This window comes from Solanum dulcamara, chromosome 3, assembly GCF_947179165.1.
Source record: "Solanum dulcamara chromosome 3, daSolDulc1.2, whole genome shotgun sequence".
Classification (NCBI taxonomy): domain Eukaryota; kingdom Viridiplantae; phylum Streptophyta; class Magnoliopsida; order Solanales; family Solanaceae; genus Solanum; species Solanum dulcamara.
In genome coordinates this window covers 66,367,024-66,439,112 of record NC_077239.1, presented here as the reverse complement: position 1 = coordinate 66,439,112, position 72,089 = coordinate 66,367,024, and the positions used below count along the sequence as shown (strand labels likewise).

General features: G+C 34.3%; 2 protein-coding genes, 1 non-coding gene and 1 pseudogene across 8 annotated transcripts; 2 read left to right on the top strand and 2 right to left on the bottom strand.

Annotated features, from left to right (window-relative positions):
* Positions 1-2,844: 2,844 nt before the first annotated feature.
* On the top strand, positions 2,845-7,785 carry LOC129882720 (protein FLUORESCENT IN BLUE LIGHT, chloroplastic-like). Of its 2 annotated transcripts, none has more exons than XM_055957142.1 (4): positions 2,845-3,191; positions 4,380-4,542; positions 6,351-6,671; positions 7,243-7,785. In XM_055957142.1, exons 1-4 carry the CDS (start codon positions 3,000-3,002, stop codon positions 7,443-7,445), a joined length of 879 nt encoding a protein of 292 aa, XP_055813117.1. In that variant the 5' UTR covers positions 2,845-2,999; the 3' UTR covers positions 7,446-7,785. The 2 variants fall into 2 exon arrangements, with proteins under 2 accessions (XP_055813117.1, XP_055813118.1); XM_055957143.1 differs by having other exon boundaries at positions 2,906-3,191; positions 4,392-4,542.
* Positions 7,786-38,679: 30,894 nt separating this feature from the next.
* TRNAN-GUU (transfer RNA asparagine (anticodon GUU)) lies at positions 38,680-38,751 on the bottom strand. Its single transcript has one exon. It is a non-coding gene; the product is annotated as a tRNA-Asn (tRNA).
* A 1,102-nt stretch (positions 38,752-39,853) lies between these two features.
* Positions 39,854-53,020, bottom strand: LOC129882718 (probable inactive histone-lysine N-methyltransferase SUVR1). 5 transcript variants are annotated; one of them, XM_055957139.1, is made up of 10 exons: positions 52,863-53,019; positions 50,579-50,804; positions 50,400-50,432; positions 49,822-50,287; positions 47,682-49,102; positions 47,242-47,507; positions 46,574-46,640; positions 46,415-46,465; positions 43,845-43,941; positions 39,855-40,058 (listed from the first exon to the last, which is right to left on the bottom strand). In XM_055957139.1, the coding sequence occupies exons 2-10, from the start codon at positions 50,759-50,761 to the stop codon at positions 40,042-40,044; spliced, it is 2,601 nt and encodes an 866-aa protein (XP_055813114.1). In that variant the 5' UTR covers positions 50,762-50,804; positions 52,863-53,019; the 3' UTR covers positions 39,855-40,041. The 5 variants fall into 5 exon arrangements, with proteins under 5 accessions (XP_055813116.1, XP_055813114.1, XP_055813112.1 ...); XM_055957137.1 differs by lacking the exon at positions 39,855-40,058 and adding an exon at positions 41,000-41,411; XM_055957138.1 differs by lacking the exons at positions 39,855-40,058; positions 52,863-53,019 and adding exons at positions 41,000-41,411; positions 52,296-52,838.
* A 2,961-nt stretch (positions 53,021-55,981) lies between these two features.
* Positions 55,982-59,617, top strand: LOC129882717 (endo-1,3;1,4-beta-D-glucanase-like; annotated as a pseudogene).
* The last annotated feature ends 12,472 nt before the right edge of the window (positions 59,618-72,089 follow it).

Here is a 72,089-nt window from a genome sequence, read left to right as displayed (position 1 = left end):
TAGTCGAGCGAAGCGATAGGGGAGTTAATGCTTTAATGCTATGAGGAACGTGTAGTCACTTACTTGTAAGAAAGATTTTTCAGAAGCTGGCATCGCTAGTTGACTCTTCCTCGTCGACAGCCAGCAGCAACTAGAGCATCCCATCTGACGGGAAGAGCTGTCCAACTACTTTCTTCCTCCGACTTCTTTAGCCACTTCTGCATCTGTCGTATTCGGGAAAGAGTTTCCTGCTATAGTGAGGTGTAGTTAGAAAGTTGTCGTGTACTGTATATATTGGTCCTCCCTCTATCAGCATTTTCTCTACTACAAGCAGTAATGCCTTTAGAGCCTATAGTATAGCTGAGTAGCTAAGAGCTTCTGGGAATTGAAAAACGTAGGGATTGCAATCTCGAGAGAGGGAGCAACAATTGACCTCCGACAATAACAATAGGTAGATGGGGTGGGCTACGATGGATACAGTGAAATCAATCCTTATTCCGCACTCCCTCTCACCGGCCTGAAACATATATAAATCATGAATTCTTCAGAGCGGGCCGGCAGGCCAGGCGTACGGGGACCGTCGAAGAAGTGCCTCAACGCGCCGCAGCCACTACTTTGACTCCTTTTATGCAATTATGAACTCTTCATAGGAGCTTTTTGATAGTAGTCGTGACCAACAGCCATCAGCTCTCGGCTTGTTGGTAAGGTGAGAGCTTCAAGCCCGATTTCAGGTGGCGCACCCTCCACACAAGCACCGCCCGACGAAGGGGGGACGGGGAAAGCTACAGGCCCAAAACCTTCGACCCTTCTTTCTAAATGGGGGTGCCCGAGGCACCTCATCTTCTCATTTCGTCGTTGCTCTTTGTTTTCGAGAGGGATAATCAACTCCGCAAATATCGATCGAAACTTGAACCCTTGTATAGGTATGCAATTTCAGAAAGCACAACAATTGAAATAGGTAGTCCGTATTGGTATCAGATCTATTCCCATGTTCCGATCTTTCCATTTTTTTGACCCATTTCTTGGGTAAAGTCCCTCCACTTTCTCTCTTTGCCATTTATTTTTCTCTTGATTCTTGTGCACCATTTGTTTTTCAACTTATGACAAAACAAGGGAGAAAAAAAGGAGAAAAATAACAGTGACATTGACATAGAAATAATTAGTTCGATGGAAGATGATTTAATTAAGCAAGGGAAAAGGCATAAATTTTCCCTTGAAGTTGTACCGAAAAATCAATTACACACTTAAATTATTATGACGATTTATTATATATCTAAACTACCCAAAAGTGAATTTATTACCCTCCCTAAGACGTATAACACTACTCTCACAGTATAAGGTGTATTACACTTGCCTCCACGTCAGAAATTTTATTTTTTAATGTTTTTTTCTTTTCTTTTCTTTATTAGTTAACTTTTCTTTTATTAACGATATTTTATACTAATTAACTCCTAATTAATTATTAACCATCCATCCAATTTTTTATATTTTTTTCTTTTCTTTTCTTTATTAATTAACTTTTCTTTTATCAACTATATTTTATATTAATTAACTCCTAAGTAATTATTAACCACCCATCCAATTTTTTATATTTTTTTCTTTTCTTTTCTTTATTAATTAACTTTTCTTTTATCAACTATATTTTATATTAATTAACTCCTAAGTAATTATTAACCACCCATCCGATTTTTTATATTTTTTTCTTTTCTTTTCTTTATTAATTAAATTTTCTTTTATCAACTATATTTTATATTAATTAACTCCTAATTATTAACCACCCATCCGACCTCCCCCACAATCCCAACCCCAATCATCTTTTCCATCAAAATCTTCTTCTTAATGGGTTTTGAAAGAAAAAAATCAAGATTCAAAATGGGGAGTAAACAGAGGTGGGTGTGAAGAAGAAGAGTGTAGGTGGGTGTGAAGAAGAAAGTGTGGGGAGTGGGGTGATTTTGCTTTTTTAATTTTTTTTACTTTAATTTTAGTGTCTAAGCGCTATATTTATTTTAATTTATTTTATTTTTTTGCCACGTTAGTTTTAGGAGTGTAATAAATTTACTTTTGAATAGTTTAAATGTGTAATAGGTCGCCGATAGTTTAAGTGTGTAACTGACTCTTCGCTACAACTTCAGGGGGGAATTTATGCATTTTCCCATTAAGCAACTATATATGTATCCTGCATTTTTTTTTGTGTGTACCGCAAATTTAAAATAAAAGAATGAAAATAACCTTTTCTCCTATTTCCACCCCTACCATAATAATAATAAAATCAAAAGAATATGAACATGTAAGTTCATTGCAAGTTTGAGTATGTTATATCCTAATTACGAATAAGAGATTAAAAAAAAGAGAATGAACAAGAGAATTGTATAATTGATAGAAAAAATTATATTAATAAAAAATAAGAATCTTTTTATAGATGGACAATTAGACGGAGCAAGTATGAGTTCTAGTTGGATTCTCAGTTATGAGTTGTGTTATAATAAAGTTGAGGTCGATTTAAAATAGGCCAATAGGAATACATCATTAAATTAATAATTTTTTAACATTATTTTCAAACTTATCGGGTCAAAATATGAAATATATGTGATTTTTATTATTTATTTGAGAAAAAGTTAAAATTTGGACCAATCAAATTACGCAACATAATACATAAATATTTAATAATTTTATGGGAAGATATTAAAAATAAGGTTAAATATGAGTCAAAAAATTAATAACGAAAATATTTTCGAGCTAAAACGTTGACATTAAAGGTATTTAGAGATAGATAAATGGATGAAAAATAATTTTGTACCATGGTTGAGGATATTTTAGGCTAGCAGATGACATGGCCGTGGTTTTAAGATACTGTGGTTTGATGACATACTCAAAGTTTGAATAACTCTTAATTAAGTTGAATTTGATACTAATAATCCAATAATTACCATTTTGCAATGGGCAAAAGTAAAAGGGAAACGGCATATCTTATCCTCAGACCACACAGAAAAATCATCTAAGCTTAAGCAACTTTCAAGAAGATGACGATGATGGTGAAGCAATGGCTTCTTTCACAGACTCATTTTCTCTCTGATCCTTTCAAATCTGCTCCTGTTAAATGCATTCTTTTGGAGTCTGGGCATATCAGTAGCAAATGGGGAGAAGTTCTACCACAGAAGCTCTTCCATAAACGTACCAAGAACGGTTCAAAATGCATCCACATAGATTTCAAGGTGACTTGAATTTTGCTTTTTAGGATTTTGGGGTTGTTTACTTCGATGTTTTAGTTCATGGGTCTGTTGCAAAATTGCTTCTTTTTGTTCTAGTATTTCAAAATGCGACGGTCTTGGCCCTTTTTGGGCAAACTTGGTGGAGTCTTATTAGATAGGATAGAAGGTTAGTAGTTAGAAGTGCGTTGTCTTGCTGTCCGATCACATAAGTGGTTGTAGTATGCCTCTTGTAGTTCGATTTCTGTTACTACATATTGATTTCTTGTACCTCAATTATCATATTATATTGTTTTAGTTTCTTTTCTTGTTACTATCTGTTGTTTTTGTCATTAGTGGTTGTTTCTTGTACTTCCGTTACTACTTTTGTTGGATTGTTTTTTGTTGAGCCGAGCTTCTATCAGAAACAACCTCTCTACCTCAAAGGTCTCACTTTGTGAGATTACACTAGGTGTATTATTGTTTTTATTGAATCTTATTAGAAAAGTGAATAATAATGTTATGACCCGCCACTTGATCTTGAAGAAGGAAGATGAACCTAGAGTTTAGAGAGGCTTGTAGAAGAAGAAATGTAAACAGAAGAAGAAGAAAGGTCTTAATCGGTCAGTTATTAACAAAAAAATAGAAGATGGAAGGATTTCATTGTGTTCAAAGCATATGTAGAAGTGCAATAATGCTAAATTAACTAGGCAAAAATGCTATAATATCACTGAGAATCAACAACAGATTGATTGTAGTTGTTGTCAGAACGATTATTTCCACAAGAAATATCACAACTACCGTTAGGTGATAGATGTATGCAATGATTTCAAATTATCTGGTGAAGATTCATCTTGCCATAGTATTGGTCTCACTGGCAATCAAGCTAAAATGTCAAAGGTTTTTATAAGATATTCTCTACTAACATCATGTCCAAATTGCTCGTCACTACCTAATTCCACTGCAAAGTTATGAAACTTGGGGAAGACATGTTATAGTCTGACAGTGATGTCATTTTACAACCAATTTTCTTGCTCTAAACCATTCATTAGCTGTGTACACACTCCTTCGCTGGCTCTGTTCTGTTCTTATTATGTTAGAGTAGATAAAACTCGTGCTATTTTAGTGGAAAATGCAAGGTATATAATCAGTAATTAGAATTAATTTCTTGGGTTCCTTTTCTAGTTCAATTTCAATTGTTATTACACATGGCAGGAAATTTTGCAGTTCAGATACCCTGCAGCTGCATTAATCGTGACTAATGCATTGATGATGACTACACCTTTAGACGCCTTGGCTCAAACATGTGAAGCCGATACTACTGTTTTCAATATGCCATTATTGCTGCTTGTTGCCCTTATTGGGGCCACTGTGGGAGGTAAGGTACTTTATGTTCAGCACTTCCATTGTTTTATTGCATAGTTGGGGGTTTTCAACTTTGAAATGACAGAAAGTCATTGTGGTTAGATGAAGCGCTAAATCATAGACCCAAGTTATAACCATAGAGCATGAACATAAACTTCACATCAAAATTACATACCTTATGATGCAGAAACTACAACTTTTTTCGAGGCATTCAAAATATTACATAAGCAAGCAACTTGGATGAGATCATAAGACCAGTTATGTTTGAGACTTGCATTGCCATACTTCTTCACAAAACTTAAGTCTATGAGACAGAATTTGGATTAAATGAAGAGAAGTTGAAAGATTTTGATGCATTAAAGTACATCACAGTATAGATTCCAGGAGTTAATATGTCCATTTCATTCGGCCGTTCATCTGCCAGAACACTTGACGAATATCTTATTTAATGCATGACGTTTACAGCTGCCATCAGAATTCTCTATGTATGTTCGTGGAAATGGCCATTATAGATGCCATAAGCTATAAGAATGAGCCTATTCAAGAACTATGTCTCTGAGGTTGACATATGGATCCTCAATATCCATTCTGGTCCATCTGTGCTCGTTTCACTCTATATTTAATAAAAAAAAATCGGGACAAGTCAAGAACTATCCCCCCAAAAAATTATTCGGACAAGATTCTTTGATTAGGCTAAGAGAACATAGTGGAAATGGTATGGCTGTGCTTAGTGTCTAAAGATCTCTTCTCTTCCTCCTTTATATATACAACAACAACAACAACAACAACAACCCAGTGAAATCCCACAACGTGGGGTCTGGGGAGGGTAGAGTGTACGCAGACCTTACTCCTACCAAGGTAGGACTGCTGTTTCCTGAGGACCCTCGGCTCAATAAAAGCATAAAAAAAATGTCAGATAAGGCTAAGAAATTAAAAGTGTTATGGAAAAATAAATAACGAAAGTGTCATACATAAAATAGAGTAATCAAAATATAGAAAGTAGTAAATAATAACAGAAATAATAGAAATAACAGAAATTAGAACACACGAAGTTGTAATGCGCTAATGCGCCTACGAATAGGGAAAAATAACGAGACTATGTACTAGCCTTCTATCCTAATGTGGGTCCTCCACACCCTCCTATCTAAGGTCATGTCCTCGGTAAGCTGTAACTGTGCCATGTCCTGTCTAATCACGTCTCCCCAATACTTCTTCGGCCTACCCCTACCTCTTCTGTAACCATCCATGGCCAGCCTCTCACACCTCCGCACTGGGGCATCTGTGTCTCTCCTCTTCACATGCCCATTCCTCCTTTATATATATATATATATATATATATATATACACGAAGTAGACAACGCCATAGAAGAGGCAAAGATATATATATACACACATACATATATACATACATTTTTTGTTTGACAGAAAGGATGGGATTTTGACATGATTGTTTATAGAAAAAACATTTCAAGTTTGAGTCAACTCTGAGTACAACAGCATGATGTGTTTGTGCGAAAACGGGGGAGTTGGTGTAGGAGTGAATAAGATCTCGTTTTCAAAATGTCTTCACTACAATTAATCAAGTCCCTCACCAGCTAGAGGAGGCGGAATATTAGAATATAAATGTATATAGTGTCCCACATGAAAAAAATTATTAAGTATTGTCTAGAATATGACTATAAATAGTGCTCAGTGTAATAATGTGGATACACATCTTAATAATATTTTCCATGTGTTATTTCTCACAGCTTTCCTTGGTGTTACTTTTTCTTCTCTCCACCTTTTGACACGTGTGTGCATTCATTTTAATTGTACTTTCAGGACTAGTTGCACGTCAGAGAAAAGCAGAATTGCAGCGGTTGAATGAGCAGCTCCGCCAGATTAATACGGCACTAAGAAGGCAAGCCAAAATAGAGTCCTATGCACCTACCTTAAGTTATGCTCCTGTTGGTGGTAAGATTTCAGAAAGTGAAGTGATTATTGATCCAAAAAAGGAGGAATTAATTTCTCACTTGAAAACTGGGAAGATTTTTTTGAGAAATCAAGCTCTAGAAAAGGCCTTTTTGGAGTTTAAAATTGCTCTTGAGCTTGCGCGGGATGTAAAAGACCCTATAGAGGAAAAGAAGGCAGCAAGGGGCTTAGGTATGTCAGATATCCTTGTTTAGTTTAGCCTAATATTATCTTGATTGAACATGGTTAGGCAGTAAAGGACTTGTGAAGTTAGTCGAATAGAAATTTCCTCTGTATGTGGCACTGCATCATTGACTAGAATTACACATGCATGCATCTTTTGTCTTCTTTGATCTATAGCTAGAATTTTCCGGAGATGATTTTTATGGTTGCTTGTCTATGTCTAAACAATGTAATGAGTATGTTCCCCGAGAATGAGATCCTGTCTTAACCATCTTTCTTGTTGTCATTTTTTCCTAATTTCTTGTTGTCACAGAGTCATGTTGCTTTTTTTGGCTCATTTTCTTTTTAATCTACGGAAGAAAATGCTAAATCCCGCTAGAAGTTGGATATAGAGATTTTGGTAGATTTATTTGTTACATTATCATGAAAAAAAAGAGACTTTGGTATATCTTAGTCCTTGTATCAGATGGGACAGAGAACAAAGTGAAACTTTATCCACATACAAACTGCTGCTGTTTCTCTTTCTTGTATATGTTTGTGTAATGATGTAATGACCCTCAAAGCTTCATCTATTTCTCAGGGGCATCGTTACAAAGGCAGGGCAAGTACAAGGAAGCGATTGAATGCCACTCTATGGTTCTTGATATCTCGGCAAGAAATGGGGAGGAGTCCGGAAGCACAGAAGCTTATGGAGCAATAGCTGATTGCTATACTGAGCTTGGAGATATAGAACGAGCTGCAAAATACTATGACCAATACATTGCAAGGCTACAGAGTGACTAAGCCATCTACAGAAAGACTCGTGTATCTTTCTGTTGCGGAAATTTCTTCATGTTCATGTATTTGGAGTAGAATGTTTAGAGGTTAGGTCTTTTCTCTTGGTGTATTTCTCTCTTGCATATATCATTCACTGGTTTCTTCTGTTTTTTAGTTTTGTCTATTACATTTTTGGCATCTCGAGGGTCTCGACTACTAAAGTTATCACCGATAGCTGGCATTCAGAATTGTCAGCTCAATTTACATGTGAAAGTTCGAATTGGACAATCAAATGATGTTTAGAAAAGTGAGAATTTAGCAGTATTGTTGCCTTGGGAATGGCCAATGCCTAGAGATTGTTCCAGTTCCTCTTGATTGTTTTACAACAGTTCATCCCATTAACATGTCTCATGATGAGTCTCTACTGTTGAAAGCTTATAACTTTTCCAGATGCAAATAAATGCTGCTAGTAGTTTCTATAGTTGAGGATTTTTTATAAATATCTTGGACCGCAGACCACTACATTAATTATCGTTCTTACGGAGGCTATCCTTTGTATAAGTTATGATTCATCCAAGGAATGAGTTTCTCCCGAGTAAAATCCTGTGGACTATAAGGAAAGGATAGAATCTCATCTGGCTACAACAACTGATTCAATAGCAAATGGTCTTGGAAAGATCCACTTTCATTCGATGCTTTTGATTCAACTTCCCAACAACAATCAAGGAAGTATGCGTGAAGATAGGGTTAGCCTTCGATGCTTCTGATTCAACTTCCCAACAACAATCAAGGAAGTATGTGCGAAGATAGGGTTTGCCTCTACGGCGAGCATTAGTGGATGTACCAAATCTAAAACTTGGCTAAGTTTGCAACTTGCTCACCTGAATAAATGCTATGTTTGTTTTACACCCGTAACCATCTTGAACCAAAATTTTGTGGGAGGTGCGCAAACTCTAAACACATGAAAAGTTTAAATTAAATTATTTCATTCAAATTTAGGACCATTTTGTCTTACAAAATCTGCATAGGCTTGGTCTGAAATTCCTTTCTTTTGGGGAGTAATTATAATTGTAAAATTTAGAAACCTGGCATTTTGTTCAAAATTAAATAACTTGGACGTTAATCTGAAAATGGAAAATCACGTATACTACGTACGAAAAGTATCTTATGAAGCGCACTAACAAATATTCATTTGCAATATAGAAATACAGTATTTAATACATACATGATATTCCGCGATTAAAAAATACAAGTTGTATTCAAAATATACAGGCTAATACGTTTATGCTGATACAAGATTGTATGTTGATACAACCATTAGAGAGATACAGAATTAATATAGATGATACAAATATCTCTTTTCTGATACAACCATTAGAGAGATACAAAATTAATATAATTGATACAAATATCTCTTTTCTTTCTATGTATTCATTTATTGTATTTGGCAGAATACTGAAGGACAAGGGGCTATAGAGGAAGAGAGAGGGGTAGAGGGAGAGAAGGGAGCAAGAGGTGGGGGAGGGGAAGGGGGAGAGGCGAGCGAGATTGAGAAATGTTAGAAAATAAAATATAGTTATAAAATATAATTATTTTAAAATATAACTATAATCATTAAATACATAATACATTTTGTTATAGAGTTTTTGGCCAAAAACATCCTTAAACTATACCTCAAACTTAAATTACATCCTTAAAATATATTTTTTGACAGAAAACATCCTCCAAGTATTTGAAAGTTAACAATTTCCATCCTTCAGTTAGATATTGTCAAAAAATTAAGGAATCCTACAAAACATGTGCAATTTATGGAACAAAAAGTTTTTCTGTATAATTCATTACCTGCTATAAAAAGCTCTTGAAAAAAAGAATATTAAAAATCGTGGACACCATTGCTTGTTAAAACAAAGAATGTTATGAAGGTGTGAGGATACATGATCTGCTCCTCTTCTCTTTTACCAAGAGAAAGAAGCTGAAGCTTAATTATATTCACATTTTTAAAGTCAAATTGTAGTTAGATCAATAATATTTTGGTGCAATATGATATTAAGGTGACCAAAATTCTAATTATGTCTCGCATTCGAGTTATTAATCAAAATTCTGATTATGTCTCGCATTCGAGTTTCATTCTCGTGAAAGTCTCCTACAACACCGCTTAAGCAAATTCAATTGATAAGAAACATATTTCAACTGGTAATTTTTTAATATTAAATCACATGAAAAATAAATGAAAAAAACTGTTAATTAAAAGATTTTGCGTAATGCTAAACTCAATTGCACAAAAAGTTCATGATAATATTTTTGACATATTTTAGAATAATAAATACAAATGGGTGACTTGATTTTTGTAGGATCGGTTAGTTTTCTGAAAAATTCTAGCAGAAGGATGAAAATTGTTAAATTTTAAATACTTGAAGGATGTTTTCTGCTAAGAATAATATTTTAAGGATGTAATTTAAGTTTGGAGTATAATTTAAGGATGATTTTGGCCAACAACTCTTTTGTTATACCATATAAAATTTTCGTTATAATAAAAGGGCGTGCCTTTTTATTTGGAAGTGCTTTGTATTTTTTCCAATGCCATGTTATGTAAAATATATTGCTACATAAAATTTGAAATTTGAATTATGGTTCAGTATTAAAAAGAATGTCACTTTTATATTGTTAAAAATAATTTAATTTAAATTTATTTTTAATAAAATAATTTATAGCCACCTAAGTGTCTAGAATTTATTTTAAGCCATAATTTTTTTTTTAAAATTCTTTTCTTTTTTAAATCTTTTGTCTAGTTAAACAATATCAAATAAATTCAGATCAAGAAAATAATTAAATTCCTTTGTGATGTTATTTGATTGAAATATTGTAGCTATTGAGGGAAACATTTCCATTTTACAGAAATGATTATATTTGTCGTTGTAGTCTCCGCAAAAGGTCATAGTTATTCCATTATCATACTTTTTTGATATGTTTGTCGAAAAATAGCATAAATTTTCCTTCGAACTTATCATGAAAAATCAGTTACATGCCTAAACTATCATGACATTCTATTATACACCTGAAGTACTTAAAAGTGAATTTATTTCCACCCAAGAACCTGATGTGGCAATTAAAAGGAAAAGAAAAAAAGCGTGTAAGTGAATCAAAAAACAAAAAACAAAAGGAAAACACAGTCCATTCTCCTTGGACAACCCTCCAACTTTTTATTTTTCTTCACGTCATTCATCATCTCTTCTCCTTCTTTTATCTTATCAAATAACTTTATTTTCTTTCATAAATTGACTTCTTATTTCTCACTATTCTCTTCTTCGAGCTTGAATGAAATTTGTAATTGTGATAAATTATGGTGGATTTGGTGATGGGTGATAAAATTAGTGGTAGTATGATTTTTAATTTCGATAATTGGCAACAAAATTCGTGTGATTTTGATGGTGGATATTGAAATTTGTGGTTATGATTATGATGGAGTTCAATGGTGGTGATATGATTCCGATGGTGAATTTAGTTAAATTTGTTACGATTGTTTTGTATTTTTTTATGATGACAGTGGTTGTGAGAAGATTCTGGTGAAGAATCTGGTTGTTAGTGGTGAAATCTATGGTCGTAGAGATGGTGAATTTGGTGATAATGGCAATAATGATGGTGGTTTAATGGTGAGTTTCATCATATAAAAGAAGAAATTAAGCAATTAGGGTGACATGAAATTATTATTTTTAAAATTTGACATAATTGTTGATGCGGCAATGACATTGTAATGATGTGGCGCGAGTGTGAAACACTTTCTTATCATGTGTATGGTTGTATGTGCGTCAAGGTAGAAATAAATTCACTTTAAAGTAAGGTATATAATAGGTTGTCATGATAATTTAAGCGTGTAACTGACTTTTAGTGAGAAGTTCGGGGAGGAATTTATGTCTTTTTTCATGTTTGTCTTATCATTCAACTTTGAAACACATATTTACTCTTCATCTCCTACTGTAGATCCGTCCCTACGTAAATATGTTTTTATCCTAATTATTATTTTTAAAGGGAAAATTTCACAAATAACCATTAGAATAAAATTAATTATGCTCCTTAGCTATAGTTTGCATATTTACGGGTTGTAGCTATAGTTAAAAATGTCTCGTTTGTATAACTCGTAGGTTGTATAATTCGTGGGTTTGTATAACTTGCGGGTATTGAGTTATTTTATATAAACTAGAAATAACAAATTTATACAAATACAAACATTTGAACTTTAAACAGTTATACAAATTATATTATTCACAATTAAATTATACAAAGTTATACAAATTATATTATAATATACAAACGTGCCAATTATACAAACTCGAACGGTAATTAACGCTAAATATTAGTGGCGAATTGTAAATTAGCTAAATAATAGCCATGTTAACTAATTAGCTAGTATATATTTGCTTATTCGAGTAGTTTTCCTTTATAAAATTATAATGTAACGACCTATTCTCGTCATTATGGATAAACCAATGGAGAAGGAAATCAAGTCAGAAATGTTTTGGATAGTGGCTTGAAAATATTAAGCCTAGGCCAGACTTGGACGAAATCTAATTCAGGTGAGGCCTAGGGTAATTCGGTAATGGGTGGGAGATTAAATTGTTAGTTTGACCATTTGATTTGATATCCAAGACGATATAGAGCCTGTATGGATTTACGGAATTATAGTCGGGCGAGTAAGACTCTCGAAAATGAACTTGGCGTGAAGTATAGATCTTAAAACGTCATGGGATGAGGGTGTGTTGCAAAATGGGAAGCTTGGGACTCAAACACAGACTTTCTATCTCCGTGCATCCTGCCAGAGCGAGATTATTCCAGCCAGGGCGGGGCCGCTGTAGCGGGATGGCCCCGTTGTGAAGGGACAGTCGCGAATTAAAATGGAAAAAAATCACAAAATCATTGTTAATTATCCCACTTCATTCTTAAGAAACCAGAAGTAACCTAGGGTTGGCCAAGGTTGGAATTTTGTTATAATTTAGATAAATTAGGCCATTTTATTGATCCTTTACATATGTGTGACTAATTTTTAGACCAAGAACAAAATGAAAAGCTTCGAAAAGGGAAAACTCCAACAGTTTAGAGTTTTCAAGGCTTGGTTTTGAGGTAGGTGATGATTTTGTCTTCCCGTATATGTCATATGTGCTTGTTAGCTGCTTCATTTGTATTTATATATGTATGTGAATAAGGAAGGATCAAATGAATTATATGAAATGACCGCTTAATGTCAACTGTATGCAATGAGCCTGTTCTTGGTATTTGTAAGTGTTGAGTCTATTCATTATGTTGTGAGTGTGCTGTGTTAGACCGGATGTCACGTTTCTACATATAACTGGATTGGTTTTCACGTTTTGACACATATTTAGATCGAGTGTCATGTTTCGACACAATATTTGAACCGGGTGTTACATTCCGACACACTAATAGGTGAAGTGTAGGTTCCTTGATAGAATCATCCTTGACTGTGTATTGATATTGAGATTGTTAAACTGTGTATAAGTGTATGTACTATTCATGAGATGATAGGTTGTAAGGGATTGTATACATGTGTGTTTACTATGTTATATGTACTGGTTTATATCTTACTTTCTAGAATAACCGCGTGATCCTACCAGTACACCATTGTTTTATTTACTGATACTGCACTTGCTTTTTTTTGTTGAGTACATGGCATCTTCAGGCGGTTGTTGAGAGACCTCAAGTAGATGATCGTTGAGTACTGAATTCAATAGTGAGATAGTTCTTTCAGGCTATAGTCTCTTAAGTCTTGGTCTTTCCTGCCTTTAGACTCTTATTTCCATTATGTTTTAATATTGGGGTTGTATCCCCATCCATAGACTTGTTAGTAGAAGTTTTAGTACAATAACTTTTAGGTCCTAGGTGTTAAATTTCCACACTATTATTTTTGATTTTATAACTTATGGAGTTTATAGGAACTCAATTTTTTAAAATCGCTATCTAAACATGTTTTCACATCTTTAAATGTTGTCTCTTGTCATTATTGTTTAGTTGGATTAAAATAATGGTTCTCCCACCAGAGGGTTAAAGTGGGTGCCAATCACGGCGGGTCAGGATCTTGAAAAAATTGATATTAGAGCCCTAGGTTTGTTGATCTCGTTGTACCAAAATGAGTTGAGTAAAATCTTGCCGAACGGTACGAAGACGTCTGTAAAGTTTTCTTCGAGAAGCTACAGGACTTTAGAAAAATATCGCTATCTTTTTTCCTTTCGTGCTATAACTTGATCCCTATTGTTATTTGGTAATCCAAATTGATATCTAGACTCTTTGCTTTCTTGTCCACGGATGGTTAACATTCGCTATAATTGTGTTCAGCCCATAGTGTTATACCCCGTACTTTTGTATCTTGAAAGACTTTTGTACCTTGAGAGGTTTCTGAGTTTCTTGAAAGATTTTTAAGCTTCTTAAACTTCTTAAGTTTCTTGAAAGGTTATTAAGCTTCTTAGAAGTCACCATGTGAGCCGGATAATCTATAATGCTACCAAATAACTCTAAGGAAGGGAGAATGCGATACCCCATAGTAGAGAAGATTGGAAATAAAGTTATAAGAATCCGAAAAAAATTGGAGACCGAATAATGAGTCATAGGAATCGACTTATTTACGTAAGCTACCAACTTGGAAATATTACATACTTAAGCTACTTGAGTTCATACCAAGCTTACATAGCAAGGATTACATAAGTTCGTAAAGAAAGACGAGATTATGAATCCACGAGAAGGAAAAAAAGGTGCCACATGGCATCAAAAGGGAGTGCCACGTGGCAGCATAAGAGAGTGCCACATGGCAGAATCTGGAGCAAGGATGGTGGACCCACATGCCATGTGGCAGCCCATGATTGAAGGAAGGGATGTTTTGGCCCAATGAGGGCTTGACACGTGTCACCACTTAGGGCTTGACATGTGTCACCACTTAGGGGATGACATGTGTCCCCTCCTAAAGTGGCCTATATATATATATATATATATATATATATATATATATATATATATAAAATTTATGACTTTAGGTTCATATTTATCCTATAAGTCATCTTATCTCCAAGAAAGTTCTAGATAAAAAGAAGAGAAGAGAAACTTAAGCTAGAGAGAAGAAAGAGCTACGGTTTTGGGAGGAAAAAAAGGTAAGTTCTCCGATTCCATTCCGTGAATTAATTATATAGGGTATACTAATAAGGTATGAATGTGTTAGTAATATAAATTTGTGGTTTGGAGCAGCCCCAAAACGTTAACAAACAGCCCTAAAGTTTCACCTGTGCTAAAGAAAATTCTGAGGCAAGTTCCGGTAAGTTTTGGTGAGTTTCGGAAAAGGTAAAGTTTTCCCTTTCGAACAGGAGTTTATGATGATGTTATGAGGTATATTACATATCTTTAATGAGGTTGAAAGTGGAAAAAGTGTATAAGGATGCTTGACGTTAGAAACAAACTAAATTAAAGTCGTAGTAGGTAAATCGAAGTCGATTAGTGTGTTGTTGTTGTGGTGCTGCAGGTTGGGAGTGGTTTAATTACGTCTTGTAGGGATGGAAAGTACTCAAACAGGGGTATGGTTGCTGCTGGTTTCATCCACATGACCCTCTGTTTCGTATGGTTAAAGATTTTTCGAAATAAAGGTTAAAAACTCTATTTTGATATCGTAATTTTGAGCTAGTGGTTTGGAGTTGTATTGAGTAATGTTGAAGTGATTTACTTGTGTATATGCTGCTAGTTGTTTTTGTTGGTATGGTTGTTGACATGGTGGTCGAGTTGAAATCTCGGGGATGTTGAAGTTATAGGGGAGATGCTGCCCGAATTTCGGTAACTTAGGAACTAGTAATGAACTAGTCGAGGGAAATGGATAAGGAAATGACCTCTATGGAGACTTGGTTGTAGAGTTGGAATTGGAAAGTGAAAGGTCATAACCATAGTATTACCATCATGTTAATTAGGTTCAAAAGACGATGAGGCGAACGTATCAGGAGTAATCCGTAAGAGGTATGTAAAGCTAACCGTGCCTTCTTTTGGCATGTCTTTGGCATAAGTATATAAAGCTAACCATTCCTTCTTTTGGCATGTCTTTGGCATAAGTATGTAAAGCTAACCGTTCTTTCTCTTGGCATGTTTTGACATAAGTATATAAAGCTAATCTTCCTTTTTGGAAGGGTTTTTATGAAATAAGTATATGACTTTTATATGATTACAAGGAAGTTCCTATTCGTAGAGCTGCTAGGATGGCCAACCTTTTTATTTTCCAAAGGATATTTTATCGTGCCTAGATACATGTATATGATTCCAAAAGTTCCATTTGGATATAACTCATAGTGATATTTAAAAGGTACTTTATATGACTCTTGTCTTGATTTTTGAATAATAGCTCACTTTGTTAACTCCATCGAGACTCAAAAATGATTTAAAGTGCATTTAGTTTCTCACTACTCCACTCATGGATGCCTCAATGCTTTCTTCACCGAGAATGGGTCAGGTTTTTTTATCGTGCGTACTTATCTGCATTATTCACCGTGCCCCAACGTAAGGGGGAAGGTACGCCCTGCACATGGGTTTGATTTGTGGAGTTATGATATGCCATGTACACATATGATATGATATGATCTGATATGACCATTTGATATGATATGATTTGTTATGGAGATATTCCCTACTCTGGAGTTATGATGTGCTGTGGCGCCAATGACAGAGCGGCGACCACGATTTATTTACCGATTCCCATAATAGAGGCTGGATATGGCATATGTTTTTATGTATACATTATCTGTGGTTATGAAAAACATTTTGATATTCTAGATATTTTGCTCATTTTTGCACCTTCTATTCTAGTAATGGCTTTACCTATTATAGTCCATGCTTTACATACTTGGTACATTATCCGTGCTGACCCTCTTTCTTCGGGGGCTGCATTACATGCCCACAGGTACAGACGCTCATTTTGCTGACCCGCTTGCTTAGGACATCCACTCTGCTATTTGACGGTGCTCCTTTATCTGGAGCCCTATTTTGGTACTAACTTTTCTATTGCATATTTGTACACGTTGGTCAAGGGTATGATGGGTCCCTATCCCATCATATGATCAGGCTATGTTCTGTAGAGGTCTGTAGACTTGCATTTTGGGTTCTGTATATGTTTTGTGGGTTCTGTAGATGTTTTGGACTTTTATGTTCTGTGATGGTCTTAACGACCTTCGTGTGCTACATCTGCTTCTGTATGCTCTCTAGCGTTCTCATTTGATTTCTATATTTGTTTATTCTGCTAACACGCTAAGTGGGGCTAAGGGTATATATGGGTGCCTAACTCCGATACCAGTCACGGCCTATGGAGTTAGGTCGTGACACATAGCTCCCGATCATCCAGAAAATAAGCCAGCCCTGAGAGGACGTGGCCTAGGTATGGGCAGGAGAAGGGGATACATCAGAGGCTGAGGAAGGGCAGCACCCGCCAGGGGTAAATCTCCAGTTGAGGAGATACCAAGAGAAAAGGTCTCTCCTGCACCCCAAGAAGAGGTAGATGGGAATGTAGAGGTTGATGAAGAAGAAGATTCTGAACAGGTGGAGGACCCCCAAGCTAGGGTTGTAGGTTTTCCCCCTCTTGACCCGATTTTAGCCCAGCATATCATGAACTTTTTTAGTGGGTTGGCCGGTACTGGAGTCATTCCCATAATTCCCGTAGCACCAACTCCAGTTTCTCGGGTATTTGCTGCTGTATTTCCTCATATAGATAAAATGTTAGGCACTGATGCCTTCTTTCGTCCACTTATAGGGCTACTAATGATCGACACTGAGCAAGATATATTGGATAAGTTTCTGAAGCTTAAGCCTTCATTTTTTCATGGTTATGAGAGTAGGGTGCTTATGAGTTTATCCATAATTGTTATGAGAGGCTGCATAAATTGGGAATAGTATACCAGCATGGGGTTGAGTTCATGATCTTCTAACTACAAGGCAAAGCCAAGCAGTAGTAAAGGGCCTATGTAGAGTGCTGCTCGCCAATTTTTCCCCACTTACTTGGTTTCAATTCCATGCTCTATTCCTGAAAAAGTATGTACCCTGGACCTTAAGGGATCGCAAGAAGGATGAGTTCATAGCCTTAGAACAGGGTGGTATGACTGTTGCTGGGTATGAAACTAAGTTCCATACACTATCCAGGTATGCTACTCAGTTGGTAACTATAGAGAAAGAGAGGATTCGGTCATTTTTGAAGGATTGAATCCCAGTTGCAGGTGTTTTCGGTCTATATGACCTTTTTAGGTAAGAACTTTAATGAAGTGATAGATTTTGTGAAGAAGGTAGAAGGAGTACGACGGGATGGGTAGGCCAAGTATTTGGCTAAGAAGCCCATAAGCACAGGTAACTTTCACGGATTTTATTCTATAGGATAAGACAGGCCGCCAACTACAGCCTAGCCAATTTAGTCAGCCATACCCACTTCTACAGGTATTTTCTCAGGTACTCCATAGTAGAATCCTACCCAGGAGGGCTAAGGAGCTTGATTTATGTCAGGCAGCAGGACGTTCCTTGAGCGCGGCTAGTTTAATTGTGTAGATCTAGGACATATAAGTAAAGAGTGTTCCCACCTTCGCAGGACTGATTCTGTATTATAACAGACTGGAGAAGTGATACCAATGGGCGGAGGTAGAAATGGCAGAGGACGTCCACAAGATTGGCAAAGAGAAAATCAGAGATGCTGTAGAGGCAAAGGTAATGGTAATGCAGGTCGATGAGCAGTGCAACCAGGTAGAGAAGTCGCCCATCAGGATGAAAGGCTCAGTTTTATGCCTGTTTGATTAAGACCAAGGATAAGGTGTTATACCCCATACTTTTGTACCTTGGAACGCGTTCTTAAGTCTCTTGAAAGGCTCTTAAGTTTCATGGAAGGATCGTAAGCCTCTTAAGTTTCTTAAGGTTTCCTAAAGTTTCTTAAATCTTCTAAAAGCTTCTTAATACTTCTTAAGAACTATTAAGCTTCTCAAGAGTTACCATATGAGACGGATAATGTATAACGCTATCGAACAACTCTAAGGAAAGGAGAATGCGATACCCCATTGTAGAGAAGATTGGAAATAGAGTTAGAAGAATCCGGAAGAAGTTGGAGACCAAACAATGAGTTGTAGGAATCGACTTATTTACGTAAGCTTCCAACTTGGAAATCTTACATACTTAAGCTACTGGAGTACATACCAATCTTACGTAGTAAGGATTATATAGATTCATAAAAGAAGATGAGATTATGAACCCATGAGGGGAAAAAGAAAGTGCCACGTGGTAGCATGGGAGAGTGCGATGTGGCAGAAACTGGAGCAAAGGGGTGGTCCCCATATTCCACATGGCAGCCCGTGATTGGAGGAAGGGATGTGTTGGCCCAATAAGGGCTTGACATGTGTCACAACTTAGTGTTTGACACGTGTCACCACTTAGGGGATGACATGTGTCCCCCCTAAAGTAGCCTATATTTATACATATCTTATGACTCATTAATTTCTATATTCCTCTAGAAAATTCAAGAACAAGAAAGAAGAGAAGAGAAGAAACTAGAGAGGGAGAGAACCACAGTTTGGAAAGGGAAAAAAAGGTGAGTTCTTTGATTTCACTCCATGAATTAATTGTCTAGGGTGTACCACGATGTTATTAAGGTATTAGTAATGAAAATTTATGGTTTGGATAATCACCAAAACGTTAGCAAGCAACCACAAAGTTGTAGGCGCGCTAAAGGAACTTCCGAGGAAAGTTTTGACGAGTTTGACGAATTTCGGGCAAGGTAAGGGATTACCTTTCAAATCAGAGTTTATGATGTTGTTATGAGGTATATTACATATCTTAAATAAGGTTGGAATTAGAAAATTTTCATAAGGATGATTGATGTTAGAAATAAACTAAATTGAAGTGGTTATAGCTAAATCGAAGTCGAGTAGTGGGTTATCGTTGTGGTACTGCGGGTGCAGTTGGTTGGGTTGTGTATTGCAAGGCTTTAAAGTGTTGTAAAAAGAGTGTGGGTTCTGATGGTTGCAGCCACATGACCCTCCGTTTGGTATGTTTAAATATTTTGTGAAATAAAGATTAAAAAACTCTATTTTCGTATCGTAGTTTGGAGCTAGTTGTTTGGAGCTTGTATTATGTAAGTTTGAAGTGATTTACTTGTAAATATGCTGCTGGTTATTGGTGGTGGTATGGTTGTTGATATTGTGGCCGAGTTGAAATCTCGCGGATGTTGAAGTTATAGGGGAGATGCTGCCCCATTTTCGGTAGATTCGAAACTAGTAACAAACTAGTTGAGGGTAATGGATAAGGAAATAACTCCTATGAGTACTTGAGTGTAGAGTTGGAAATTTGAAAGTGAAAGGTCATTAACCTTAGTATTACTTTCATGTTAAATAGGTTCAAGAGATAACGAGGCGAACGTGTAAGAGTAATTCGTAAGAGGTATGTGAAGCTATCCTTATTTTCTTTAGGCATGTCTTAGCCTTAAGTGATTGATATACGAAATGTGGAGATAATTCCATTCATAGAACCCCAAGTATGACTCATAAGTCTTATTCACTTCTCGATGGTAGAATTCCTATACTAGTTGAGTTATTGCCTCTCAAGGCTTCTATATGATGGAGAGTAGTAAGTATGTGAAGCTTTTTCTTGGCATGTCTTTGGAATAAGTATGTGAAGCTTTATCTTGGCATGTCTTTGGCATAAGTATGTGAAGCTTTCTCTTGGCATATCTTTGGCATAAGTATGTGAAGCTTTCTCTCGGCATTATTATATGATACATGGATCAGACCGAATGTTCCTCGATATTACTATATGATATGTGGATCGGATCAAACATTCCTCGGCATTACTATATGATTCGTGGATCAGAACAAATGTTCCTCAACATTACTATATGATATGTGAATTGGGCTGTCGTTCCTTGGCATTATTATACGATGTGCGGATCGGGCCATATGTTTCTCGGTATGTACTTACTATATACATGGATCGAGCTGTATATTCCACAATGCTAATAATATGTATGTGGTTATGATGACAGAATGATATAGATGGTACACCGAGTCCCCTAACGGGCCAGGCACAATACGTGATGGTAATATATATGACTTTCTTTTATACGATGCGAGTACAGTAAATGGTTAAATGTTATACTTGCCCCCTACATCCCTACACTAACTGTAATCTCCTTATGATGTCTATGCTTTACATACTCAGTACATATGTCATACTGACCCCCATTTCTCGGGGGAAAGGGGGGCTACGTTCATGCCCACAGGTATAGATACACACTTTGGGGATCTATCAGCGTAAGAGTTCCACTCAGCAGTTCAGAAGTTCTCCATTATGCCGGAGCCTAGTTTTGGTATTAACCTTCGATGTATATATTTAATTATTCACGGGTACGGCAGGGGCCCTGTCCCACCTTATGTTACTGTTCTTACTCTTAGAGGTATGTGGATATGTATGTGGGTTATCTATGGGTTGTATATGTATGTATGTACAGTGGTGCCTATGATAAGCCTCGCTGGCTTATATGTTATCCTGCCTATTGATGTGCTATAACTTAAATAGGGGATAAATTTACTTACAAATAGCAAGGATATACGCGAGTGCCCATTTCGGGCACCTGTCACGGCCTACGGGGTTGGGTCTTGATATAAGGCGTCTGATGCAGTGATCACAAATACTATTCTTATATGTGACCGAATGGCTGCTCTTTTGTTTAATCCAAGTTCTACTTATTCATATGTGTCAATATAATTTGCTTTGGGATTTGATGTGATTTGTGATGGACTTGATGCCCCCATCCATATTTCTACCCCTATTGGAGAGTTTGTTATAGTCACTCGTGCCTATCGTGCTTGTCCTATTATGTTCATAGGTTTCCAAACTTGGGCTGACTCGATAATTTTAGATATGACTAATTTTGATATGATCTTAGGCATGACTTGGTTGTTCCCCTATTATGTTGTGTTTAACTATAATGCTAAGTCTGTGACTCTAGACATCCCAAATAGGGAAATGTTAGAGTGGAAAAGGGTGTACAAACCAAAGCCAGCTAAGATCATATCCTTTATCCGAGCTAGAAAAATGATGAGGTAGGGTTGTTTGGCTTATTTGACTTATATTCGGGATGTTGATGTTGAGTCTCCCTCTATTGAGTCTATTTCGGTAGTGTATGAGTTCAAAGAAGTGCTTCTTACTGTCTTACCTGGTATGCCCCCTAATAGAGGCATAGATTTCTATATTGATTTAGAGCCAGACACTCGCCCAATCTCTATTCCTTCTTACCGCATGACTTTGACAAAGTTTAGAGAGCTTAAGGCTCAAATATAAGAACTCCTTGATAAAGGCTTTATCCGTCCTAGTGATTCCCCTTGCTAGGTCTTATTTGTTAAGAAAAAAAGATGGGAGCATGAGAATGTCTATAGATTATCGACAACTGAATAGGATCACCATTCAAAATAAGTACCCATTGCCTTGCATAGATGACCTCTTTGACCAGTTGCAGGGTGAGTCGGTCTTTTCAAAAATTGATCCAAGGTCTGGGTACTATCAACTGAAGATTAAACCTGAGGATGTCCCGAAAACGATATTTAGAATTCGGTATGGGCACTATGAGTTTTTAGTAATGTTGTTTGGATTGACCAATGCACCTGCTGCCTTCATGAGTTTGATGAATGGGGTATTCAGTCCATTCCTGTACTCCTTCGTAATTGTATTTATAGATGATATTCTGGTTTATTCAAAGAGTAAGGAAGAATATGCAGACCATCTTCATATTGTTCTAGGTGTCTTGTAGAAATAGAAACTGTATGCAAAATTTTCTAAATATGAATTCTGGTTATCTTCAGTTGCCTTTTTAGGGCATGTGTTTTCTAAAGAAAGGGTAATGGTAGATCTTTAAAAGATTGAAGCGGTCAGGAACAAGGGCTAGACCAGCTCTGTGACTAAAGTTAGAAGTTTTGTGGGACTTGTCAATTATTATCGCTGGTTCGTGAGGAACTTTGCTTCTATTGCCACCCATTTAACTAGGTTAACTCAGAGGGAGGTACCATTTGAATGGAATGAAAAATGTGAAGAGATCTTCTAAAAGCATATGGCTCTTATGATCACGACACTTATTCTGACCCTGCTATTTGAAGGTAAAGATTTCATTATTATTGTGATGCTTCACACTCAGGTTTGGGTGTTGCGTTGATGCAGAATAAGAATGTTATAGCCTATTCCTCGCGGCAATTGAAGGTTCATAAGAGAAATTATCCGACTCTTGACTTAGAGTTGGCAGCGGTAGTGTTTGCTCTAAAGATCTGGCGATATTATCTTTATAGTGTCAAGTGTGAAATATTTACTGACCACCACAGTCTATAGCATATGTTCAATCAAAAGGACTTAAACTTGAGACAATGAAGATGGATGGAGTTACTCAAGGATTATGACCATCCAATATCATCCATATAAGGTCAATATGGTGGTAGACATATCAAGCTCAAAACCAGTTAGCATGGGTAGTGTAACCTGTTTGAGAGCCAGTAAACGACCTCTGGATAGAGAGATTCAGGCCTTAGAGGCTAAATTTATGAGGTTAGGCATCACAAAAAAAGGTGGGGTGCTAGCTAGCATTGAGGTAAGGCCTACTTTTATTGAAGAAATCAAGGCCAAACAGTTAGAGGATGAAAAATTGAATGAGATCAGAGAAAAGATCTGGCTAGGCAAGGCCCATGATGCAATCCTTAATGCAAGTGGGGTGCTTAATTTTAGGGAAAAGATTTTTGTTCTCCGGGTAGAAGGTCTAATTCAAAAGTAGTTGTGCGAGTCCCATGATTCGTGATTCTCTATCCATCCAGGTGTGACCAAGATGTACCAAGATTTAAAGCGACTTTATTAGTGGCCGAGCATGAAGAAATACATAGCCGAGTCCGAGCATGAAGAAAGACATAGCCGAGTTTGTGGCTATGTATAAGAACTTTCAATAGGTAAATTATGAGAACCAAAAGCCTGCAAGTCAGAGGATACCCATTCCTGAATGGAAGTGGGAAAGGATAGCCCTGGATTTTCTGTTGGGTCTTCCCAAGACCTTAGGAAAGTATGATTTTATCTAGGTTGTGGTTGACAAATTGATGAAGTCAGCCTATATCATTCTAGTTAGAGTGGACTACAATGTGTAAAAGTTGGCAAATATATATGTAAAATAGATAGGCTGTACGGGGTACCCCTCTCTATCATTTCGAACCGTGGTACACAGTTCACCTCTAAATTTTGGGGGATGTTACACGAGGAGTTGGGCACTCAATTCACTTTCAGCTCAACTTTTCATCCCCATGCTAATGGGCAGTCAGAATGGACCATTCAGGTGATGGAAGACATGTTGAGAACATGTGTGGTTGATTTTAGAGGGCATTGGGATAAATTCTGGCCCTTGTATGAGCTCTCCTACACTAATAACTATCATTTCAGTATTGATATGACACCATTTGAAGCCCTCTGTGGGAGGGGATGTAGGTCGCCCATAGGGTAGTTTGAAACTGGAGATATGAATCCCTTAGGGGTTGATTAGTAAGAGATGCTCAGGATAAGGTAAGAATCATCTAAGCTAAGCTTCTAGCAGCTCAGACTCAACAAAAGGAGTATGCTGATTGTAAGGTAAGGGACATGATATTTCAGGTTAATGAGAAAGTTCTTTTGAAAGTGTCACCCATAAAGGGAGTGATGAAATTTGGTAATAAGGTCAAGCTTAGTCCTTGCTACATTAGCCCCTTCGAGATCCTTGATTGTGTAGGGCCGGTAGCTTACAGGTTGGCTTTACCGCCTAGTCTATCGGGAGTCATCCAGTATTCCATATGTCTATATTGAAGAAGTATCATGGGGACGATGATTATATCATCAAGTGGGACACAGTCTTGCTAGATAAAAATCTTCAGTATGAGGAAGAGCCAGTTATAATTCTATATCGTGATGTCCAAAAACTGAGGACTAAGGAAATTAAATTCATGAAAGTTCAGTGGAAGCATTGTTCGGTAGAAAAAGCTACTTGGGAAACTTAAAAGAACATGCGAGACAAGTATCACCAGTTATTCGTTGAATCAGGTACTACTTTATCTCTGCCTTAGCCCATTTTTTCCTAGTTGATCACTCGGGGTTGAGTGATGGGTAAATTGGTATCCATTGTAATGACCTATTACCGTCATTATGGATAAGCCAATAGGAAAGGTAATTGGCCAAAAAAGTTTTGGGTAGTGACTTGAAAATATTGAGCCTATGCTAGACTTAGATAAAATCTGAGTCAGGTATGGTCTAGGGAAATTTTGTAATGGATGGGAGATTAAATTATTAGTTTAATTATTTAAGTTGATAGCCAAGATGATACGGAGCTTGTATGGCTTTATAAAATTGAATTCGGGCGAGTAAAACTCTCAAAATTGAACTTGGCATGAAGTATAAATTTTAGAACGTCATGGAATGAGGATGTGTTGCAAAATGGGAAGCTCGGGACTCAAATATGGACTTTCTATCTCTATGCATCCAGTTAGAGTGGGATCATTCCAGCCAGGGTGGGGCCGTTGTAGCAGGATGGTCCCGCTGTGGTAGGACATTCGCGAATTAAAACATAGAAAAGTCCCAAAATTGTTTTTAGTCATCCCACTTTGTTCTTAAGAGACCAGAATCAACCTAGGGCGAATTCTTGCAGTTTTCCACCAAACTTGTTCTAAAGGTAAGTTAATTACTCCCTTATTCTTTATTTTGATTCTTAGAACTTAGAATCATATTTACTATCATTTCAAGATGATTTTGGCTGAAAATTAGTGGTGGTAAAAACCCTAGTTGGGCATTAGGATCATGGACTTGTCCAAGGGTTGGAATTTTTTTATAATTCAGATAAATTAGGCTATTTTATTGATCCTTTGCATATGTATGACTGCTTTTAGACCAAGAACAAAATGAAAGACTTTGAAAAGGAAAACATCCAGTAGTTTAGAGTTTTCAAGGCTTGGTTCCGAGGTAGTGATGGTTTTGTTTTCCCGTATATGTCATATGTGATTGTTAGCTGCTTCATTTGTATGCATATATGTATGTGAATAGGGAAGGATGCAATGAATTATATGAAATGACCATTTAATGTCAACTGTATGCAATGAACCTGTTCTTGGCATTTGTAAATGTTGAGACTATTCATTGTGTTGTGAGTGTGCTGCGTTTGATTGGATCGGGTGTCATATTTCGATACATAACTGGATTGGGTTTCATATTTTGATATATATTTAGATTGGGACTCATGTTTCGATATAATATTTGGATCAGGTGTCATATTCCAACACACTAATAGCTGAAGTGTAGGTTCCTTGAGAGAACCATCATTGACTGTGTATTGATATTAAGATTGTTAAGTTGTGTATAAGTGTATGTACTGATGAGATGATACATGGTAAGTAGGGCTGAACACGAAAAATCAAAAAACCGAACCAAATCGATAACCAAACCAAACCGGAAAAAACCCGACATTTATTTGGTTTGATTTGGTTTGGTTTTTAAATTTAAAAACCGACTATATTTGGTTTGGTTTTGGTTTCAAGTCTAAAAAAAACTGAAAAAACCAAACCAAACTGACTTTATATATACATATTTTAAAAATTAAATTTGTATATATATGTGTGTGTATTTTAATTTTTTTATGAAAAAATACAATTTATATTGAATTTTTATATTCTTGATCTTGGCCATGCTTTTGAATTATACTAGATTGGGTCAAAATATTTTGATGGACTTCTAATGAAATGAGTCCATCTTGCATGGTTGGACCCAAAGTAAACAAAATGTGGACTTCATATCATCATTGCTAAGAATAATTATGCTCCTGAGTTTAGTTTTAAGAGTGACTATTCTTAGCAATACTATTTCAAATAAGTTTAAATTCAAATAGTGACTAGTGTCTACAAGGTGATTTAAAAACCGATAAAAACCGACAAAAACCGAATAGTAAAAACCGATATAGTTTGGTTTGGTTTGGTTTGACAATTTGAATAACCGACTCAATTGGTTTGGTTATTTTTTTAAATAAAAACCGATCCAAATCGAACCGTGAGCACCCCTAATGGTAAGGGATTTCATACATGTGTGTTTACTGTGTTGTAGTTACTGGTTCATATATCACTTATTGGAATAATCTCAATATCCTATCAGTACATCATTGTTTTATATACTGATACTGTATTTGCTCTTTTTTTTTATTGAGTACAAGACCTATTCAGGCAGCTGTTGAGAGACCTCAAGTAGGCGATCATTGAGTCTCGAATTGAAGGGTGAGCCAACTCTTTCAGGCTAATGTGAATTCTCTTAAGTCTTTGTCCTTTCTTTAGGACTAGACCTTTAGACTTTTGTTTCCTTTATGTTTTGATATCCGGGTTATATTTCCATCCTTAGTGTCATGACTTGAAAATCGGGTGTGATGGCACGTCTCCTTTCCCACCGGAAAAGTCAGCCTAAATCCAATAAATACAGAAGGTAAAAGCAAAAGACAATTTAGATAAATAAATATAAATAAAATGGTAACTTAGTCAACTCTAAAATCTCCCACGGATTGGTTGTTACATGTACAAGCCTTCTAATTACAAGATATAAAAGAAATTCAATTCTCAATCTTTGTCTGTCGAATAGAACAAAGTAATAATTAAAGAGGAATAGGAAAGATGGCTGGCATCAACAACTACCTGTTGAATCACCTTAGAAGCCTCAGATAAAAATAAGAAAAGTTGGGTCACTGTCCATGCTCAGAATCTACACAAGTGTAGTTAGCAAGGAGTGATTACCAACAATGCAGTACCCAACAAGTAAACAACTAATACTATGCAAAGCTAGTAAAATACACGTACACCTGCCACACCATCCAACCTCCAACTATAACTTGCACAGAAATTAGCCTAGTCTAATAGTTCTAATAGCACAGTATTCATATACCTCAACAAAATTACAATTCAATTTGTAAGCAAATTAGCACAATTAGTAATACAGATCAAGGGAATATCAGGGGTAAAACTGTCTACAATGGAAAAAGATGTATAATGCAACGAAATGCAATGCAATGTCACATATTGTGATGCATGTCTGCCCTAATGATACACATCCGCTGATCACCTCAGACCGGAACCCATGGGGGCCTCACATAGACCATGTATCTGTCGGAAAAGACCTCGGCTATAACATCCACCGAAAAAGACCTTAGTCATAATATCCACCAGAAAAGACCTCGGCCACCAAAAAAACCTCAGCAAATCAACTCGATTGGTAGAAACCTCAGTCTCAATATCCAGTATCTCACTCATATCACTTCCTTAACCATCACAGATAAATTTATGCACAAGTAATGAGTGAAAATAGAATAGATATTCATATATAATTCCATATAGTCCACAATCACCCAATTAGTCAATACCATATCAACAACATATAAATATATCCAAATATTTAAATTAATTAAATTTCTTTGTGTAAGTATTTATGGCCTAAGTTTTGCCTAATGTCAATAATATACACAATAGAAAATTAAAAATATTATTCGAAATTAATTCAAATAGCTTTCTAAGGGAGAAACTCTGGGTACCTATAAAGACACTTAATAAAAGTGTTAGTAAGGGATAAATAATAATAATAATAATAATAATAATAACAATAATAATAATAATAATAATAATAATAGTAGTAGTAGTAGTAGTAGTAATAATAATAATAATAGAACTAATAATAATAATAATAATAACAATAATAATAACAATAATAATAAAAATAATAATAATAATAATAATAATAGTAGTAGTAATAATAATAATAATAATAATAATAATAATAATAATAATAATAGTAATAGTAATAGTAATAGTAATAGTAATAGTAATAGTAATAGTAATAATAGTAATAATAATAATAGTAATAGTAATAATAGTAATAGTAATAATAATAATAGATTATCTACTGGAGATATTGTTATTTCTTCTTTACCTCCGATGCAATCTTTTGAAATTTATAAAGAAGAAAAAACAATTAATTTTACTGCTTTTGTCAAATTATTTAATGATAAAAATGCTTTAGTAAATTGTGAGCATGTCAATTTGTTATTAAAACAACAGAATTATACTAATTATTATTTAAGTATTTTGGGTGATCATGTCATGTCTAACAATATCTCCAATAGATAATTTATATTATAAACAGAGTTAATTCAAATATTCTGTAGTAAGAAAATCAGGCAAACTATTGTCAAGTCCCTTTTTGTATTCGATTTCAAAATCAAAAGGGGCTAATAAGGCTTGCCACCTTGCAAATATTTGTTTTGAAACATTATGCTTACAGTCTTTGTTAAACATAAATTTGACAGCTTGACAATCTATTTTTATAACAAATTTTTGATTATGTAAATCAGTTTGGAATTTTAAAACATATTTAACAATAGCTAAAATTTCTTTTGCTACAGAAGCATAATTCTTTTGGCTATTATTCCATTTACCAGAATAATATTGAATAATAAAATCTTTTTTATCGATAGAAGAATACTGGGTGAAAATCCTACCATATCCAATATCAGAAGCATCTGTTTCAACAGTTTTAATCCAATTAGGATTAGCCAAAGTTAAACAAGGCAGTTCTTTAACCTTCAATTTAATATTTTTAACAGTAGTGGTATGTAAATCACTCCAAGATTTAAGATTCTTTTTTAATCTATCATATAAAATAACAGTGTCCTTAGCTAAGTCCTTAACAAAAGGAGAAATATAATTCAAACTCCCTAAAAATCTTTGTAACTGTGTTTTATCAGTTAAAATATCAAGAAATTTAGAAGCAAATTCAATACTCCTATTTATAGGACTAATCTTGCCTTTTTCAATATTATGACCTAAAAATCTAACATTTGTTTGGAAAATAGACATTTTCGGTTTAGAAATTACTAATCTATTTTGAATAACAATCTTTTGAAATAATTCAAGATGACGAAAATGTGATTCAATGTTTTTCGAGAATACGAGGATATCATCAATGTAAACAATAATGAAATTAGTATATGGGATGAAAATATTATTCATAATTTTCTAGAATTCAGAAGGAGCATTCTTTAAACCAAATGGCATAACATTCCATTCAAATTGTCCCATGGGAACATTAAAAGCAGTCTTATATTTATCAGGCTCAGAAATCTGAATTAAGTTTTACCATGGAAAAAGAAAGTGATATTTTCCATTTATTTACTCAGGATGATATTGATTACTATAAACATAAAGATTTTAATTATTTGCATATTGGATTAGTACAAGTTGCTTTTAAACCTTTAACTTTAAAAGGTTTACTTGAATCTTTTATTGCTGCTTTAAGAGATGGTAGAAATTTAAATTGGAACAATTCTTTAATTGGTACAATACAATCTAGTTTAGCTTATGGTGCTGTGTATTTTAATGTCTATCCAAATTTGAATGTTGCATTATCTAATGTGAATGTTTTACAATATGATTGGATTAGGTGATGTGTGATGGATTGGATTATATGATATGTGATTGGATAGTGTACGATGGAAAGGTATATGATTGGATTGGATCGGATCGTATATGACCAGATTGAACCGATTGTATACGATTGGATTGAATCGGATGGTATACGATTTGATTGAACTGTATTGTGTATGATTGTATTGGATTGTATGATGTGTGATTGGTCTTTGTCTAAAAATGTATTCTTACTTTAGACTTATGACGCCTTATTTGAGTCTCTTTTATCTTTCTGATTTTGAGATATTTGAACCAACGTTATTCTTCCTTGAGGTATGTTTCATTCTGCCATATTACATACTCGTACATTCCACGTACTGACGTCCATTTGGACCTGCATCTTTTAATGATGTAGAGACAGGTTTAAGAGATCGTCAATAGAAGCACCATTGAGGATCTATACACACTCAGCGCATTGGTGAGTCCTTCCCTACATTCGGAGGACATCGCTTATGTATTCTTACATCGAGTTAGCCCTTTCTATTTTAATTTGAGGTAGCCATGAACATGTCATTGGCACCAATTAGGTAGTAGTGATAGAGGCTTCATAGACTAGATAGTGATGGGTCGATTGAGTATTTCTTTTCTTGAAATTATTCTTGTCAAACTATTTTAATGACAAAGATTGAAGTTTGACTTGTTGGCCCATGGCCTTTATTCTTTGAGTTAGACTGACGATTGGAGTTGCCCGCCAAATATTTCTCTTTATTTTAAGTCTTCCGCTGATTAAATGAATGAATGGATGTGTGATCAGGTTATGTGGTTCGCTTGGGAGCCAAAAATGGTTTCTGAGTGCCGGTTACGTCTAGGGTACCCTCCTGAGGCATGACAAATATGGTATCAGAGCATAGATTTCAAGTGTCCGAGGGAGTCTATGAAGCCATGTCTAGTAGAGTCTTGCTTATGGGTGTGTTGTGCACCACACTTATAATCAGGAGGCTATAGGACATTAAGAATTTGTTTCCCTTCTTTCATATTCTGAGTTCGTGCGATAGAGTTTAACTCTATAAATGTTCCCTTCTAATTCGTTCATTTGACTGCCCCTCATACTCAAGGTAGTTGAAATGGTAGATATGAGATTCTTGTTGATGAGTTAAGATAAAGTCTGGAGGAAGGGAAGAGACGGCACAAGGCTTGAGAGGAGCCGATTACTGTGCATAACTCTATTGATCTGGAAGGATGTACTCTCATTCGTATGGATCGTGCGTTGAGTCAGAGCGAGATGTATCCTAGAATCCTATCCCTACATCTTGATTCGAATATCACCTTCGAGGGGAAAATTGCATATCTGAGTGACAAGTCTTACCATTCAAGGGAATGTAGTTTGAGGTATAGTGAGCTATGATTGGTAGAATGATTGTAGAGGTAGAAAGAGGGAGTTAGAGGAGTAGAACTGAAGTAGTAAGAATGGTGGTTGATTGAGGCCTACAACTAAAGTGGAGTATCTATAAGGTGAGTAACGAGATGTAGAGAATGATTGTAATAGTGCTAGTTTTAAGGCTTGATTCAGTAGGCTTGACATGACACATGCAAGAGATTAAGATATTGACTTGTAAGGAGTATGCGTCATGAAAGGAGGGGTATGTGACCCTCAAATGTAAGAAGTGAGTTGAGGCTAAGTCATTTGGTGAGAACAGGCTTAAAATATGTATATGAAATAGTATAGAGTTATATGAGGTTCTAAATTGTGAGTGTGTTGGGTGACTAGTTAGTATCCTTTAGTTGATGCCTTTAAGCTAAGGGGGAGATAATGGGGTAATGAGCCAAAGTAAGTCTTGAGCTTTCGATAGTGATGAGTTGGCCAAGATGATAGTAGACGGAGTTGAGCAAGAGTAGATGAGAGAGAGTGAGTGCTTCCCGATTGTAATAGTTGTGTTGTACTTGTCTAGTCGAGAATAAATGTGTGGAGGAGAAGCAAGATGAGAACTTGTGATGAGCAATAGGTAGGTAAGAGTATGTTAGTGTGTCTCTGGGAAAGAGCTCATACAATGATGAGGGTATACGTGTTAGAGTAACCATGACAACTCTTAGATGTGAGTGAGGTAGTTAGATTGATAAGCTTGACTGTATGGTTGTGACTGTGAGAGTGATGGTAGTGGGCTAATTATAGCATTTGGGGGAAAGATTGGAGGTACATGAAGGGTGCTATGAGGCTTCGAAAAATCTCCTCATTTTGCAATATTTTGATTATCAATTATTATATGATCAAATCTCTAGGGAATAGTCTCTCTAATTTGAGAAGTAGATGCCCTAGATGGTATATCTACTAAATAATTAGCAGAAGAGATATATAAAGAAACATATCTGGTTAATCTAGAGGAAGAATTAGTAGTTCTAGGAATATCATTATTTTTAAAACGAAGTCTAACAGTTCTATCAGAAGTCTGGGATATTTCACAAATTTCTTCATAAATAATATTTTGAGGGACAGCAGCCTCCTCAATAACCCATTCTTCAGGGAAATTAATTTCTTCCCATTTAATCAATTGACGAGTGATAATTTTAGACTTAGAAAAATTATTTTTAAATAATACAGTCTCATTATTTTGGTCAGCAATACGACACCTAGGTGATAAAGTATATAAATGTCAATACACAATTCTAGTACAAATACAAATCACTTCAGTATCGGATAAATAATTATAACCATTTATTTTTACATTTAAAAGCAAAGTGAACCAACAGATTCTGAAATAAATTTTTTAAATGGTTTAGATGGATAGTAAACCTATTGATTTTAGTCCAGGGTCACCGGCAAAAAAAAGAATATCTGAAGAGTTTTTTTGTCCAACATCGAAACCTTTTAAACAGTGGTTTTTCCCCTCATTCTCCCCAGAAGAAAAGAAATATTTTCAAGAAGATTTTTATGCTGATTTGGCCAACGAAAATATTATGTTATCATTTGTACCTTGGTTTATGATTAAATATGTGGGACAATATTTATCTGTTATTGAACATGCATATAGATTATCTACTGGAGATATTGTTATTTCTTATTTACCTCCAATGCAATCTTTTAAAATTTATAAAGAAGGAAAAATAATCAATTTTACTGCTTTTGTCAAATTATTTAATGATAAGAATGCTTTAGTAAATTATGAGCATGTCAATTTGTTACTAAAACAACAGAATTATGCTAATTATTATTTAAGTGTTTTGGGTGAGCATGTCATGTCTTTACATAAACATCTTGATAATTCTTTAAAGCAGATAAAACTTTTACAAGAAAAAATTAATTTATTTACACATAAAAAAGAAAAGGGAGAACAAAAAATTGTTCGAAATACTTTACAACCACCTCCCAAAATTCCAGATTTCAAAATAGAATATTCTGAAGATATTGAACAACTTTTGCGAGAAAAATTAAAAAATATAGATTTGTCTTCTCATGTCAAGAACTTGGATTTAAAACCTTAACCTGTTTTATCTGCAAAAGAGGAAGATTTTATTAATCGTCATGCAAGACATGATTTTTCTGTGAATAGGATTAATACTAAATGGGTTGATAAGCCTATTCAACGCATGTATTATTATAATAGGCCTACTCCTGTTGATGTTTTGAATGAAGAACGGGAGCATATTTTTAATAACAATTATAATTCTCAAGAAATTTATGAATGGAATATAGATGGTTTTAATGATAAACAGATTTTCACCACTGTACATAGAATGTTAATGTATAGTACAATTTCCAAGGTCAATAAAAATTCTGACAAAGAAATTGCCTATATGATTGTTGTTGGTTTTACGGGTCAGTTGAAAGGTTGGTGGGATAATTTTTTAAATGAGGAACACCGAACCACGATTATGAATACTACAACAGTTTAGACTATAACTGGTCAATTAGCTTATCAAACTACTGTTGTTTCTACTTCTGAAGGTCAAGAAAGGGCCAATGTTGTTTATACTTTAGTCACTACAATGGTTGAATATTTCTGTGATAGATGAACTGGTGAAGCTGAAATGATTAGAACTACTTTACAACATATACGCTGTAGACAATTGTCTGATTTTAGATGGTATAAAGATGTTTTTTTGAGTAAAGTCATGGAATTACATGATTGTAGTCATGAACATTGGAAATCTAAATTTATTGATGGATTACCTTCTATTTTTGCTAAACGTGTTAGAAAGACTATTCGTGGTACTGAAACAAAGATTCCTTATGAAAAACTGACTTATGGTAAGATTATAAGTGTTTGTACCCAAGAAGGTTTAAATGTTTGCAATGATATTAAGATAAATTATCATATTAAGAAAAATAGATTAAATGAAAAGTAACAATTGGGTGAATTTTGTGATCAATTTACTATTGATATGCCTATTACTGCTAGGAAAAAGAATGTTTATCCTTCTAAAGAAAGATTCTATAAAAAGTCTCGCAAAGTTAAGCGTCGTGATTTATCTAAGTCTGATTTGAAAGAATTTCCTAAAAACATATAGGAAAATGTATAAACGAAAAGTTGGGAAAAAAGATTATAAAAAGAATGTTAAATGCCATACATGTGGTAGATTTGGTCATTATGCTAATGAGTGTAAAACTCAGGAAAAGATTAAACAATTGGATTCAGAGCATGAATATTCTTCTTCTGATCATACTGGCACTAATTCTGATTCTAATTCATCTATTTCTATTAAAAATCATGTGCATGCTTTACAAAATTAAGATTTATATTCAGATTCTAATAGATCTTTTTCTGATGATTGTATACCCTGACAAAAGGGTTTAACTTGTGAAAAAGATGATAATCTGTATAATTTGCTGTCTAATTTCCAAGATTTGGATGTTTCTGTGATTGATGATGACAAGATCTTTGATATTCTAAAAACTGTTAAGGATAAAGATTTACGAAATAAGATTTTTGATATCATTTTTTATGAAGGTTTTAGTAGTAGCAAAATAGATGAAAGGCCTACAGATATTATTAAACAACCTGCCTATTATTCGATGGCTGATTTAAAACAGATTTTAAACCAAAGGAATTTTAGTGTGAAAGAGATTACAATTTCGGATTTACAACATGAAATAAAAAATTTAAAGGAAGAACTTATTTCCCTGAAAAAACAGAACAAACAATTTGATAAAAGAATTTCTAGTTTGGAAGATAACAGGTCTTTTGATTTACTCTTACAGACTAATAAACCTGAAATTATTTTACCAAATTCAGAAAAACCGGATGAAGATTTTTTGACTAATATTAAAATTGATGACAACAATGAATTTTTACAGAAACTTAGTATTATTACTTCTCAAAAATTTTATACTAACATTACTCTTCAAATAGATTATAATTTTAGAAGAGAATTTGTTGCTTTATTTGATAGTGGTGCTGATGTTAATTGTGTACAAGAAGGTATTATTCCTTTCTGATATTTTCATAAAACTACTCATTGTTTGAGATCTGCTAATGGTAGTAAGATGAAACCGCGTTACAAATTATCTGAAGCATTTCTATGTAACAATGGTGTTTGTCTGCCTCAAAGTTTTATGATTGTTGAAGATATTTCCAGCCCTCTTATTTTAGGTGTGCCATTTATGAATGCTATCTTTCCCCTGAAATTTTGGGATAATACTAAATTAGTTGGTACATATAAAAATGAAGATTTTCAATTAAATTTTATTACTAAACCATTTACTAAGACTATTAATCAGATTGTTGATAAATTGGTCTTAAAAATTAACAAATTGATTTTATAAAAAATGAGATTTCTTTGATGGAAATAGATGTTATTTTGAAGAATCCTAAATTACAGGAAAAAATAGAATTTTTAAAGAATCAATTTGTTCTAAATTTTGTGATGATCATCCTAGTGCATTTTGGGATAGGAAAAAACATGTTGTTACTTTACCATATGAAGATTCTTTTGATGAATTGCATATTCCTACCAAGGCTAGACCTTGTCAAATGAATTCTGATTATTTAGAATTATGCAAATCTGAGATTGATAATTTGCTAAACAAAAAATTGATTAGACATTCTAACTCTGCATGGTCTTATACTGCTTTTTATGTCAACAAGCATGCTGAACAAGAAAGAGGTGTTCCCAGATTAGTCATTAATTACAAACCTCTTAACAAAGTTTTAAAATGGATTAGGTATCCTATTCCTAATAAAAAAGATTTACTTGACAGATTGCATGATGCTATTATTTTTTCCAAGTTTGATCTAAAGTCTGGATATTGGCAAATTCAGATTTCTGAGCCTGATAAATATAAGACTGCTTTTAATGTTCCCATGGGACAATTTGAATGGAATGTTATGCCATTTGGTTTAAAGAATGTTCGTTCTGAATTCCAGAAAATTATGAATAATATTTTCATCCCATTTACTAATTTCATTATTGTTTACATTGATGATATCCTCGTATTCTCGAAAAACATTGAATCACATTTTCGTCATCTTGGATTATTTCAAAAGATTGTTATTCAGAATGGATTAGTAATTTCTAAACCGAAAATGTCTATTTTCCAAACAAATGTTAGATTTTTAGGTCATAATATTGAAAAAGGCAAGATTAGTCCTATAAATAGGAGTATTGAATTTGCTTCTAAATTTCCTGATATTTTAACTTATAAAACACAGTTACAAAGATTTTTAGGGAGTTTGAATTATATTTCTCCTTTTGTTAAGGACTTAGCTAAGGACACTGTTATTTTATATGATAGATTAAAAAAGAATCTTAAATCTTGCTAGCCGGGGGCTCAGTCTTTCAAGATTCAGATCGATCCCTTCAACCCTCCTTGGCGTGGAAGGTCGCAAGAGAACTCCCTGGGAGATGGTATTGTTTGTTTTAGGTCTTGATAGATTTTTCTCGTTTTTCTTCCTGGGCTGCAGTAAGTAGATCGAGAGGTCGTTCCGCCCCTTGTCCCCGAATATGGGGAATATGTTCTCAAAAAATCTTGCTCCAATCTGACCTAACTGGCGAGCGATCTCAGGCCAACTTCAATTCACCAAACCAAGGTTTATCTCGTGTAAAAAATGAGCCTACTTTACGCACTTCCGCACTAAGCAGGCAAGGCTAGCTACACAAGCAAGAAGGCATCGCCTGCGGCTTCCAATCCAATGACAAGCGAAGCCTATGCTACAGTAAGCAAAAAAGTTTTATCAAGGTGTGGCCACGGTCTCAATTGGGTCATTGTTTAGTATGCCCAAGCTTGACCGAATTAAACCACATGCTCCACCGCTTGTGCAGGCCCCAATAAACGAAAAAGGATTTCTGGTGACACGAAAGTTGTGCTCGACGCTCTCTTTCCTATTCCACTGTGCTAAGTGGTCTTTCCCTTTCTTACTGGATGACTACTATGGAAAAAGAGGACGAACGGGGGATACTCAAATTGCTCTCACTGACACTTGGTTGGCCTTTCACCCCTAGACACAAGTCATCCCCGTATTTTTCTTTGACTGCCAAAGGTCGGGAAGAAGGGGCTTATCCCCCATCGTCTCACTAGCCGACCTTGCCTGGCGATGGCCAATATCAGTCAGCCACAGACCCCCACTTACAGGGGAAATTGGGGGTCGAGTCTCGGGTGAGCGAATCTTCTTTCCGGTCGATATTTTACATATTCTAAGATTATAATCAAAAAATTGATTTTGCCTGAAGAGTGGGGATTAAGTACTTTGAAAGATTCTCAATACACTCATCCTATTGCCAAGATCAGTGTAAATTTTAATTATTGGGACTATGTCGAAGCCTTTACCAAAACTCTGTATTATGAGAATGGTGACCACAGACATTCCTGGTTCATAAAAATTTGCCCTCAGATTTTCAAAGTCACCGTAATTCCTACCTGGTTTGTAAAGTGGTGGTCCTTTTTCGGCCCTAGTAATTCTATTTTACCCTCATTCTCTTTGGATCAATTTACTTTATGGCTAGAGGCAATCCCCAAAATTTCTGAATTAGAAAAGGAAGATAGACTTTTCGTAGGAACACCATTAACGAATTTCTTTATGGAATTTTCTATCCCCTGAATTTTTAAGTGGACTATTGAAGTTACCACTGATTCAGACAGTATGCCATGTATTTACAGATTATTCCATACCAAATTTTGATCCAAATTAATTCAGAAAGACCAGAACGGAAAACTTTATGGTCAGGATTTATTAAATGACATTGGTGAAGCCATAATTAAATAATAATAGTAATAATAGTAATAATAATAATAATAGTAGTAATAATAGTAATAATAATAATAGTAATAGTAATAATAATAGTAATAATAATAGTAATAATAATAATAGTAATAGTAATAATAATAGTAATAATAATAATAGTAATAGTAATAATAATAGTAATAATAGTAATAATAATAATAATAATAGTAATAGTAATAGTAATAATAATAATAATAATAGTAATAGTAATAGTAATAATAATAGTAATAATAGTAATAGTAATAATAATAGTAATAATAGTAATAATAGTAATAATAATAGTAATAGTAATAATAATAGTAATAATAATAATAATAGTAATAGTAATAATAATAGTAATAATAGTAATAATAATAGTAAGAGTAATAATAATAGTAATAGTAATAATAATAATAATAATAGTAATAATAGTAATAGTAATAATAATAATAATAATAGTAATAGTAATAATAATAATAATAGTAATAGTAATAATAATAATAATAATAGTAATAATAGTAATAGTAATAGTAATAATAGTAATAATAATAGTAATAATAATAATAATAATAATACTTTATTCTGAATTAAAGAATTTAGAATCAATCAAATCTCTCCAAGTAGGATTCGAACCTACGACCAATCGGTTAACAGCCGACCGCTCTACCACTGAGCTACTGAGGAACAGGAGATTCGATCTCATAGAGTTCAATAGTAATAATAATAATAGTAATAATAATAGTAATAATAATAGTAATAATAATAATAATAGTAATAATAATAGTAATAATAATAGTAATAGTAATAATAATAATAATAATAATAATAGTAATAATAATAATAATAGTAATAATAATAATAATAGTAATAATAATAGTAATAATAATAGTAATAGTAATAATAATAATAATAATAATAATAATAGTAATAATAATAATAGTAATAATAATAATAATATAATAATAATAATAGTAATAATAGTAATAATAATAGTAAGAGTAATAATAATAGTAATAGTAATAATAATAATAATAATAATAATAATAATAATAATAGTAATAGTAATAATAATAATAATAGTAATAGTAATAATAATAATAATAATAATAATAATAATAATAGTAATAGTAATAATAATAATAATAGTAATAGTAATAATAATAATAATAATAGTAATAATAATAATAATAATAATAATAGTAATAATAATAGTAATAATAATAGTAATAGTAATAATAATAATAATAATAATAATAGTAATAATAATAATAGTAATAATAATAATAGTAATAATAATAGTAATAATAATAGTAATAATAATAATAATAATAATAATAATAATAATAATAATAATAATAATAATAATAATAGTAATAATAATAATAATAGTAATAATAATAATAATAATAATAGTAATAATAATAGTAATAATAATAGTAATAATAATAGTAATAATAATAGTAATAATTGGATGGTTAAAATTTGGCTAAATTAAAAGATTGGTGGAAATTAACATATAGAAGGTATAATTTTTTTGACTTTAGGAGATTAAAGTGAGTTGGGATTATTTTACGCAATTCATAGTTTAACCATATGTGTGCAAGCGTATGCTAGTGTTGCAGTTTCAGGTCTGAGACTATCCTCGTATAAAATGCTGCACAAGAACAAAAATAGACTGGTTGCTCAAGAAAATAGTGTGTTATCGTTGTATTGCTAGAAATCAAAATTTCTTTACAAATGAATGAAGTAAACTATATTAGGTTATAATAGTGAAACCTCAACCACGGAAAAAAATCCACTAAAGCCCTAAAGTATCAAAACCAATGACTACATTCCCAAATCCGTACGAGCTCGTCAATGCACTTGTGACATCTTTGTCCCCTTTTGTCTTTTACTCCATGTCATCAAAGGCATCCTTGCTTGAGGACGTCGACGTTGCACACCCATCAGACTTCGCCACCATATGTTTATCCTTTATTGTGCCACGTGGGCTAAACAAGTTTTTATCAATGCACGGAAAATGGAGTTAGGATATTAGGAAATGGGTCTATTGGGCTAAGTTGAATCGGATAGAAGAATTATTTTTAGAGAAAAAATTATAAATTGAAATAAAAACATATCCACATAGGCTTCACATAAGATAATAAAGTCAGGGACATGAGAGTTAACGGTATTCAAAGTTAAAAGAATAAGTGCAAATATATCAAAAAATATGTTGATAAGTAAACACTTTTCACCTTCAACCCTACAACAAAGCAAAATGGATGAGAGCTCTTAGAAAGGAAAAAAAAGACGATTTTTTTTTAAAAAATCTTTTCTAATAGTACAAAGACAAATGTGATCCTTTCCCGTTCGATCACCTAACCACACTTTCACTGTTGCACAAGGAATGAATCCATTAATAACTGCCAAGTTGTTGATTTGAGTCCCTAGATTGTCATCTTCACGACAACCTGTGAGAGCTAGGCCAATTGCAACTTCGTCGATTTCTGAAATACCCAATTAAAGCTGCTTCTTGAGGGAGATGAAGGGATTTTGGTATGATCAAAAGAGATAAAGATTAGGGATTTTGGCTTGACATAGCCATTTCTTAAAGTCAGATAGCATACTTGAGGTTTTTGCCTTTTATCAATAGGAGTCGATATAAACTACTATATAAACGGACAGTGAAATGAATGTGGTCCCTATTACCTATATCACTTCAACTAAGTAGTGAATTTGTCCTTAAATTTCATTTCATTATTTAACAGTTGAGCAATTCTGTTACATGGACTCGACCAAGCTTTTACAGACAGGCTAGTATTAATAGCTGGGTAGCAAACATTTATCTTCACCAGTAAAATAATAAAACATAATATCGTATCCCAGAAAGTATAAACATTTTGGGTCGTAAGCTTTAACCCTGTTACAGGCTTACATAGCCACCAAAGTGTTCTTGTCCATAAAAGATAGTGAGATTCATTTTAACCTCAAAGGAAACAAAATAAGTAGCAGAACAGTAAGATTCAAAAAAAGAAGGTTACGCATTCCAGCATGTAGTCCTATGGACAAAAAACATCATCATATACAACCAATATGCAGCTAATCCAGCTCTGAGCCACATCCTTGAAACTTCTATACAAAAATAGCGCCTCAATAGTGTCATTTAAACAACTAGAAACATGTTAAGCATTACATTTTGTACATATAATGCACATCGGCGCTAGAACCCTTCAGAGATACAAAAAACATCACCATGACTGAGTTTGAACACAACAGCTTCGTGAACCGCCCAAGATCAGGAAACTGGAAAAAATATACTCGGAGAAGATCACCATCTCAGGTCTACCTTCTTGATCTAGATCCTACATGTAGCATAATACAAAGTGACTATTGGGTATCAAATCTTAGCACAACATTCATGACTTCTAAGTAAGCGGTAAGGCACTAACTCATGAAAAGTGATTGAGAGGATACACAAGGGAGTCTAAAGGGCTCATCATGTGCAAAAAGTTACCAACAAGACCTTCAGTCATTTTTTTCCATCTTTAACGGTAAAGAAATGAATCTTGGACCTAACAACTTCGTAAAGAAATCGATTTTGGGCCTAACTCAACCCCAAGTGCTAGCTCAAGAGGTGAGAGGATTGTCAAGCCACAATAAAGAGACCACCCATCTTGTAAACAAACTCTTCGCATTAACAAAATCGGGTTACTTTCTATTGCGGAAATCTGTGTCAAAAAATAAAAGAAAATATTGCCTTTTTCATTTGTCACATTTCCGCACAATCTCTATCCATAAAGGGAAACCCCATTTTAGTTTTGGGGTATATTTCTCTCTACATAAGGGCATCCCGGTGCACTAAAACTCCCGCTATGCGCAAGGTCCGGGGAAGGGTCCGACGACAAGGGTCTATTCACCAATTTTCTCTCTAAAGAAATAAAAAGGTTTTTTTCTTTTGGTTTGGTGAGTAAATTTCTCACTCAATAACTTCACCTAGAGCTTTTTACTTCGCTTTGGTGGATATACATCTGTCTCAACACTGAACACTTTCACTTGCTTTCTCTCTCCGCAAGGAAAATAAATGTATTCATTGGTTTGGTTTGATGGGTATATCTGTGTCTCTAGATTTCACCAACTTTTCTCATATAAAGAAAAGAAGAAAAAAGTTGGTTTTGTTCAGTTGTTGAATGTAATTGTTACTCTATACTTTCATACACACTCTCTTTTAGGAAAGGAAAATTATTTTGTTTGGTGTATATTTCCCTCTCTCAAAATTTTACTCACTTTCTCTTATTTATTTAAGAAAAATGAAAGTTCACTCGTTTCTATCTATGGATAGAAAGAAAGATTTTATTTATATCTTTCTTTCTCAACCTTTCACATGAAGAAAGAACTTTTTATTGGTTTGTCGTGTATTTTCCTCTCAACAATTTCACACTATGTTTTCTCTATAAAAAAAAGAACTTTTTTAACTAAATATAATTAACTTTTTGAAAGAGATACTAAAACACACACTATATAAAGAAAAGATTTTTGGTTTATTTAGATGTTTAAAGAACTACAAAAAAAAAAAAAAAGGGAAATGGTTTTGAATTGCGGTTGATTGGTTATGACTAGTTGATTGTCCATTTTGACCCAACCCATATTTTTTTACTCAAGCAGTGTAGGTTGAGTAGCGTTCGTACAATTTCATCGACTCATTTCATTTGACCCGCCGAAACTTGACTCAACCCGTCCACCATTTGACACACCTATGTAGCATTTGTTGGTCAAAAAGTTCTGGAATTTGTTTTCAATTAAACGTTGTTAGAGAAAAATCTTTCAGTTTCTGCAGTACCTCTAGCATTAGGTTAAAAGCTACTCCAGAAAAAAATATGGATTTTTTAGCAATTTTCTACAGCAAACACCACCTCTATTTTCATCACAGGGATAGACAGGCTTTAACTTCAAAGAATCATTCCTTTGGTGGAGTTACAGTTGTTAATGAAATAACAAAGACCAACCATGTACATTAAACCAAATAATTAGAAACTAAATCATCAATTAAGCCATTTTTATTTGCCTTGGTGATGGATGTATTGACACGGCAAATTCAAAGTGAGGTGCCATGGTGTATGTTATTTGTGGATGAAGTAATTTTGATCGATGAGGCTCACCATGGAGTAAGCGCTAAGTTGGAGGTTTGGAGACAAACCTTGGAGTCTAAAGGGTTTAGATTGAGCGGGATCAAGACAAAATACTAGGAGTGCAACTTCATTGATATGACGCATAAGGTTGACGTGGAAGTGAGGCTTGATACACGGGTTATCCATAAGAGAGGTATTTTAACATATCTTGGGTCTATTATCCAGAAAAATGGAGAGATTGATGAGGATGTCACTTTTGTGGGACTACATTGGGTATTTTGTTGTTGACTGGTGAACAATAATGAAGTTACTGATTCTGCAATTCCTTCCAAGAATCTGCTGAAACCTAATGAACAAACAAACTTTCTGATCCTGCAATTTCTTTCAGGAATCTAGTGAGAGGCCATAATACCAATTCCATTGGTAATATCTGTTCGGATGCCAGAATTACCAACTTCCATTAAGAAGTCGTAACACACACACACACAAAAGAAAAAACTTGTTTTCTTTGGATGCAATAATTGCAGATAGACACAATTCATGATTTCTTTTGGAGAATTTGGGCAAGTTTAAGACTCAACTAGAACAATTTTCACAAGTAAAAATAAGAGGAAACAATAGCTTGCAAATTCCAACCATAAAAACCAGGAGATGACTTATATTACTTACTGCTTGGACGTTTCATATTTCGGCAGAACTTGCTACTGCAATGGCAGCTAAATGCTTTGACTGGATGTTCAAGATCATCAAAATCAATACCATAATCCTGCATGAGCCAAATCCAAAGTTCATCAAGCAGATAACAACCAAATAGCAAAGCATATATTCTGAAAGGTATGGAGGCAAGAAGAGTAGGATCTAGGGGGGGTGCAAGGTTGTTCACCCGAACCCCCCTCAACAAAAAATTATCCTAAAAAAATACAAGGTAATTTTTTTATTTTTCATGTATATATAGAAGGGGAGCCTTGGAGTAACTGGTAAAGTTGCTGCCATGTGACCAGGAGGTCACGGGTTCAAGCCTTGGAAACAGCCTCTGGCAGAAATGCAAGGTAAGGCTGCGTACAATAGACCCTTGTGGTCGGACCCTTCCCCGGACCCTGCGCATAGCGGGAGCTTAAGTGCACCGGGCTGCCCTTTTTATGTATATATATATATATATATATATATATATAGAGAGAGAGAGAGAGAGAGAGAAAATTGAATCCTCTGAACACAAGACTAGAAGACTAGAGGTTGACTTAGTGGTTCAAGGAGTTCAAAATTCACCTAGAGGTTCCAAAAACTCCATGCACTATATTTTTATTTTTCGAACCTCCGAACCACCTTTCTCCTTGGTGAAAATTCAGGATCCACCACCGGAGGCAAGCACCTCTTTTTATCTACCAAGCGAGAACTCATGGCACAAAAAGACCACACATGTTGAAATGGTGAGCCACCGTCACTTACTAATATTCTTGTCATAATGGAGTAGTTTGACATCCCTACTCTCTGGAGCAACAACTTCTGTGTTGCTGACTTGTTTCAATTGGTAATTTTGAGCATTTTCAAATGCATGCTTCTGTTTTCTCTCAAGGATATCAATACAAATTCATCTAATTATGCTGCTTCTTGGCATATTCAGTGTTGTTGACTATCGCAATAAAGAATATAGAAAGTTGACATTTTGAATTAACTCGCAAAATCAGGGGCCTAAAATTGATTTTACTCCATTTACGATCAATATAGGTAATCATAATTCCAGAGTTGAGACGTCCATTATGCTCAACTCTTTATGATTAGAGTAACCTAAAACACAGACATCACTTTCTCATCTTCAGGATATATCACATCATTACAAGCTCTAAAGTACTAAGAGTGAAAGAAATTAACCAAAGTTGAGAAGCATCTACCCATCTTTTCTTTGAAAAGCAAATAAAGAAGTGACTTGATAAAAGAAAATATATGCATCATACATATAACGTATACACATGGGTTTGGTTAACCTGATGCATAGCATTATCTCCATTTTTTAATTCTCAAAAGCAACCAGGCCAACACACTAACAACACATTGATAGGAGGGTCTTTCTTGTCTTTTTAACCAAGAATCTAAACCCAATTCTCTTTTCCATCTTTTCTTCTCTCCCCCCTCAATTGTAACCCAACTCCAGTTGTATGGCAAGGAGATCGGGAGATGCCAGACAGCGGACTTGCCATTGATGATGGGGAGACGTGCCTGCCAATGGTGGCCCTTGTTGTACCAGTCACTAAATAGTTTTTACCCAAAAATCTAAACCCACTTCATCTCTGCTTAATAAATTTTGCTTGAAACATATCTCCTTGAAACCAGGCCAAATTTTCTTTCCAAATTACTGCATCATCCATTTCTCTTTTCCCTTCAATGGGTATACCCATGAAAACACATTTGGACAAAATCTTTCTTGAATAAAAGCAATTGGAGAAATAAAGTGGGTGTATATATTCTTAAATGTGATATTAAAGTTGATACAATAGAAAAGTTACATTGGCCAACAAACCACGAAACCAAATTCTCAAACTCCGTTGAATTGAGAGAAGGAGAAGAGAGAAAAGAGGGGTGGGGGGTCAAGTTGATACAATAGAAAGCCTTCTTGATGAATATGCTACAGTACACTAGTAGGGGTATTTAAGTAAACTAAGATGTAATTACAATGCTGACCTACTATAGTCATGTAGTAGGCTAGCAAGGCCCTATACACACACAAATTCCATTAATTTTATTTTCCTATTTGTTTTAGTGGGGTAGGACAGGTTTTTCGGCATAGTTTTTTTTTTTGAGAACTCGTTCAGTTATTTCTGCCCCAAGCCTTATCAAGCTACTCTTTTATACTTTATTATTCAGCACAAATGGCTACGGTTTTAATGGACATTAGCTGCACAATACTATAATATGGCCTCCTCCCAACCCTCAAATCTGGCCCTGGGGGCCAACCCAATACAGATGTAACTGAAGTCTGTTGAAATTGTCCCGGATGAAATGACAATTTGACTCATGTAACAGGAAAAGATTTCCCATCCTTAGTCGGGGAGATATGTGGCCATGAAAGAGGGAGAGAATTTTCTGTGTCACATAGGCTCAATGTAAATGGAATTGTCAGCACACTGATCAGAAAACACATAAAAATTGTTCCGAAGCAAACCAGACCAGTGTACTTATTATAGGTGAAATCAAAAGCAACAAAAAAGCGCATTGCATGTGACAATGAAACAAAGCCTACTCACCCAAGTGAGCTCCTCCATTGCCTTAATCTTTCTTGTAGTGAAAAAAGCAAGCTGCAACAAGCAATCACATGAAATTATCCAACAAAGCTGTCAATGTGAAGGAATGACTCTTGAGGATGAAATGAAGTTTAAAGATTCAGAGAGCATAAGATTCATTACATGATAGTAGTGGTGATCAGGAGACTCTATTTCAATTGGTATTTCAACCAAATTTGAATCGAAGCATCTGGACAAGAACAGCAATGAATAAAGTAAATGCATCAACATATGTTTGTGACATCTATGTATGATTAAACATCAAACAGATACAAAATGCATGGTTCTCTTTGCCCGCTTTCTTTGCTGTTTCTTTTCTCCATTTTGTTTTTGAATAATCTTCCATGACAAGAAAATGCAAATTGCTAGGCACATGGTCTCTCCGGTCTGCCAGAGGCGGAGTAGTTAAAGGAGCTAGAAGTGGAAATGTAAGAAATAAGCATGAAGTGAGCAGAATTCATTTTAAAAACAGGATGTGAATGTTTAATGGGAAGGATATTGAACATTCAATAATGGGCTTTGCTTGATGTGCACCATGAATTATCAAAAAAAAATGTGAAAAAGAAAGCTCACTTGTGTGAATTTGAAAAGTAAGGGAAAAATACAGAAGTTCAAAGATGCACCGAAATCTAGTTCAAAGCCAAGTATGAGACTTACTTGAGGGCAAGTGAACAGAAATTTAGACCTAAAAGTCAATCAGATTGTTGTTTTTGTTTTTAATGACTAAGCCAGCCCAAGCTGGAAAGATACAGAAAAAAGATAAAACTTAGGATCCATCTTTGTGAACTTACCTGTGATTGATGAACCTGGCAACATTCCCAAAAAATGTAGCATCCAAACAAAGAGCCTCCTCATCCTTCAGGACACCCTCCGAACCCCAGTCAGCATCCAGCAGGGCTGGATAATAATGTTCCTCCCCGTTGGGGCTCCGTGAAACACGATCAAAGAGTTCTACGTTGGTCAGAACTTCTCCAACATATTCGCAGACAAAAGCACCTCGGGGAAGGTCTTCAAGGGTCCGCAAGCCCCATCCTTTCCCTTCCGAAGTCATAAAGACCTGAAAGAAGAGCAACAATTATAAAGCAAGTTAATAGTGGAAACCCAACTATGGGTTTGGACGGAGCTTTTTGAAGCTCAAAGGACAAGCACAATAGCAGTTAAATTTAAGGCATTAGCTATTCCCACATCATGAATGTGATCAAAGAGAAATGCAACATCCACACATTCGTACCTGTAACTTATGGCTTATACCTCGCTGTACTACACGGTTGCCACATTGTTTGTTACAGCCACATTTCCACCAACACTCTTTTATGAACTTTCTCATCAGATGACCTTTACAAGCTTCTATAATGTCCTCATTTTTTGATCTTTCCAATGGGCACTCTTTGCAAAAGAACTGGCAGTGTTTCTTGGGGTCACGATTCATGGAAATACATTCTTTAAGAAACTCTTCTTTTATAAGGCCTTCCTTTGTGTAGGCGAAAGCACCCCCGGTTACGTGTGCACAAGCACAAGGTGTGGACAATGATAAACAATCACCAGAGCAAGTTGAACAACTATTATCATCTCCAATACGAGCCAGAGAAAAGTTTACAAAAGCATTCTGGAAAACCACATTGGAAGCTATGTAGTGGAATGGTGGTGGATGATTGCTATTAACTCTATTCACCAAAGAAATTATAACATTTTCTTGCCCCTTGGTTATATCAATGACATCAACAGACCCTACATCATGCGGAGTCACTTCACACGGAACCACCTCCAGACTCTCTGAATTAGTCTGTTCAAGACGACTCTGATTGGTCTCTGGAGCAATACCACAGTTGCCCGTTGATGCTGGATGATCAGCTTGAGTGCTGTCTTCACCAATATAAGAAGTGAGATGAGGTATCTCTGGTTGAGCTTTCCCAGCACCAAGATCAGAGTTCAGGAACTCATTTAAGGAATCAAAAGAACCTATTTCACCCAGAATTAATTCACATGGAGCCTCCATATTCCATGGATTAGTCTGTTCAACACCATTCTGATCAGTTTCTGGAGTACCACCACAGTGGTCCATTGATGCAATATGACCAGCATGAGTGTTGTCTTCACCAATGTGAAGAGGAGAGAGTCGCGGTATCTTTTGTTGAGCATCCCCAGCATCAATTTCAGAATTCATAAATTCATTTGACGAATTAACAGTCATGTTTCTAGAGCCAAAATCATTTTCTGCAGCAACATCTGTGGTTGATTGCAATTTAGGACTATGTTGAGTTCCCAGTTCCAAAACACACTCACACATGTCTTTCATCAGCTTCATCACAGAAAAGTTAGGGTCCAGGATTTTGTATGATTTAAGACATTTAAGCTCCACCATCTTCAGAACTGATTCTAGACTTGGCATATGGAAATCTGATCTACAAAGAGCTGGGTCACAGTTTATGGAGACTTTTACCTCTCCAGATAGTGAGGAGGCAATATCTACATCAGTGTGACATCTATCCTGGACTTCTACCAGCTCACGACTGGTTGCCACTCCATTCAATGAAGTCGTAATTTTCTCGCCTGAATCTCTTCCACCTCTCAGTTCTATCGCTAAAGGTTCAGAAGTTTCTGAACGTCTCCTTGAAGCATTACCACTTGAAGTATCTCCCTTGTTTGGCAGCTCTAAAGAATTAAAACAAAGCCATTTAGAAGGGAAAATTTGTAGATGTTTCCCGGAAACTTTCTGATGAGAACATCATAGACCAACGAAGGTAATAATATATGAACTGTAGCTTAATTTATGCACAATGATCAGGATCCCGTACAGAGATCCACCAAGATGTCAAAAGTTTTAAATTTGTAACCTCCATAGCTTCTATAAGCCAAGAACTATCCAAATATTTGGGTTCACTCCCAAAATACAAAATGGGTAAACTATGTAAACCAATCTAGTTATGTCTTGTATTGATTTCTAACTCCCATAATAATAATTGTATATTGGCCAAGGAAAATGTAATAACCAACAACAACATACCCAGTGTAGTCCCACATAGTGGAGTCTGGGGATGGTAGAGTATACGCAAACCTTAACTCTACTTCAGAGGTTAGGTAGAGAGGTTGTTTCCGATAGAACCCCTGCTCAAGACAAAACCAGTCTAGGAAAAGACATAATGGAAGTACAATGAACAATAGATAGTAACAAAAACAACAGATAGTAACAAAACTGTACTACAACAAAATAATACTACAAACAAACTACACGAAATAATAGATAGTCACGAAAAACAAACTACACGAAATAATAGATAGTCACAAAAATCGAAGAACAAATTTTAATAACCAAGAAAAATAATTCGTGATACAGTAAATACCAACATTTGGCCATCCTAGATTAAAAATACCTGGGTGAATAACAGCAATAGGAACCTCAAACTGTGGCATATCATCAGTATATGGTTCATCCTTAGGTTTGATTAAAGCAAGGGATCCCGACATCTTCTGTTTAGGGGATAGTTGTCCACCTGGTTCTGCCTTTGGCTCTTTGAGTTTTGATGCATTGGAAGATTTAGCAGCAACCAAACTCTTACCCCTGGCCACGATTTGAGATGTTTGAGTTTCGTACAATCTAAGATTATTCCCATGAGAACTAGGATTTGCTTCCCCTTGTGACTGGTTCTGATAACGAGGTCCAGGTAATTCACCTTCCTCCTCCCGTCTAGGCCTTTTAAGAGAATTCCCGGCACTAGAATTGTTAGTGGAAGGTGAAGCTTGACCTTCTTGATATCTTAACCGCAATCTCTTTAGTGGCCTTTCAGGCTCCTCATGCACTGCTTCTTCCTCTAAAACTTCCTCTCGCTGTTCAAGCGGCTAAGGGACCAATAAAAGATACAAGGGACATGGGGAAGGAAAAAAAATCAGATCCTATAGAAATTACAGGGAGACTAAAATTAAACACATGCAACCAAACCACATCTCGTACTTCATTATTTTCAGGCTTCTTATGTTCCGTCGCCTGCAATAGGATGTCAATCAAGAGAATTCAGACTCCATTGAGCACATTTAAACGCTTTGCTAAAGGAAAGAAGAAAATCAAAGCTCTGACTTAACCAGAAATGTGAGAGAAAGAAAAGCAAAGAAATAAAGATAGATAGGTTGAACCTCTGCTTCCTCCTTTTCAAATATAGCATCTGCAAGTGCTCTATAGTTTTCCTCTTCAATAAGCTCCCAATTTTTGTCATATAGTTTTAGAAGGCTCTTCAATATTGGCTTCACCTTTTCCTCAGCGATGCCAATACTTTTCATAGCACGAAATGCCTTCTTAACTCTTGGATTGACCGGCATTCTTTAATGGATTTAAATGCAACCTCCAAATTACTCAGTGAGCCTACAAAAACCAGAGTGCATATGAGCAGAATCAGAGACAGAATTCGAACAAGGCCTTCAGTCATACCTAGATTAGAATGTTGCATGATATGACAAATAACCAATACCTTCTGAAACTGCATACTTTCCATAGACACACACACCCACCCGGTTATTTTATCTTGGAGAAACAAACAAAATTTAAGGAAGGTGCATAAGGAAACATGACTATGATGAAGGCACCAATTCTTTTTCTGATAACCGAGAAATCCCGGGGACACATGGGACCTGGTTCGAAACTCGGTGGATATGGGTCTACCCCTCTACCTTTCTCCACTTAAAGACCACGCTTTATGGTCCGCAACAACTCGTGATGTGTGACAAAAATGGATGTAGCAATTTACAAACAAGAAGGCGCCAAAAAATTGCATCATTTGATGAGAGAATCAAGTTGCAAATTATGTTATTGTTGACAAGAGCTGTCTTCTGGCCATATTGACCAGCCTGCCTTTCGATCCCCCAAAATAAAATCCACCCACCTCTCTCCGCAACCCAGAAAGGAAAGGGGAAAAAAAGAGGCCGGGGGGGGGGGTACCAGGAATTACTATCTTCACTGTGAGCTTAAAACATGGACATCTGTTGCTTTACCACCCACACAAGAGCATCTCTCTGTTGTGAGCTTATTCTAAAGCTTTACCATGTATGAGTATATTGTGCATCTAAGACAACCCAAAACAATTTGTTTATTTCTAACGCAATCAGTTCAAGTATTCCAACTGGCCATCACAAAAGCATAAAAGGGTAACCAAGCATAGAATTACGCGAAACTGTAAAAGTTTATAACCATTGTGGATCAGAAGTGTCCATAGCAAAACCTATTATTGTTGGCTTCTGAGATTGAAGTCCACTATCCAAAGATTAGAAAGAGGAAGATAAAAGAAGAATTGAACCTGCAGAATCACACTGGCAGCTGCAGCAAACTTAGACCAATTAGGTTTTTTCCAATAAAAATTACAAATTGGTAATCCTTTTTCCTTCTTGGTTTTAAAATTTTCAAATCAACCAAGACGACCTTTGAGCTTTGATTTAGGATTTGTGAACGTGGAGTAGCTAAAACATTATTAAAACCAAAGCAAGATAAGAAAATTATTGCACTAGTGATTTTCTACACAGATTAAAAAGTGCTTAGTGAATAACCCCTATTAAGGGCATAGAATTTAAAATATTAATTTGTAATAGTGAAACAAAAATATGAAAGCAGAAGTTGAATGTTAGTTTGGTAGAAAAAAACACATCAAAATTCAACAATCATGAACGAACCTGAATTCTTCAAAATTGCAAAATCGTTAAAAAATATAATTGTGTCATACATTTTGGGATTTTCTACAATGAAAAAGAAACCCTTAAAAATTGGGAAGAACATACTTAAATTTTTTAACACATTGAAAAGCATGAAGGAACACACATAAGGGAACTCTTAGTAACTCAATTGATAGACTAACTAAACTTTCACCTTGTTGGCACTGTTTCTCCCAATGGAGACAAAAACAGGAGGTGATTCTTCTCATCCATCTAGACTTGGTGGACAAAGTTGCTTGATAGCTGTTGCTGGTGCGAGGTAGCAGGTATCATGTGGAACCCGGACACCACGGTCATCAAAAAAGAAAAAGAAACTTTTCGCATTGTTGGTGAGGGTTCAATTCCTTTCCCATTTCCCCTTCCCCTACCCACAAATTTATTTATTTTTAAAAAGGAAGGAACAACCAAAATGGACACATAATCAATCATAAGCATTCCCAATCAAACTTGAAAATTCAGTCAGTTGAAGGCAAACCAGCATCCGAAATGCTGAAAACACCCTTTTCTACTACCGCAAAGTTTTTTAAAAAATAAAATAAAATCCCCAACAAACAATGTCTCCGCAGATGAACCCAAACTCACATAACCCACAAATGCAACTCTCTAACTTCTAACCCAAAAAAATTAGACAATGCAATGATCAATAAACCCAAGAAAAACTTGCTTTCAGGTTGAAAGAAAAAAAAAACAATCAAATGTAGGACAGAGAAAGAGAACTTACGAGCATGAAACTAAAGAAGTCGGAGAGTCCGAAGAATGAGATTGAGACAGTCGATACCTGAGACAGAGACAATGAAATATAGAGGAGAAATAGGGCAGATGGGGGAGAGCGTGTTACCACGTGGATGAATATTAGCGCGTATATAGGGAAACTCAAAGACGCAGACAGATACTCAATTGATATGCACTAGTGGCACCGCTAAGAAAGGATAATTTATTTGTCAATTTTAACAAATCAACATAATTTTTCTCATCCTATTATATTTCTAATTTATTAAAATTGAGTTAATATCTTTAAAAATATAATAAGTAAATATATTTAAAATTTTATCAATTAATAGAGATAAAATAATAAATTTACTATATTAATTATTATTTTTTAACAGATATATCCCGTCAAAATTTGATAAGTAACGGAGTATAAGATTTAACCAACTCTAAAAAAAAAAAATTGCAATATAAACAAGTAAATAATATAATTAGCTCAATTCCAAAAGTTACTTTAAAGCAAAAGGATTGTTTAAGTTTATATAAATAAATCACTAATGCATTCTTCAATCAACAAGCATGGATCAAATTATTTGCAACAAATATTAAAGTTGTAGAAAATAAATTACAATCACAAATAAAATATGAAGAAACATAATTTTAGTGATAAACATTGTGGGTATGAATAGGTTTGTTCTCTTGATTCTTCTCTTGATCTTTTATGTGATTCGAAAGTAATTAGTAACGTATTTCTCGAACTAGGATGATTTGGACTTAATCTCCATGAAAGAATTTGTGGATCTTTTTGCAATATTTTGATTATCAAGAAGAGTCTGACATGTTTTAATCTCTTTGTGAATATCTCAAGAGTTTACAGACATTTCAGATGCTTTTTCAAGAGAATACCCTTATATAGGCATGAACTAAGGTTTAGTGTGGAGGAGCCTCCAAAAATTCGAACAACCCCTTCACGTCAAGCCCAAATTGAAGCGTGGACCGGACATCGCTTCATGCGAAGTCCAAACTAGAGTTTGGATTGGGAATTCAAGCAGGGATGAACCTTACTTTGATACCATGTTAAATATGATACTTAGATCTAATTCAACCCCCAAAAGTAGTTCATTGAGGGTGTAGGGGGGTGGATTATTCAAATCCATATAAGGAGACCACACATCTTATTACCCACTGATATGAGATTTTTTTATTCTTCAACACCCACCTCGTTGTAGGGGTTTAATATTTGGTGAGACGATACCACCATCTAAAGAAATGAATCTTAGACCTAATTCAACCATAAAAGCTAGCTCAAGGGGGAGGATTGCTGAAGCTATATAACCATAACACCATTCTATTCTCGAATTAATGTGTGACTCTAACTCACTCTAATATCCTTTTTCACGCCAAGCCTAAATTAAAGCATGGAACAGAAGTCCAAACAAGAATAGACCTGATTCTAATACTATTTAAGAAATGGATCTTGGATCTAATTCAACTCCCAAAAGCTAGCTTAAGGGACAGGAATTTTTCAAATTCATATAAGCAAAGCCATCGATTTATTCCCTGACCAATGTGAGACTCAGACAATTTTTGCAAAAGCATTTTTAAGGTGAGGAGTACCCGAAGCGCTTCGAGCGCAAATAAAAGGCGTAGATCCATTAGGCAAATTTGGAGCGTAATTCTGGATGTAAAAATGCAAGTCCATTGGGTAAAACGTACGCTCCACACATGATTTTTTTTTTAAAAAAAATATTTTGCTATAAAACATTTTTTTATTATTAGTGTAATAACATTTGTACTTTATGCTATCATGTTATTGTAATGACTTTTTCTAAAATATATAAATAAAAAAAGCAACTCTTATGAAAAGTGACACTGCAATAAACGATTTGTTAATTAGAGCCCGTTTGGATGGACTTAAAAAAGTAACTTTTATGTATGAAGTGCTTTTAAAACTTTAAAGTGCTGAAAGTTATTTTTATAAATAAGTAGTTGAGTGTTTGGATAAAAGTGCTTAAATGAGGAAAATTACGTGAATTTTAGAGTTAAAAGAATAAAAAGGGTAGTTTGGGAATTTAGTTAAAATATAAGTGATATAAAAGTAATTTTCATGGTCAAAGAAAATGACTTTAAGCACTTAGAAAAAAAAAGTTAGGAATCCTAACTTTTCATTTTTGACTGACTTTAAGAACTTTCTGGCTTAAAGTTAGCATTAGGCAAACACGTCCAAAAGCTGAAAAGGAGCTTTAAGTTGGTCAGCTAATCCAAACGGGCTCTTAATCATGTCTGAAATTGATAGAATTTCATAGCACCATGTTTTGAGATAACTTTATTCACTACTTCTCCTTTTTTTGAAATATATAAACTATAATTAGGGCAAATATTAGTTGAGGATGGAAAAAACTTTGTTAAAATCATAATATATTTTTTTAATCTATATAAGAAGTTTTCTATCTAAATAATATTAATCCATCCAGAAAAGTGAAAAATATTGATTGAGTATATAAATTAATGTCGTTCTATAATGAAACAAATGAACATAATAAGATTTTTTTTTTATCAACTTGCAACATCTATAATTTGATAATCTTATAAACATATTTTGGTGCAAATAATACAAAAATAATTAATAAAAATAATGCTACATTTCTTAACAAATTCTTAATAGAATGTAAGTAAAATTTTAAATTATAATTTTTCAAAATATTTAATTAATGACAATCAAAATTTGTTATATATATATATATATATAATAGAGAATAAGAAATAAACATAACAAGTACATAAACAAGTGTTGTTTAATTTAACTTTAAGGGGTCGTTTGGTGTAAGTGATAAACATAAATAGTTTTAGGATAAAAAAATAATTCAGAAATGAAATTTTGGTATCTTGTTTGGAATAACTTATCCACCATTTATACCATACTGATTGATAAGTTATTTCATATATATGATAGATAAATTATCCACCTTATTTTAAGATAACTAATTTTAAAATAATTAATACCGCAATAACTTATTTCTAAACAAAGGACGTCTAAATAATAACCTCCAACTTTAAACAGATGAATATATATATATTTATATATATATGTGGAGTATATAAGATGCACACATCTATTAGTAGTACAAAAAAGTTTTGTTAGTGTATAGCAAAAGATGGCAGGGCCTCAGTGCTGCGAGAACCCACCAGCTCTGAGCTCAAGCAGCGGACATGGATCTGTTTTAGAACTTGGGGGACTCAAAACTTACGTCTCTGGTTCTTCCAATTCCAAACAAGTCATCCTCCTCGTCTCTGACATTTTTGGTACTTACCCTTTTAACCCTTTTCTCTTCCTTGAATTTGGACATCTGGGTTCTGCTCAATTTGCAATTTATTCCAATTTCTTGACCTTTTTTTGTCAGAAAATTTGAGCAATCTATTGATCAATTTGGTACCACGGAAGAGACATATTTTGAAAAAAGAGAACTTTTTACTTTTTTGGGGGAAAATATTTGGTTGGTTTAAGGAAAAAAACAAATCGGATAGTGCTTTGTGAGCGTTAAAGATGGATAGTGATGTGTAAATGTTCAATGGAGCAATGATATACTATTGGTTTGTAGGTAAATGATCTTTTGTGCAGTAGTTGTGTCCTTACTTCTTACAAAGTGAGCAAGTCATTTTCCCCCATTTGATGGAGAATGGTTCTTTTGCAAATATGTTCTGGCGATGTATGGGGTAAGGTCTATTGGAAACAACCTCTCTACCTCCCAAGGTGTGGTAAGGTTTGCGTACACACATTGGGTATATTGTTGTTGTTGTAATCGAACACCTGAAATAACTTTTTTTTGCAAAACATTGCTGTAGTTTGGTTTGAGAATCTCAAAGTTCAAGCAAATTGTCCCGTACAACAAATAGTTGTTCTGGATTAGCAAGGACAAATAGATGTATATGGGAGAAGGAAAGGAACTCCGCACTTCCTTTTTCAGTACTACTTCTATCGCCCCATTATATGAGGCTTTTGCTATTTTGGAAGTTAAGTGGATCTTTCTATAGCTACAAATGTTTCAATCCTAAATGTTATGAACAAGTGTATTCTCTGTGTTGTATCTAAACATGTAAATTTCATTTCTAATGTGGATTTTAGATTGGAAATTAGATGCTTTGACCCTTGGTAATGTTAAACATCTCTCTTTTGAGCTGAACGAAGCATATTATGGTATAAGGATTATTGTTATTATTTATGTCATAGAGAAAATCTTAACAGTTACATCCAATCACAAACTACACGAAAGTTGTCCCTTTTTTATGGAAGACAATCTCTTAATATTATGAATACTTTACAGGTTATGAAGCACCAAATCTGAGGTATGCACTGCTTCTCAAGTTCAGCTTGGAGTTGTCTAATAGTACCTTCTAAAATTACTTTTTCTTTTCCACTTCTTACTTTTTCATAAATTTCTATACTAATGTTTGCACCAGTATTCTCTTGGATTCTTCTCTGTTGTCAACAACTTCATTTCTTTCTTTCATAGTTATAAAAGTATCATATATAACCACAACTACAACAACAAACAACAACATATCCAGTGTAGCCCTACAAAGTGGGGTCTGGGAGGGTAGAATGTACGTAGGCCTTTTTCCATCCTTGGAGGTAGAGTGCTGGTTACCAATAGACCTTCAGCTCAAGGAAAAGCAGTTCAGAAAAAGAAGTAACGGAAGTTCAAGAAACATAAGATAATAACAAAAACAACAAATAGTAATAGAACAGAAACTACAATACTACAATATGATGAGGAACAAGGAACAACAAAGAGTAACAGAAGTCGAAGGACAAGAAACTATCGAAGCAATACTGTGACTACTAATTTGAATGGACTGCTAGACAATGAACTGTTACCTACTAAACAGCTACAACTCTTTTTCAAAAGACAAGAGAGTCGATGCTCTAGGGTGCTTCTATCTGTTGATAACTTTAGGTTTTACACCTTAGACACCAGCAATACAAAATACAACCACAACTCCATCAGAACCAGAAAAAAAAAAGAAAGAAGAAGAGAGAGACAGAGAGAGGAGTCTGCATTACAGATTTTACCTATATAAAAAAAAGTCTGAATTACATATTTCAGGCGATCCACTGATCTTATCTTTGTATCTTTATGTTTACATTTCAATGGAAGAAGTTGGGATGATTGTTCTCTGCATTTTTTCCAGTAATGAAGCTGCGAGAAGTTTCTATTTTATCTTGGGCTGATCCAAAACTTAACTGCTGTTATATAGGAGGCTTGCTGACAAAGTTTCAGCTGGGGTTACTATGTGGTGGTTCCTGATTTTTTTTTATGGGGATCCTTACAATCCTGAAAATAAGGAGAAAACTATGCAAGTCTGGTTACAATCACATGGAACAGTATGCCTTCTGATTTATTTCTTTTTGTAATATTGCCATAGATATGCATCAGGAATTAAAGGAGGCAACAACATCATTATCAGAGTTTCCATCCATTAACTTGATCATGCTTTGGAATGTCATTGTGCAACATTAATATTATCAGGCTCACCGCCATGGCATTCATTGTTTCCTTTGTTTTGTTAGGATGAAGGATTTGAAGATGCAAAGAAGGTTATTGCAGCTTTAAAAGATAAAGGCATATCTGCCATTGGAGCAGCAGGTTTTTGCTGGGGTGGTAAGCTGTTCAACTTTCTCTTTTAGGATTATTCATCCCTTGCTCTCCTAGGATGTATAAGGTCAATTTCTTGTAGTTGTCTGAGATTCTAACCTTCTGTTTCTTAACAGCCAAGGTAGTTGTTCAACTAGCTAAATCTGACAACATTCAAGCTGCAGTGCTATTGAACCCATCATGTCTCTGTGGATGATATTAAGGGTACAATTATTTTTTACCAGAATCATTTGTGATCGGATTGAGCTATTACTCTTGGATTCTATACAAGTGTGTTGCACGTGGGACAAAGCATTTGATGTCTCAAGTGTGTTGCTGTTTTATCGTTCAATGTCTAAATTCATTCTTATATGAAAAATCATTAGGTGATTTCTGATATATACCTATGCCTTTAAGTAGGACTTTCTATCAAGTATTTTTTGAATTATGATGGGTAAATTGAACTGCATTATTTTTTTAGATTCTTCCTGTTTCCTTTTTTATCTTTATTTTGTCCCCCTCCCTAACGGAGCTGATGTATCTATTTGCAGAGGTGAAGGCACCAATAGCTATTTTAGGAGCTGAGATAGATAAACAATCTCCTCCTGAGCTTGTTAAGCAGTTTGAGGAGATTTTATCATCAAAACCTGAAGTACGCTAACATTCCTATGTTTAAAAATATTACTTTAGAAAGACTTATATATGAAATAGTACATGCCTATTTGTTTGGTGGATGTATTGAGATAAGTGTATCACCTACTTTAATGAATTTCTTAGAGCGTGTTGCAGAGTTCTAGATTTATCCTTTCCGTTTCTTTTGTTGCCATTCGTACAAAATGGTGTTGCGCATGGGTGGACTGTGCGATACAACGTGGAAGACAAGAAGGCTGTGCAGAGTGCTGAAGAAGCTCATCGGGATATGTTGGACTGGTTTAACAAGCATGTCAAGTGAGTGGATAAAGTATGAAAGTTAGCCATGATAATAGTTATGGTGTAGCTAATTATGGACAAACCCTGTATTTTATCGCTTATTTAAAAAAGATCTATCCTGCTATGGTTGTGTGTAATGTACTGGATGTCTATAGTTTCTTATGTATTTTGCCTGAGAATGATAAGCAATATGCATTTCTGCTACTAGATGTTCAGTGTATTAATTAAATGCTTACAAGATTGGCCATTGTATGTACTTTCTCTAAGAAAAGGCGTATTCCTGGTAGTAAGTTGGGAAATTGAGTCAGTGGATAATGCCTTTTTGATAGTACTAATATAATCCCAAGTTGGTAATTAGAGTTTTAATCATGGCGCATGCAGATCCCTAAAATGTGTAGTTTACAACAACAACAATCCAGTGAAATTTCATAATGTGGGGTGTGAAGAAGATAAAATGTACGCAAATTTTACTTTTATTAAGGTAGAACGACTGTTTTCGAGAGACCCCGACTCAATAGAAGCATAAAAAGAAGTCAGATAAGGCTAAGAATATATAGTCTCTTCCAAAAATCTCTTCTCCGGAGAATGCATTAGATATTTATCTAAGCTAGTAGGTCTTTACCCAATTTATTGATTTCTAACAAGAAAAGTAATGGGAAACTTACATAAATATACAATATTAAGAAAATATTTACCATCTATAGCAATAAAAAAAAAATTCACTGAATATTTATAATACATTTATAATACAGTTTTAATACATATTGCAGAGAACTATTTATAAAACATATATAATACAAGTTTTATAGATGGATAATACATTTATCACATATTTTAATAGACTTATAATACATTATGTTAGTTTCTTACTACACAAACATAATATATATTTTAAAACACTTATAATACATTTATATTGTATGCATAATTCACTTTTAATACAAGTGTAGATTTATCATAATATTGCTATATATTGCTATAAATGGTAATAAATAAAAAATATCGCTAAAATTAATAATTATTTTTTAAAAAGCACTCAATCAAGTAATTTTTCTAAAATAATTGTTTGACTGGTCCAGTGGACTGGTAGAATTCACTAGGACAAGCACTACTATTGAATCGACAAGTGTCACAGTCTCCAACCACTTTTATGGTGAATATGTTTTTGCTAAAAATGTTTAAATATTCTCTCAAGAACTATAGCTAAACAATGTTCTTTAACTAGCAAACTAGCTTTAAAAGAGAAAATTGACTAAATGGCAAATTGTAGATTACTTGTTAGTTGTTACTAATGATGACAGGACTTTCTAGATTTGAGTAGATAACAGTAGAAAACTTACATAATATAACAAATAATTAAAAACGTGGGCCTACAACAAATAAAGAAAAAAAATATTTTAATAACTTACCCATAATAATGACAGACATTAATTCCTTAATTAAAAGATCTGGAACTGAATGTACATTATAATCTCATAATTATCTCCAAATTAGTTGAAGTGATATATCTCTAATCCGATTATCTCCAAATTATCTCCAAATTACATTCTAATCCGATTTTTTACGCATGATATATTTCTTTTTTTTTCCGATTCTCAAAATTCAACATGGAAACTAACTCTGTTCAATTCTAATTCAACAGGGATGAAGATGGCTCTCGTTTTGATGTCGTTATTTAGTTTTTTTAAAATTATATTTAGGTTTTATACAAAAAAAAAATCTTTTAATCTATGGTATTTTTGTTGTTTATTTGTATTTTTTTAAAAAATTTAATGGCATGAATGAGTGATTTCATTATTTTGTGTCGATGCATTTCAAATTTAATATTTTTTTATTATTTGATATCAGATTTGGGTGATTTTGTTGATTAAAATTAGGTTTTAAGTTTGTCAAAGATTTTTTGTGTCGATGAAAACATGTGTATTTTTAGATTATAATGAGAATACAACTTTGTGTTATTTTTGTGTGTCAGTGAAAAATTAGTATGCCATTTATATTTTTTTGGTATTTTAGTGGTTTATTAGTGTATCGTTTTAGGCTTTTTTGTGAGTCAATGTAAAAAGTGAAGATTTTTTTTAGGTTTATTTAGTGTATCGTTATATTCAAATGATAACAATTTAATTTATGTAATTGGATTTCAATTTTTAAGATTTGAATGGTTGCATAGGTGTTTTTAATTTTAAATTTAATCATCTAGTTGTGACAAACACATGTTTTGATGTTATAATTGGTATGAAATTGGTATTCTTTTGGTATGAATCTGGTATGAATTAGTGTTTAATTTTGGCATGAAATTAATATAGAATTTTGCACAATAATGATATGAAATTGATATGGATAATGGCAAAAGACTTGTATGCAATTGGTATACTATTTATATTACAAAAATTTTTAAAGATGCATATGCAATTTTAAGAGTACGTGGAATATACCAAGTTATATATCGGAACCTAAATTGTTGTTGCCTGATTTTAAGAGAAAGGTAGGGAGACCACAACATGAACGTTGGAAGGAGTTTGCTGATGTGAAATTCAAGAGCTCTAAAGTTACGTGCAACACATGTTGTCGGAAGGACACAACAGGAAGACATGTTCAAATTACCCCTACTAAAAAATAGTTATAATTTATTTTAATTTTAATTTAGTTGTTTAATTGTGACAAACACATATCTTGATTTTTTCGATCGTTTAACTTAATGAATTCTGATTTCAGAACATTAATTATGTGTACTACTTATTCCTTTGTGTATGCAGTATTTTTCAAATATAGAGTCAAGAATTAAAGTCGGCTACTGCTGGTAACCATTTGGTATCTACATGGTATCCAATTGGTATCTACTGAGAAAATTAAGTCCATCAATGTATGCAATTGATATCCAACTGGTATACCATTGAAAATATCAAGTCTAACCATGTATGCAATTGATATCTAATTGGTATCCAGTTGAAAAATACAACATATAATTAAGATTTCAACTAAATAAGCCAAGCTAAAACTAGTTAATGTTATATCCAATTTGGTATCCATTTGGAAAACTTAAGTGTAACAATGTATGCAACTAATATCTAAATAGAATTTGAAAATATTTAATTCTTCCTACTTTGTTTATGTAGTATTTTTCAAAAGTAATAGCTCAATCTAAAACTGGTTACTACTGATATCCAAGTGGTATCCAACTTCAAAAATTAAGACTAACATTGTATGCAATTGGTATCCAACTAGTATCCAATGAAAAAAATAAGTCACAATGCATGCTTTTATATTGAACATAAAACATACTTTTGATTCCAAAAAGTATATATTGTCAAAAACTAAAGCAAAAAATATACATCATCTTAAAATCAAAACATGTAATTAAAGTCTAAGACAATCATCTATTTGTCAACTTATTTTTTTGATCTTGGAGTAGGATAATTGATAATATCCACCCATGTTCTTTTTCTATACGTGGTCCACCAAATTTGTTAGCAATAGTGCAATTTCTTTGCCTTCACTAAATGCTCCATCAACGTACTTGCTTCTTCAGTCAGGAAACAATTCCATTCAACTATGACAAATTTCACACCAAATTTATATCAATTTCACGCCAATGTATATACATATTACAACAAATTCATACCAATTTCACAATATACAATTTTCATGCCAAAAAATATACTCATTCTAATAATTGGATACCAGTATAACACATTACATAAACTATATCATACCAATTTCATATAAATTTTATGCCACCTGACAACACAAGTTAACAATAAACCTCAGTATATCAAAAGTATATCATTTTCATGTCAAAACCAAAAAATAACTGTCAATCCTTAAGTATAACAAATTCTTATCAAAATTATGACAATTTCATATCTATATAAACATTAAATGAAATAAGAATTGAATAATTGAAAAAATAATTTAATAAAAAAATACCTTCACAAGTCGCAACATTTTTGTCCTTGTTAAACTTGGAGATTTTTGAAACATTTTTCAATGTTGCTCTTTTTTTTTGATGGTTTCGAAAATTCACCAATGTCCACATTTTTTTCTTCGACCATTAAAATTTGGATCGAATTCTGAATATTCAGAAGACGGAGGTTCCATCATTTTCCCTTTTCTCTTTTGCCCCTTTCGATTTGGAGGAGTTTTCTTTGATTCTTGTTTCTTCTGCTTCACTGGATTTTGTGTTTTATTGGGAGGGGTGACACTCTTATTTGTGGGAGTTGCATTCCTCTTGGACGGCGGAATTTGAGTCAAAATATTAAAATTTGGAGGTTCTATTTCAAAATTAGATACATCCTCTACAAATCTCGGACTCTTTCTAGGTGTATTGATGATCAATGGGAACCTCATCACTTTCCTCGCTCTTCTTATGATCCTTCGATGGAGTTTGTGTGAGCAAATTGAAGGTAGGAGCATCACTCAAATCTTGATTAGTATCAAATGTAGGGCTTTTACGATGAGTAAAGTTCGATTTTGATTTTCAGTCATATTTTGTGATTGAATAACGAACAGAATAGTAAAATCAAAATCACTTCAGTTGAACAAGAATTAAAGATGCATAAATATGAACAGAATGCTAAGAAATCTTTGAAAAAGATTTTGGGTATATTTTGAGTGATAATCGGGAGATCAAACTATGATATTTTTACCTTTTTGAGAAGAAGTGAATAAGAAGAGGAAGAGTTCCAATTTGAGATGCATCGGTAACTGCTCCATAAAAGGACTTTTTAAAAAAAAATCAAATTTATGCATAATTGAAAAAATTAAATTAAAATTAATTATTTCTAATTTGTCATCACTAATAATTCTATTCTATTACTAATTATTGATCAGTATATTTATAAGAGGTAATATAGTGTCTTAAATACATATGAGGTAAATTTTCCCTTTAGGATACCCTTCTTATTAATGGTTGCTCCACAATAGAAAAAAAAGAAGCTATTTTTACTTTTGAACTATACAAAATGGGGCAGTTTTGTTCTTGTTCTTTTAATATTTTTTTGGATTTGAGGGGAAGGGGCATTGAATGTGTGAGACATAAAATAAAATATATATAAAAAATAAGCAGTACAAACACTTCCCATTTTAACAAATAAAAATGATGACATATATTTCTTCGGTTTTGTTATAAATACATTAAATGCATGGATTGTCCATTTAGTTACTACATAAATCTCTTACATTCATGTATACATATTCTCAGGATTTTATGAACCATTTTGGATAAAAATGTATTTATTAATTGGGTATTTAATATAGTGACTTTAAAAATGATTTCTCAATCTATAAATAAGATTGTCATTCGCTATTATATTAGACTTGAATAGAAGAAAAAATTTCTCCTTCATCTATATATTTTGCCTTCTTCTCTTTATAATTATATTATTCTGAGCTTGATTTACAATACATTATCAGCATAAGTGTTTTCATTTTAAGTCAATCCCTCCTCCAAAATTTTGAACTAAATGATATCGGTAAGTATCATGATTATGAGACGTCAGTATCACAAATACAGGTAATTAGTAATAGACATCTTGAAAAAACCCAATGTGCTTTTATTAATTTTTCTAATCTATCATTGGTTATTTATGCAATTATTATTTGTGAATGTCGATATTTCATGGTCTTTTTATTTTAAGACTGTTTTCTGATAGTCTTGCAAAATTACCCTTGAACACTGTGCTACTTTTCTTTCACCTTGATTAATGTCAGTGTAATAGTATTTAAGGTTTGAAAAAAAATCACTAAAAGATAGTAACAATAACGTTTGTTATGTTAGTGTCCAAGCATGTTAGTTCAAGATTTTCGTTGCAACTTTTCCTTGTTCATATAATTATAAAGTGATAGTATTTTTAAAAGGCTCAAGGATGAGTCTTATTGCACTTTGGCATATTATGTTGTTGATGTTGAGGGTAGGACAGTGGTTTCAAATTTCACTGCACCAAAAAAATAAGACATCAGATTCAGTTCTCATGCATTGTGATTATAATAAAATGTTGGGTTCAAGTCCTAACAAATTATGCCCTAATACATTTTTGTATGAGTAAGACATTGAGTTAAAGTACCAATGCACTATGATGATAAAATATTGGGTTCAATACCCATAAAAATTATGGCCTAACCCGCACTTATATGAATAAGGACATACTCATGTATGATTGGATAAATGTCACAACTCACCTCTATGAGAGGTTTGAGAAAAATAAATAAATTGTATTTTAGAATGAACGGTCATTGGTTGTGTACTTTCGTTCATCATAAATATTATGATATGTTTAAATATGAACTACCGAAAGAACAAAATAAAGAAATAATTCTTGCCTATAAAGATTGTAGTTATGACCAAAATAATATAATTGTGTGGCAACACAAATTTGTCATTAGTTGTGTGCATATGACACAACAAAACTAAAGCAAGAAACATGTCTTGATTGTAATAATTTTGACCATGACAACAATAATATATTTTTCTCCTTTAAGGAAATGTTTACCATACGGATGGTGTCATGAAATATGTGATATTACACAAAATTAATTGTAAGCTCCAAAAGAGCTGTGTTACTATTTAAGGAATAATATGAGGTTGTAGTAAATCTCAAAATAAACTTTTTAAGTTTTGGAAGAATTGAAAAAATCATTATAATTGAGACTATAAATTATGGAAAGATTTAACATCTTCAGATTACTACAATCGAAGCGGGTTAAAAATATTTATGTAAAAGGTTACCAGTCTTTTCCTCTTATTTGTTGAACACAAAAATGGACATGGTGATGCAGTCACAAACTAGAAGTTTACTGAAACAAAGATCAGTTAACATGACCAGTTGGCCATTTCGGTTGAATTGTGATGCAAAAGTAACTGAGAATTTATGTGGCTATATGTTGAAGAAATAAAAGATTCTTCAAGAATTCTCTTGTGTTGCTTGTTATCATAATGAAATGATCATTAAGGTTGTGATTGTATTCCCCTAAAATTTTGGAATATAAAAATGTGAATATGGGCTCGTTCACATGCCATGTGGACCGTTTTGCAACTATATGATTTAATAGTTATATCCATGGAATGGTCACATGTGCTTTGCTATCAACTTACAAATAGATTTTTGTAAAGTTATTTGCTCAAATTATTAAATTAAAAGCACAATTCCAAACTATAAAATTATGTTGATAATACTGGTTGGTTTAACAAAGTTGTATGCCTCCAATTATAGCTAAAATGTGGTTATGAGAACACTATCAAATCAAAATTGGTATGAGATTACATGTAGTAGCACATGTACTGTAACATCCCAAAAATTTCTATGCTAAAATCCGAACCATTCTTCATATATCTATAGGGTCGGACGAGGTAATTCTTAATTGTGCATAGGTATTAAGGTCAATTCTTTAGTGTGGAATAGATTTGGAGATATTTTAAGGTCTTAATAATCCTCCAGTACAAAGTTGAGTTGAAAGTTTCCTTACCGATTGAGTTTTGATATAAAATTTTACATGGGTCAATTTCAAATGATCATATCTACTAGAATATATACAATTAGGTAGCCTATGACCTATTAAGTTAAAGGTCTCTGAGTTTTCTTTCCAATGCTATCAATTTTGCCTTATTTGGAGTTTGGAGTAAAAGATTATGACCATTTTCGTGAAGCCCTGTCAGGTAATCACATGTTCACGACCGCCCTTCACGGGCCGTGAAGATGAATACGGGTTGTGAAAAAGGCATCATGGTCCATTCTAGTGCGAGTTGGATCATGGGTGAGGACCACGACACGTGGTGGGTACCATGAGCCATGGTGGCCACCGTGGAAGTCACCCTCCAACCCAGATCTGAGCCTTCATCACCACAACCCTCCCCATGGGTCGTAGTGGGGTTCACTGTCCGTGGTGGATCCTCCATCCAAGGGTTGGTTTAGTTATTTACTTAAGGGTGTTTTGGACTTTACCAACTCTTTCGTATTAATAGTTGAACCTTTTTAGGCCCTTCCCCCATAACTTATAAATACCCAAAAACTTCTTTAACTTCATTCTCTTTCAAACACCTATCAGAAAAATCATCTCTCTAAGAATTTCTCTCTAAAGATCTTTCTTCTTCCTTAAGTCAAGTTAGGGTTTCAAAGTCAAGATCAAGTCTCTATTGCTAGAATCTTACACTTAGGGCTTTGAATTACCAAGGTATGTGGAAATTCATTCATGGGCCCCTTTCACCCAGGGAATTCCAAGTTTTCTCTCAAAATCTCTTATGAATTATTCTTCTAAAAGCTCTAATTTCATGATTTTGCATTTGGTCTTCTTAATTATGATATATTCTATGATATTGCTTAGTTATGCATAATTCACATTATGTTGCATGATTTCAAGATGAATTTTAATGACCCATGCTAAGCTAGTTTCAAGTATGTTTTCAATGAATTATGATCATGAATTTCAATGAGAGCTTTATGAATGATTTTTCAAGGTTTATGAATGACTCATGAAAGATTTTAAATGATGTTTTATGATGTTTCAATCAAGTTAGTAATAAGGTGATGTGAGATCCTAGTGATACTCTTTATGAAAAATGATTCTTAATGATGGAAGTCCTACGCCCACATTACAAGAACGCATGATAATGAGCTATTCCTATAAATAAGTTTGATGAACTATGATTTATGATAAGTTTATGATTTACGATAATTATTTTATGATGTAGATTGGTATACATTATTGCCTTTCCTAATGTATTTCATGAGCTATTCCTATGATATATTTGTATTATAAATGACATTCCGTTGGGAGTTGTAATTAGCACCGAGTGGTCTAGTGGTGATTACCCATGTCCCATAAGTATGCGCCACCATAAAATTAAAGGAGATAAGAGGCGAGCACCCAATCTCAAGTAGATTAGAGGCGAGTAGCAAATCTCAAAGACTAGAGATGAGTATCCAGTCTAAGAACTAGAGGCGAGTACCCGATTCTAATGATGATAATGCCTTTATATCCTGGCAAGATATATTGTGCCCTTTTCGATGGGGCAATACATCAGACTCCATGTTATAGCTCATATGGTTATATATCGGTTGATGGTCTCTCCCACAAAATCCCATGACATGATTACCTCATGCCCTTTCTTATGGTTTGCTTATGAGCTATGCATTGACCATGCCTTATGGCTTATGATGTTTTTAAAAGGATTTTTACTATGTTTTAAGCTTGGTTAGTGTACTATCATGTTTATGTCATGCATTGCATACTTCTCACATACTTAGTATATTCCATGTACTAAAGCATACTTTTTACCTACATTATATCATAATATAGGATCAGACGATCATGCACATTCCACTCGTGGCTAGAGATTTAGTATATTTCTTTTGTTGGTGAGTCCTCATGCTTCGAGGACAAAACACTTATATTTTTATTGTTCCTTATGACTTTTACTTTCGTATTTTGGGTGAGCTAGGATCTTGTCTTATGCCTCCATCTAGACTAGTAGAGGCATGTTGGATGTTTATAGTCTATGTGTCCTTCCATTTCGTATTTTGTGACATGCTCTATTTTGAGACTATATTTTCGTGTATATGCTTTAGTTTATTTTGCTTATTTACCTTTTGTATGCTTTTTAATAATATTCTAAGAGGCTTGGTTGGGGTACTTCGGGATTTCGATCGTCGTATTGCGCTTAAGGCCCAACTTGGGTTGTGATAAACTTGGAGCACAAGGCTCAAGTTTCCTAGGGAGTCTAACATGCCGCGTCTAGTAGAGTCTTTTTCATCGGTGTAAAATGCGCCACTCCTATGAATAGGAGGCTATGAGGCATTTTAGGAAAAATATTACTTCTTTCATGATCTCATCGTGCTATAGAGTTTGGACTCTAAGGTATCTTCCTTTAACGCTCTTTATTTGCAATTATAGAATCATGCCTCCATGAAGAGCTTCCATGAGAAGGAATGTTGGAGAAGAGCAACAAGCTCCAAATGATTCTTTGAATGAGCAAGTGACTCATGCCAAATTTTGGGTCGCATTTCAAGTGCTTGCCCAAGCTATGGTGGCAGAAGTTAATAGGGAAGTAGTTGCTCCCGTGAACTCAAATATCACTTTACTAGGGTGAATCCACCGGAGTTTCATGGGTCCAAGTTGGATGAAGATCCCAAGAATTTATTGAAGGGATTCAAAAGAATGTTTATATTATATGGGTGATATCGGTAGAAGGAGGATTTAGCTGCTTACCAATTAAAGGGAGTCGCTCAAATTTGGTCTAGTCAATGGAAGGGTGAGAGAGCTAGGGATGCAGGTTCCGTTGATTGGGAGGAGTTCAAGGATACCTTTCTAGACCATTTCTTTCCTTTGGAGTTGATGAAAGCTAAACTTCAAGAATTCATCAACTCGAAGCAAGGGAACTTGAGTGTGAGGGAATATTCATTGAGGTTCACACAATTGTCAAAGTATGCTCCATTCATGGTTGCCGACCCTAGATCTTGTATGAGTGCAAAACTGCCATGTTGATCAAGGAGATGGACATCTCTAGGATCATGACACATGTCGAGCAAACAGAGGCATAGAAGTTGAAAGAGAGGTCTAACAGGGTCCAAGAGAGCTCGAGCCAATGGTGGCCCATCTTTTGATAGTGATATGGTGTCTAAGTTCAGCAAGGACAGGGTGCCAGATCCTAAGCATCAAAGCGACGGTTCTAGTAGTCAGACTTTCCCCGCATGTTAGAAGTGTAGGAGGAACCACTTAGGAGATTGTCTAGCCGATTCGGGTGTATGTTTTGATTGTGGTAAGATGGGTCATAAGATGATGGATCACCCTTTTGTTGCTAAAAATGATGAGGATAGTTGCCATCGAACTCAGCCCTACCCTTCTTCAGGTCATCTGACCCGATAAGGTACCTCATCAAGTATGTTATGAGTTTTTGATTTCGTGTTATGATTGGTATGGATTGGCTTCATGTTCGTTATGCCCTGATTGACTTTAGAACCTGAGTAGTTGAGTTTCAATGTTAATTAAAGTGTTAGTTCCTCATGTCTACTCTTACGAATTCCTACATTTTAGTTTTTTCATGTCTTTCACATGCATGCATGTTCATGAAGTTAATTTTAAGCTATATTTTATGTTAAGTTAAAAGTCTTATGGTTTACGTATTTTAAACATGTCATTGCATTCATGTTGGGTTGATAGTCCTCTTTTTATAGCCTATCCAAGTTAGTTTGAGTTTCATTCGAGGACGAATTTTCCCAAGGATGGATATTGTAGCACTCCTAAAATTTCTAAGCTAAAACTCGAACCATTCTTAATATACCTATAGGGTCGTATGGGGAAATTCTTAATTGTGAATAGGCGTTAAGGACATTTTGTTTGTGCAGGAATAGGTTTGGAGATGTTTTAAAGTCTCATTAATCCTCTAGCACAAAATTGAGTTGAAAGCTTCATTACCAATGACACTAATTTTGCCTTATTTGGAGTTTAAAGTAAAAAGTTATGGCCATTTTAGTGAAGTCTTGTGTCACGATCCGATTTCTCAAGTCATGATGACACCTACTATCAACCCATCAGTAGGTAAGTGTAACCCCACAATCCGAAACCATAGACAATGTACCATCACAAGTGGAAGAAAAAACACGAATAATAATAATAATAATATTAATAACAAGAAAAGAAAAATGAGAACAATATAACAAGATAACCCCCAAGACCTGGTATCAGTAGGTGATCGAGCCACTAGACCAAATAAGAAAGTACAAGGTTTTTACATACATAATGATAGTAATAATAATAAAGATTGTCTCCGAATACCAAACAAAGACTAGTCCAGACCCAAAATAGAAGGAGATAGGCAACTCCGATCGCCAAGAGCTGTTCCGCACGATATCTAAATTAGTAGTGAAAACTCATACTATGATCTGTAGGGTGCAGAAGTGTAGTATGAGTACCAGCAAGTGGAACTCAATAGGCATTAGCCGACTGAGCTCCAAAGATAAAGCAAGTATAAAGAACATGTAAGCAAGGAGTATATATCACAAGTAACTAACATGAATAATGCGAAAACCTGCAATAAGGAATATCATAAATAAGAAAGGGGGAGAAAAGATAGGAAATAGGCAAGGAAACCAAGGACGTACTAGGTGGTGCCAACCCAAGACCTAAACACGACAACACACTACGAAGGAGAACAACTAAGTGACAACCTACTAACAGAAGTAAATAAAAATATCACATAAAGTCACAAAGGACCGTATCACTAAATCCCTGCACCAAAAACATAGATAAATAAGAATAAGGGCAATAACTACCTTCAAATAAGGGACCACCCTTTATACTGCCATAAGTTCGCAAATAGTAAGTCAATACCTCCTGTCCCCATGTGTGCCTAGAAAGTTCACTTAGAAACAGGTAAACCCGTACGACATCCCATACTGCTGAAAGATTCAAAAAACTATACCGGTGATAGGCAATGCATATATGAATGAGAGCAATGTAGTAAAACCAGTAGTACAATCTGTGCCAAGTGACTCATACCAATATATATACACCGACTTCCAGTTTCTAGTAGGAAGTAGGACCATTCGCCGTTATGAAATCGCCATGGGGTTCCTGGACCCATGAACCATTATAAAATCGTCGTGGGGGATCTGGAACGCCCCTACATACCGCCTGGTTCTGATCCAGGTCTTATATCAATCTGCAAATATGCGCATCCTTGATTGCTC

Excerpts from the sequence above, each read along its gene's own strand:
- LOC129882718 (XM_055957137.1), bottom strand. The coding sequence starts at position 50,761 with ATGCCGGTCAATCCAAGAGTTAAGAAGGCATTTCGTGCTATGAAAAGT. Across the intron at positions 50,288-50,399 it reads AGAAGCCTGAAAATAATGAA|CCGCTTGAACAGCGAGAGGA; the intron begins GTACGAGATGTG and ends TTGGTCCCTTAG. Across the intron at positions 46,641-47,241 it reads GCCAGGTTCATCAATCACAG|ATGCTTCGATTCAAATTTGG; the intron begins GTAAGTTCACAA and ends GTTCTTGTCCAG.
- LOC129882720 (XM_055957142.1), top strand. The coding sequence starts at position 3,000 with ATGACGATGATGGTGAAGCAATGGCTTCTTTCACAGACTCATTTTCTC. Across the intron at positions 3,192-4,379 it reads GCATCCACATAGATTTCAAG|GAAATTTTGCAGTTCAGATA; the intron begins GTGACTTGAATT and ends TACACATGGCAG. Across the intron at positions 4,543-6,350 it reads TATTGGGGCCACTGTGGGAG|GACTAGTTGCACGTCAGAGA; the intron begins GTAAGGTACTTT and ends TTGTACTTTCAG.